General features: G+C 40.0%; 3 protein-coding genes across 5 annotated transcripts; 2 read left to right on the top strand and 1 right to left on the bottom strand.

Annotated features, from left to right (window-relative positions):
* The first annotated feature begins 934 nt into the window (after nucleotides 1–934).
* On the top strand, nucleotides 935–44,018 carry mitfa (melanocyte inducing transcription factor a). 3 transcript variants are annotated; one of them, XM_036530829.1, is made up of 10 exons: nucleotides 935–1,127; nucleotides 21,238–21,487; nucleotides 38,019–38,246; nucleotides 39,183–39,278; nucleotides 39,751–39,868; nucleotides 40,667–40,759; nucleotides 41,402–41,458; nucleotides 41,799–41,874; nucleotides 42,125–42,272; nucleotides 43,287–44,018. In XM_036530829.1, exons 1-10 carry the CDS (start codon nucleotides 1,024–1,026, stop codon nucleotides 43,689–43,691), a joined length of 1,575 nt encoding a protein of 524 aa, XP_036386722.1. In that variant the 5' UTR covers nucleotides 935–1,023; the 3' UTR covers nucleotides 43,692–44,018. The 3 variants fall into 3 exon arrangements, with proteins under 3 accessions (XP_036386722.1, XP_036386723.1, XP_036386724.1); XM_036530830.1 differs by having other exon boundaries at nucleotides 40,676–40,759; XM_036530831.1 differs by lacking the exon at nucleotides 40,667–40,759.
* Nucleotides 44,019–49,562: 5,544 nt separating this feature from the next.
* eevs (2-epi-5-epi-valiolone synthase) lies at nucleotides 49,563–54,399 on the bottom strand. Its single transcript, XM_036531760.1, has 5 exons — nucleotides 54,233–54,399; nucleotides 52,318–52,951; nucleotides 51,649–51,882; nucleotides 50,134–50,386; nucleotides 49,563–49,687 (listed from the first exon to the last, which is right to left on the bottom strand). Exons 1-5 carry the CDS (start codon nucleotides 54,397–54,399, stop codon nucleotides 49,563–49,565), a joined length of 1,413 nt encoding a protein of 470 aa, XP_036387653.1.
* Nucleotides 54,400–58,790: 4,391 nt separating this feature from the next.
* On the top strand, nucleotides 58,791–71,311 carry zgc:113054 (uncharacterized protein LOC541322 homolog). The gene is made up of 11 exons (XM_036532277.1): nucleotides 58,791–58,834; nucleotides 60,683–60,872; nucleotides 61,145–61,236; nucleotides 61,507–61,739; nucleotides 63,157–63,393; nucleotides 63,613–63,687; nucleotides 63,994–64,210; nucleotides 65,204–65,412; nucleotides 65,874–65,946; nucleotides 68,814–68,931; nucleotides 70,867–71,311. Exons 1-11 carry the CDS (start codon nucleotides 58,819–58,821, stop codon nucleotides 71,060–71,062), a joined length of 1,656 nt encoding a protein of 551 aa, XP_036388170.1. The 5' UTR covers nucleotides 58,791–58,818; the 3' UTR covers nucleotides 71,063–71,311.
* The last annotated feature ends 778 nt before the right edge of the window (nucleotides 71,312–72,089 follow it).

A 72,089-nucleotide genomic window follows, 5' to 3' on the forward strand; every position in this document is an offset into this window, starting at 1 on the left:
CACTCAATTTAAGGCCAGTCTGAACTGGGAATTTTGTGATTTAACATTTACTGTAAATTTTAAATACTGTTAAACCACTCCTTACTTTTTTCTACACAATTACAAAATAGCATTCTCTAATCATATTCACTAAATCACTGTAGTTTTAACGTAACATAACTGATGATTTTTTTCATTCCTCAACAACCCTACAACCAATGTCAGGAAACAATGTTTTCTACGGCCAAAATGGCTTCAGCAATCTTACAGAGCCAATCGACTACCAGCTGAAAACCATGATCTTGTAAATTTAATCTGCCAGTTGTCCTTTCTGGAATGAACATGAAGTACATACATTTAAAATCAGGAACGAAAGATATTAGTGTAGTACTACACTTATTTGTCTCAATTACGGGGTTATAGTACAACGGTGGTTTTGAACAATACGATTGAGTGTGAAAGGGCAGATCCAAATTAATTTAATTTTTTCTTAACGTTGAATTTGAATAGAATTATGAATTGATGCTTACACGTATTTAAATTTTCTTCACCTTCACCTTGGGGGAAAACTTATATTGCAGGCAATTTCGCAAAACGTTAAGCATTGCTGTCTTGAGATATTCCCTTGTTCTTTAAGTGCTTGATCAATTACAAACGCATCTCCAGTGCATCCTCACCAAACTGGTGCTGACAGTGTATGAAAAGGGTAAAATTCCATGAGGCGCAATGACCAGCGGAAAGCTGCTGACATTGACATTGTAGTTACTGTATCAAAACAGCAGACCTGGGAGACTCAAGCGAAAGCGTAGCCGTGTTACAGTGTGGTACTTGTAGTCTTTACGTGTGTAAACTGTGCCGTCCAAGCATTCTGTCGACATTCTAGGGGACTACACGTCCTATAGATTTTAGCGCCATCTACGCCCAGGGAGGACGAGACTTTGCAAACCATATCGGCTGGGTACTGCGTGGTTGAGACTTAGCTAGCTTGCTACATTACATTTTTCATATATATTGGCGAAACTTTTGACATTGACAGCTCGAAGAATGCAATCGGAATCGGGGATAGTACCAGACTTTGAAGTCGGCGAGGAATTCCACGAAGAACCAAAAACGTATTACGAGCTGAAAAGCCAGCCGTTGAAAAACAGGTTAGTGCGTAGCTAATAAAACGTTAGCGAGCTAAATAGCTACCTAGCTAGCTTGCTAAACAATTTTCACTTTGCATGTTTCAGCGGAAAAAACGTAGCCAGCGCTAAATGTAGCTAGCTTGTTAAACATACTGAATCCGGTCTATAGGGTATGCGTTGCCTTTAAAGCTGGCCAGCTAAGTTTTTACCAAGCGATTTTCTTGTTGGATTCATTCCATATGTTAACGCAGCTTTTCCACTGAGATTATTCTAAGCACAATGTCATCACCATCATCACTCCCTGCCTGTACTAGCTTTCTGGGAGGGATTTGTTTGACTCCCGGTTTCTGTGGTTCTCTTTAGCACATATTGCAAAATGGTAGGGTGTTGTCTGGTAAATATTATTGTTATGTACAAATAATATTTCATGTTTTTATAATTCTAATACAATGTAGTTGTATACTGATGTTTTGTTATCTGTTTGTTTGTTTTTACTGATGTGATGCATTGCATATTTTGTAGTATTGATGCGGTCATTGCTAGCGTATTGATAAATTGCATTGCAGCAAATGTTAAACATGTGGGAAAATCAATATAATAGTTTGTCACGTATACCAAACACGCAAAATTTACAAGAAGCTTAGTTTCTATATTGATAATGTCGTCGTTGGGAGGTCATTTTGTAATTTCATACAAGAACAGTGAACTTATTTTTTGTAGACTATGCAATTAAAATCTTCACACCGTGCTTTTAACCACCCCCTTTTTATTTACTTATTTGTTCAATTCCTGCGTTTTTGCGGTGCGATCCCTTAGACCCAGTCAGGAAAGGTTTGACCAGAAGTGACCGTGACCAGATTGGTAAAGCAACACGAAGGGCGACATGGTCTTTTTGATGTAGTGTGCAGCAAACAAGCCTTAAACAAATGACGGTGAAAACCATTTACATAGCATGTAAATGCATTTATTTCCTTTGTCTTTGTGTAACCTAATTTTTGGGATCCAGCACCTGGAGGTATTTTCGGATGTGTGCTGTCATGCTTTTTACTTAAATTAACCGCTAACCACTAAATACCGACGTTTATAATTTTGTCCTTCTGTCCCACAGTGCTCCATTCAGTCTTCAGTTTTCATGTTCATAATCAATCACATTTTAATAATTGGAACAATGATGAAGTATGGTATGTATGGTAATGGTGTCATTACAGTGGTGGGACAGGTGATACAAATATAAATATTAATATTCAAAATTAAATATCAAATAATATAAATAGCCTATTAATATAAATTGAAATGATGTATGTACATGTATTTTACATAACTGACAAGTAAAAAAAAAAGTTTAGGCTCCTGTACAGTGGAAGCTTGATCAATTTAAGTCTTGTTTTGGCTACACACAATGGAGGCTTCACCGATGACCTCAGGGCAACCTGAAGCCAACATAGCGTAATTCGCAGAAATAGCCTACTTCGGTTAAACATTGTAATGTCCTAAATGTAAGTAGAAGTACCTTAATCAACCATACACACAACCGACAGTTAGTCTGTAGAAGCCATGATAGGGGCCGTATGTACCCTCTTTTTGGCTGCAGTTAAGACCAGTTGCTTTCGACTTTTACAAGGAGCGTTAATCCAACCTAGAGGCAATAGAACAGACGATGCGCAACTAGCGGCGTTTCTTTATCTCTAGCATGTCCAGCAGTGGTGTTGTAACACCTCAGTAGTGAGAAGTGGAACAGGTGTACCTGCACTGAGCTCTTGTTGAAACCAAACCACGTTCTCCCACCACCAGAACAATGTACTGCACACAGACGCGGTGCCGTGCTCTGGAGGTAACCTTTCATTGAGTGAAGCATGTGACACACTCACAGAACAGCATTATGCTGGAATGAAAAGGAGTGGATCCTGGACCGTGCCTCAACACTGCTCCCCTGTGTTCATCCAATTTAACACTGTCCCGAAGTATGTGCCGTCAATCCAAGCGATTTTCTCGTTTTTCTGTGAACCGTTGCGGGCAATTTCGGTTGAGGGCAGTGTTGCCAAGCACAGAAATGCGGGATGAGGAGACAACAGTTGTGTCCCGCAGGAAAACTGTAATCTGATCAATATTTCTAAACAGGTTTTTTTTTCCATTCGTAAATGTAATTACGTTGTTGCGTATGCCAAACCTGAATAGTATTTTTGTGCACTAGCTGCGACCGTTTCCCTGGAAACAAAGGAAGATTAATTTACTTGTAATTCCTGTTCAGAACGTTCCAAAAACAGCCGCGCGGGGAAGAGGTCATTACAGTGAGAGACTGGTGAGCCTTCTTACCTCAGCAGTTAGTATCCGTAGGAAAAAAACTGTTAAAGCTGTCAAAAAGCTTTAGCAACCGGTTTCCCACTTAATGGAATTGTAAAAAAAAAAAAAAAAAAAAAAAAAAAAGTTGTTTAGGTTCTTGGTCGGCCTTTGCAATATCTTTTAATGGCCATAATAAGGGCTACAGTTTAAAAGGAGGAACTTGTTTGGATTTAGAACTCAAGTATCCACATAATTTGCAGTTACAGACGCAAAACAACATAGATAGCGAATGGACTGCTTTGTCCATGGTTGGAAACTAGAGCATTGGGGTCTATTCATAAACAAATCGAGAAATGCAAATCTACTGTATAGTGAAAGTCGTTAAGATATAGAGGCGTTGTTCCCTCAAAGCGCTTGTTTTGATAAATGAAAAACAAATATGGAGTAAGTGTCAGTAAATTCGTTCTGTAGCATTCATTTCTTGCATTTTCTTTAGTCTGTAATGGTATGCAGATAAGGGAGGAACCGCTGATAATTTCAGAGGATGAGGATTAGAAGAGAGTAGGTAATGTTACAAGAGCTGCTTGTCATTAGCCCTTCCTAATTGGAGTGGCTAGTTGCGTGCTGTGCTGTTAGTGTCTACACCTGACGTCTCTACTTATTCCGTAGCATTAGATAATTGAATTAAAACCTGCATGTCATCGTCCTATCGGCTCAAATTTGGGAAATACGTTTGGAAGACACTGTTGCTACATTGTTAAAATGATATTTTTTGATGTCATAGTGGTGTAACTTTTCAAGTAGCATACATTAGAGCAAGTACAGTACTTAGTTGTTGAAAGAGTCTGCACATTTTTTTTTTTTGGTTGCGTTTCTGTGTCGCTGACCTTCTATCACAAAAGCGGTTTTAGGTCTTGTAGCATTTTCTGTGCTATAACATTGATTTCCGGTTGCTAACGTCTGTTCTGCATAGGTGTTGATGAAACTTAGCACAACAGTTGTCCTTACTCATACGCGGAAACAGGTCAGAGGGAAAGTTCACAGGCTGCTGATTGTGTTTTCTGGTTCACGGCCTCAAATTAGCCATTCATGTGTGGATTTTGTTGAAATTTGACGCAAATAATGGCCTCACTGTTCCCTTGAAATTTATCAGTTTTTGTGCTATTTGGTCAAAGGTCAAGGTCACAGAGCATCCTGTCATTTTTTTTTTCTTAGCAAAAAAAGAAACATGCAGTTTAATTTTTCTGTGTTTATTATTTGTACATGTACATTCTTATTCATCAAATATCCATCACCTGTTTTAGACCAGTGTGTCAGCAGAGTCATTTTTTTTATACTGTAGTGTTAGTAAAGGGTGTTAAAGGTGTTGTGCTGAGGAGCAGCGCTCTTAACTTAAAAAAAAAAAAAAAAAATCAGGTTTAAGGGGCACTACTGTTGTATGCCTGAGTTAATTCCTTGACCTTAGCTGCATCAGTGAATTCCCAGCTGCGTAAATTGAAAGGGGCCCGACAACCAAATATTTTAATGTAATCTTTAAGTGCTAATTAACAGTTCTTAAAATGAAATGGAAATGACACATTTTTGACACGGTTTGAAGGAGAAGAATTTTTTCCCCCGCTAGTATTTAGGGAGCTTAGCACAGTATCCAATACTGGTTGATACTATGTTAAATATTCTTTTTTGTTGTTAATCCAGATCCTTGTCTGTGGTCTGTCCTGTCCCTGAAGTGTTGTGTAAGGTATTTCATAATGGCAACTTAACAGAGGAAAAAGAACAGAATGGGGAAGAGAGGAGTCTCACTTCCTCCCAGTTGATCCAAGACATAAGAAGTGAAACTAAATCTGTCTTTACACATCTGTAATGGAGTGTGTATATTATTGGGATGATGGTGATGGTGATTATTATTGGCATCTTCATTGATCTTCGCAGATGCTCACCAGGTGCAAATTAGAGCACACAAGATAATTGGTAGACATAGTCTGATCTCAAAGTCTAGAGTGAAAAGAGATTTCAATACATCAATGACATATGTTGTGTTACATGTTAAAATGTTTCAGCAAGTATGCAGAGAATTTAGAACAGCTCAGATGAAATACTGATTAACAATGTCAGCATTGTGAAAAGTCTTAAGTTCTTGGAGAGGAATAGCTTTTAAGACATACAAGAGGATACTAGTGCATTAAATGAGGCAGGTGTAGAAAGTAATTGGAGACTGGGGGAAAGTGAATGGTTCTGCTAGGAGATTAAATATGAGAGGTAATACAAATTTTCATTCTTGTCAAATGCTGTGATCAGACAAAAGAGTTAAGCCTGCTACGCACACATGCAGCTATGTTGTGAATTGTCACTGTGTGCTGCTGCTGCTGCTGCTACGTAGTTCAAGATGGCTATCTGTGTTGAAATGCACCTCCATACAACCCTATAAAACAGGCCTACTTCTCTGCATCCCAAGAAAAATGTTGGTGATCTCTTCTGCAGTAACCAGTGCCCATATCCAGTCAAAACTATTTGGCTGGCTGTAACATTGATTGCTAGCTAGTCAAGTATATAGATCACTAAGTGCAAATGCAAATTTGGTTGCCAAGACTTTATTAGTTGTGACAAGATAATTAGCTTAGTCTCTAGCAAGATAAATAGGTTTTTAAGAAGTAATCCATGCTAACTGAACTTACCATGGCATTGTTTGCAGTTAAAAGAGCTAGATAGCTCAGTAGTTAGCAATTATTCTTCAGGGTCTCTATATCTGCCCCTAATGGATACAAGAGGTCTTGTCTTCATGGAAAGAGTGGGAAAGATTTTCTGGTGCCCTTATTACATTAGACATTCACCTTACCTCTTGGGTGTAGGCAGCTTCACCTCAAACAAACAACCATGGAAACAGCTATGCTTTCATAACTGGTTTCATAAGCTGGGTACTTTACAGACACATTCCCAGACTGCAACACACAAAGAATGCTACTCTGTAGTTCATGGCTCTAGTTTAGTTGTCTTGGTTCTTACTGTATGGTCATTTTTTACATGCTGTCTTTAGTACAGTAACATGCTGTTTTTACACACTTCACAACTTCAGGAATTTTGTTCTCGGCACAGAGTGAGAATGAGATGCTAGTTAACATGAATGTTTTTTTTTTCTAAAATCAAAGTTGAGTCAATCTTCCCAGTAGACTTAGAAACAAAATGGATGTTCCTTATTTAGATGGCTGGCTGTAGAACTGTAAAAATGTACCCCTCACACAGTGTGCTGGATGCAGTGTAAATTAGCCTTATAAATTTAGAGAAGAATGTGTGACTCCAGAGGGAGGGAAGCATTGCAGTTTGTTGGTGGTGCTGCCTTTTGTTCTGGCACAAGATAACAGCAAAAAAGCCTTATTTTAAGGACATCATACCAGATTTTTTTTTATTATTATTAACAATTCCTGTCCTTTTTAATTTTGTTAGTTAGTTTTTATTTTTATTAATAGCAAAAGGGTGAAGAATGGGAGTAACATTGAATTTCTGATAAACAAGAAACTAAATAGCATCTTTATCCATTGTAGTTATTTTAAAGATAATATAGTTGTAGCGAGTAAGGCTTATTATAAATTCAGGCATGGAATTTAAAGCTCAGCATCACTGGGGTTTCTCTTTATGTCTTATGTTAGTAATAAGAATGGCCAAATGATAAATGATGACTTTTCTAGCATTTATTCATTGCTCAGTTGATTCATCATTCTGTAAGTAGTAATTGACAGGTTCCCATGTCAAGGAGGTCAGATGGCTCTCTATCACAGAATGAGACAATAATCATTTCAGAAATGTAAAAAGGAATCTATTCTCAGAACACCTAGTACTCATTGAATGGGTCTCTGCTGCCAATCTCATTGCAGAGAGAACACTGTTGACACATGAGCATGTCAAGTTGTTTATAGTCTTAATAAAAACCAATCTGATGCTCATTTTGAAATTTAAACGGCAGCAAGATTAGTTTATTTTTATGTGCTTGGTTGCACTTGCCTGGAATTGGACTTTTCTGAAAGAGAGACATTCCTTGTAAGATATTAGCCTTCTTATGGAAAGATAATGGCGTTTTCCTTCAAAGGTAATAACAGGACAACATTTCTCTAGGTAAATGTGGCATCAGTCAGTCAATTCCCCCAAAGGATTATTCAATAAAATGCTCCACTTCACTACTTAAATGGCACCCTTAAATGCAGTTTTCTATTGAGCAAAGAAATAATATTGCCAATATACACAGTGACCCAGTTGCTTTTGAAGTATTCTGTATTTCTGTATGCTCTTTAGCCTCCATGACCATCTAGCTGTAGGTTGTGAGATTTATTTTAAGTAGTGAACTCAGTTTATTAACACTATAGATTAGGGGTAGGTGGGTTAACTTAAATAGATGAGTTGCCCAATTTTATTTTGAATTCGTCATCTCATCTGTTGAAGTTCAACCATCTGTCCATCATGTTGAGTGTTAATAAACTTAAATTTAGTTAAGTTAAATTTATTGAAATTTCTAAATATGTGTTCATCCAAAATGAGATTAATGTCTGTTTATTTACACTTGGTCGGTAATAACCAATCCTTTGATTTTTGTGTAATTGCTGTTAAAATGTGACCTTGGTTAGTTCTGCTTGAAGAGGGAGTGTTACACAGGCAGTAGATCAGTTTTGCTGGGAGAGGGAGAGTTATACAGGGACCTGCTCTGCATAGGGAAGGAGGGATTTGCTGGAATCCAGCAAGAGTGGGCTGTTTCGAGTGCAACTAAAGGAGGACAAGGTTTGACAGACAGGGACAGGTACTTGTGCAAGACATCTGTAATGATTGTGCAAACACAGTACTGCAAGCTTAGTCACATCATAGATATAAGCTCACAACCTGGCCACTTAGCCTGTTTCTGAGATAGTGGAGACTGTTGAACCAGTTTTTGCCAAAGTGAACCAGGGCATATTTTTGGCCAAGAGAGACCTTAGTGTTGATCAGACTACTTCTATTTCCCCTTTTACACCCAGAACGCTCGCACTGAAATGCATGCATTGCAGAGCAATCTGTACTTGCAATGGATTAGCAGAATATGCTGATTAATAGCTCAGTAAGGTTTAGTTAAAATGTCTATGCACAGCTTGTTATGTGGTGTATTGTTTTACATAGGCAACATATCACCTTTTGATAGTTGTTTAACATGTTTCAAGTGGTGCTTTTTTATATTGTTAAATGGCAATGTGTGTAACAAGGAGGTAAACAGGGTTTTGTGATAAAATAGTTGTGGTCACTTCTGTTCATTGTAATTAGTGTTCAGGGCCTTGCGTAACATTTGTCATTTGTCTGTTGCCTGTTGTCTGTTTGAGCCAAAAAACTGGGTTGTCTGCCACGCAGTTGATGGGCGTGTGCTATATAATATAATTGACCAGCCTTAGCCCCAAATTCATGAAGCACCCAGTGACCACTTACCTTATAATATTGTGTAAGAAACAGGAAAAAAAGTACAACAGCTTAAATTTGCTACTAATATTTAAGTGAGTGCTAAGGACAGGGTACATGGAAAAGGCTGTCTTCTAAGTAACCTGATATTGGAAGTAATTATAATAATGAGAACATGCTGACAGAGCTGAACTCTCACCTTGGCTCTGAGAGTGTTGAAGACTCTACGGGGTGAAGAGTGTGGAGACACAGATTCATTTGGATATTTCACAGAGGAAGGTGAAGAAACACACAGGAGGCTGGAACAAAAGGCTGCATTTTTAGACTCAATTAGTCGACGGAAACACTTGAGTCACATCTCTCGCTTCCTGTTTTCAGCTACCACAGGCCGTATTGACGATATCCAATAAATTTTTCCAGTAATCATGTTACTGAAATATAGTGTCTGTAATGGCCCGTGTTGAGTCAAAATCATGAGGATTTTTAAAAATAAGTATTTAGTCTATTGTCTCTGGCTTACTCACAGCCTACTAATGCGCTGATTTATCAGTGTTATGGTGCAAGCTATATCATGTATTATGTAGTGGCATGAATGTGAGAGGTCTTTAAATTTCCGTCTGAAAAGATGCTGCGTTGCTGAATATGAGCAGCCAAAGGTAACAACACTTATATCTTCAGATGTGCAACCCATGGTGTTTTATATGTGTGTATGTATGTGTGTATATATACAGTAAAAGAGAGGGAGGGGGGAAGACGGAGAACAAGAAGGAGAGAGATTATTATGTCATCCTGAGGAAACTGCCACACCATGTGCTTAAATAGATCCTCCACAATCATAGCATTTTCCACTGAAAGACTGAAGCAAAGTTCTGCAAACAACAACACGACAAATAATGAAAATAATAAGGTAAGGTGAATACATTTTTCCAGTGTTCATATACAATATGCATTTCATGCTATCACTACATGTATGCCATTACTGCCACTTTATTAACTTTAAAAACAGCAATTGGTATACTTTAATGCATACTCCCCAGTGTGCAGCTAAGATCACTAAGTATCACTCTAGTGTAATTTTACATGGTGGCTTAGTTGTGTGAATAGTTGTTTCCTGATTTATGTGTTAAGTACCCCAATCCTCATCTTCAGTCTGTTCTTCTTGCTCACAGCCAGCAGTTTTAGTTACCAATGGCAAACACAAATTCATTGTTTTGTGAACAGAATTCAGTCGTGAAATAAGAAAAAAAATGTGTGAAATCTAAAGGCAATACAGGGGGAAGTAAAAGGAAGGCAAATTGTAGGAGTAAGTACAGTGGAGCTACAGGCTCATTAGTGCACCAACAATAACAGAACAGCAGCACGCCAATACAATATACAGATACAGCAGGTACAAAGGATTCACATATAGTGTAGCAAGTGTGTAATATCCGTACAAGACATAACAGTGGTACAGGACAGCTGATTTAGCAGTGATGGGATGGGGTAGTGCTGTACAGTAGCACAACAGCATATAATAACAATGCAGAACAGCAGCCTTAAATTATCATCAAAAATCAAATGATGTGAGTGCAGAAGAGCAAATGTGTTGGAGCAGTGGACATTACAATACACCAATACAAGACAACCATGCAACAGTGGTGAAAATCAGCATCAGCACAACAGAAGTAGCAGTAAATATTTCATGGAGCTGGTTACATAAAGGTAGAAGGATAAATTTGTAAAAAAAAAAAATGAAGAGAATGGTTTCAGGGAATCTACAAACGCATTCCAGAGGTAGTGTTGGAAAAAGCAAAAGGTGTGGTCTCTCATGGTGCACAATTGGGCCCTTGGCACAGATAAGATTGGTGATGCTAGGTGAAAGGGTATACATGGATGTTTGGAGGGTAAGGAGGTATTTTAGCTGTGTGGAGCCATGTAAGTGTTTGTGTACCATGATTAAGATTTTGAATTGAAGGTCATACTTCACTGGCAGCTGTGTGTGCATATGTATGTGTACGTGTGCTTGTGTACATTGTTAAAATTGAGTTAAGTTGAAATTTACAGCATAAATGACAATGTGACTCGTTATGGTAGACATGTTGCAACATTGCTGTGTGATTTATGTGATTTGCAAAGCTTTAGCTGCTTATTCGGGCAGTACCCCTTAATGTAAGTTCATGATGTGTTTTGGGCAAGAGTGTACGTCAAATATTCTGTATTTTATTCCCCCTGAAGGAACACTACGGCCACTCTGGTAAAATCAAGACACTGGCTGTTGTGGTTGTTCAGAGTTTCTGTTTGCACTAGTTCAACCCCTGGTATCTATTAATCTTTCCAGCACCTGTACATACCATAATCTTCCAAAACAACACTTTCTGCCTTGATGCTCTACAGGAATGCCTGTGTCGTTACCCCTTTTTGTAAGAACAGCACTTGTGAACAGAAGGTGATGTGGGGAAAGGGTGCTGCCGCTGTTGCACCAGTGCTGAATCTGTATTGCTTTAGAGAATATCCATTAAGTATACAGTACATGGATAACATGTAAAACGAAAGATGTGCAAGTTGGCCTAGAAAAGGGTGTCTACCATACAAATCAGTAATATGATTACAGCTCCCTAGCAGGGTAGGCTTACAGTGAATTCTGTGTACATTTTAAGAAAGTCAAACATATTTATGGGTTTAATCGTAATCATTGGACAAGTTCAGACAAGTTCAGACAAGTTAGAAAGTCACTCAGCCTATGTCCTTGGGCAGAGTATGGAGGACATGCAATAGACCCATGGTCTAAGGCTGATATCAGCCAGATGTGTGGCCACATTTTGCAATCATGAGCTCCAAAGACAATAAGGGAGGCTGACATTCTCCAAGCTGATATTAAATTGGAATACTGGACAGTTGTATTCAGCACAGTATACGTTTTGGAAAATGTCATATAATTTTGTATTTGATACATTGTTTTCATGATAAACTTCTTCACTGTAAAATCATGTAAAGTACGGTCTTTGCAAGTTCAAAATGAATGGGATTCTGTCACTGTTTTTTGGTAGATTCTGTTTATTGAAAGTGCACTGCTCCCTGTTACAGCCAAACTGCAGCATTAGCTGTACTGTAATGAAGTAATTGCATGAAGCAATTTAGCCAGCATGCACGCTGAGCAGACAGAGAACTGCCCATTTCAGACAAGGGAGAATGGGTCCTAGGGTTGCCAGAGGAGTTCACAGATTTAAAGCAAAAGGGTCATCTCCAGAGTTCAGCCTAAAGAGTCCAAGTGATTTTGTGAAAGGCATGCAGTGATGAGAAAATAATAGTTCCTGTGGAGGACTGCAAGTTTTTTTCCCCCGCAGGAAGTGGGTACAAATTATTCTTCCTAGAATATAGATTCATAGTGTGGGATACTGACTTCTCAGTGTAAGAAGAATCAGCCTGTTTGAGTTTGGGAAACTACGACATAAGGGTTCATCCTCAGGGTGTTACTCACCCGTGATAAGATGACCTTTCTTAGCCGTTGTTCAGTGACAACGGCTATATTTCCTGGAGTTTGTGTCTATTCCCACCCTTTCCAAGAGATTGACGGTACAAAAACCAATCAGAAACTGAGTATTGAATATAAGCGCAGGATGCAGAAGAGTGAACGAATCCCCAGGACAGTTTTCTCGATGTTGTAAGTCTGGCAGGCTAGGTATCAGTAACATTCACAAGTACATATTCGCTGTGAGTAAAATCATGGCTAATCTCTGCTAACCTGTGAGTTAAATAAAAATGGCTGAATATAGCAGAATGTGAGCTATTTTTTTTTACATTTCTCCTGGGTAAAATTAAATACAATTCAACCTGTTCAGCAGAAAAAAAAGAACGAAAGCTGACTAACCTGAGGTTGGGCAAACATTTAACGTTTCCTATCTCCTGAAGACCCAATATTTTAAACCATGGTGATGCATTTATCCTGCTCTTAGTTTTTTCTACTTGGTCTCGTTCAGTGCCTTGTGTTTCTAATACATTTTTAAATGCCTTGTCTGAACAAACTTGCAATATACACAAAAATGATCAGGTCGTTGCACCTGATAACTGAGATCTCTATAGTGAATATACATCATACAACGCAACAGGCAAGGTAACAGCAAAGCCAAAGTGTGCCCTCTGGTGGACATAGAATTGCAGAGGAACCAACCCTTGAGATAGACTATAGTTCTGAGCACATGATGCCCTACCTCTGGGGAGACCCTGTTTGGGAATACCTCTTGCACCACTGCTGTTTGATCATTAAAAATGAATAATGGGGGGAGATACATCTTTAGTAACAAAGTTTTATATAAACTAATTTGTTTGAAATGTGCTGAACTCTTGGCTTGTTCTTGTTTGTCTACTGACTTGCTGCTGCTCTATATTCAGTGGTTGTAAGATGTGTTCTTTTCAAATAACACATTCTGCTGCACTACATGCATGCACAGGGTAATTTATCATCTTGATACAGTGCCTGCAATTCTGTCCTTAGTGAGTGTCCTTGTTGTACTGTACCTTATCTTTTAGAGCTAGTGTAACATTCCACTTCTTGGCATGTCTGTTTTCTTCCTCAACCCATATGCTGCTGCAGTTTTCATTCACGTTTGCTGTAAATTTAGTTAAAAACTTGTTCCTGCCTACGCATCTCTCACTCACTCCTCTTTATCTTCAATCTGTCATTTCACCCAGCTGTTCCGTTCATCCTACCTCTACTTTTTGTTCTTCTGTTTGTAAAGGGAAATCTCACTCATTTCACTCCCAGTTGTGGAATGAACTAACCGAAACTAGCAGAGCTGTGCACTCATGTTACCCTTTGTCATCATCTACTAAAGGCACACCTATTTAACAATGCCTAATCTCCCCAGCTCTCTGGGGTTTTTGCTGGTCACAGCTGAAGCTGCCTGTTCGCTCCGGTTTTATGTCTTTAAGGTAACAGTTATGTTTTCTTGTCTTGTGACAACCTGCCATTTTTCTTTTATGTGACTGAATCACACACTGTCTCTTTCAAAGAGTCATTGTTTTTTTTTATTTTCTTTGATTGATGACTGCCGACAGGTGTGAGTTTCTGGTGTGGGTTTACACCGAGAGAGTTTGCTGTCAGTTCCGATCTGTAAAAACCGCTGTTTTAGAAACATATGGCTCGCTGTGAGGTGCCAGTTTTTTCCTGATTTGGTAGAAATGCAGCAGCGCTAACTACACAGAGGATCTTGTGCTATACTCCAGAAGAAGGTTTCAGTCCACCAGTTGTTAATGTTTACAGTATGTTGCAAAAGTGTGTTTTCTTCTAGAACTGGAGAGGACAGGCTGAGCAGGCCTTGATAAACCAAGGGCGGCGTACAACAAGGCTCCTTTCTCAGTGATGTTGATCTGCTGTTCTGGCTGGAATCATTCACTGTATGACCAGCTAGGCAGGTCATATTCAAATCTAGCGAGCCAATTTAGTAAGACACAGACGCAAAACACTGGATATGTTTTTTTTTTTTTTTTTTTATCCAGCAGTCTGCATTAGGACTTGTACGCACTGTGATTTTTAGCCAAAATTCGTCTCAGCTATGAAGCCATGGAAATCAGGCCCAGCCTGAAAAATGTAACGTATTGGTCATCTCCGTTTCTTTTCCTCTCAATGATGTGCTGTCCATTATGCATATTACTGTTTGTGGAATGTTTCACACATGGATTATGAGTGAGCATTTCACGGCCATTAATGTTCACTGGTTGACAACCCTAACGTACAACATTTATCACAACAGATCTGTAAACGACACACATTAATGCTGTTTATACTATACATTCAATGCATTCTTTTGATGACTTTCTCTCCTTGTGTGAATGATTGGTTTGACATTCACAGACACTGACTAGAGTGAAATCTCAGAATCCTGCACGGTCATATTATACTGTAATTTGCATCTCGTATACTCGCGTGGATTGTGCTTTGTTTAATGAACATTGTGGAGAGGAACAGTGATTCTCCAGTGTTAGGCATTCAGCCCTAGCTTTCACACTGCAGGAAACACTATTCACTTCAGACTGGATCTAATTTAATAGAAACTGGAGTGCAGTTTGAGTGGCCTGCTAATGGTGCATTGTAATCATATTGCTGATGAATGTCTGTTAGTTTTCACTCATACCAACATACTCTTATTTACTATGTCTCTAAAAGTATTTGCATAACAGGGAAAAGTTTGCTGTGTGTGTATGAGTGTGCAATTCAGTTGTGTCTACTAGTGTCTTTCTTTCAGTTTTTATGCTTTTGTTGTGTGAGTGTGCTTTACTACATGTGATTGTGTCACTCAGTGTATAGTGAGGTGTGTAGAGATTGTAGTGTACTCTCTTGACAGTACGGCTATGTAGACTGTGTTGTGCATGTGTAGACTGTGTAGTGTGTGCACTGTGGACAGTTTAACTTACTCTTTAAATAGTGTATGCCCAGGGGTAAACAAGTGAGCCAATAAGGCCAGATTACTTTCCCTCTGTGCTCCACATGAGTCCTGCAGGGCAGCAGGGGAATGTTGCCTTGCAGGGGTCAAAAGCAGAGCAGGTCCTCTGTGAGCATCATGGTTAGAGTCACCATGTTTGTTACAGCGAGATCAGTGTAAGAGTAGCCGATGGCAGACAAGGCAGACCTCTGATTAGAGGTCTCTGTGGACTATGGTGGAGTATCCACTGAGCAACTGGGGTTGAACTTGATGAGACATTGTAGCAGCAGCACATTAAGGAGAAGGACTTACAACAGTATCAGCGCTAGTTTTTAATAAGTTCAATATTAAGGTCAATGCAAAGCATCTTAAGAAGGAGAAACTGCATATTGTCCATGTGTTGAACACTAAGATTGGTTAGAGGAACGTCCTGACTCTTGAGTCTTGTCTGTCTTTGAAGCAACAGGTCTTAGCAGAGATTGGCTGGACCCAGCAGACAAAGGAAACACCAAGCGCATCTGCCATTTTTATGACCTTGACAAGCCTTAGTAGGGATTTGCCATGGGTTCTCTCTCACTGGCAGCCATTTTTATGACCTTAACAAGCCTAAGTAGGGATCTGCCATAGGTTTTCTCTTGATGGCAGCCATTTTTATGACCTTGACCAGCCTTAATAGGGATCTGCCATAGGCTCTCTCCCACTGGCAACCATTTTCATGACCTCAATGAGCCTATCATAGGTTCTCGCTTACTGGCAGCCATTTTAAGAGTACAACAGACCATATTTGTACTGATCTGCTGTTTTCCCTGGAAGGATCCATTAATCGCAGACTTATGGACTTCCCTCCTCCTGGGCAAGCTGCTTCCAGTCAATTAGCAGATTTTTGATGCACACCATAAACTGACACATAACTGCATCAATCTGACAAGACAAGGGTGTTCTTTGAAGTCGTTTTCTCAGAAAATTCCTCTGTTGCTTTAACCAGAGCCCATATTGTGATGAGAAGTAATGCATATTGGAGGCGTAAGAAGGAGGACATTGTTTGTGATTTGAAACTATAAATGCAGTTTATTTTACTCAGAATCTAAAGGTTTGAAATATTCTGGTCTGACACTGATTTGGGATGTATTGGTGATGTAGAAAATTCAATTTATTTATCATTTTATGTTATACCATGGCCACACATTAGTATGAAAGATTCATATACTTTATATGTAGGTAATGTTCACATGATGTTTAAACTTGAATTTAAAGAAGTGAAATACAGCTAACATTATTCACATCTTTATTCGATTCATATATGAGGAAAAAAAAAAACAGGACAAAACAATAATCCACCTTGTTCTCTGTAAAGGGAATAGTCAGGAGTGCGCAGCCCCCTGGCTAGACCATAGCCGCACTTGCCTGGTTGCTGATTGGTGGAGCTGTCGGAGGTCATGGGAGGGGCCTCGGAGGACTGTGCAGGCATTGTGTTTACTAACATAGAGAGAGCGTGAAGAGGTGTGCCACGGTCACACTCTCAGAAGTGGAAAATTACTCCTAGACCATATGAAAGGTCTTCTCTATTTATAGGGCTGTTGTGCGCAGTGTTGAAATGACTCCTTGAAATAGTTGTCAGTTACTCAGTCATAATTTCAGTTCTGTTAAACTCGTTGACATTGAAAGATGCTGAAAACAGTTCTCCTGATGTGCAAGTGTGTGTTTGCAGACTTGCATGCTTGGCTGGGTGGATGCCGTAGGTATTCAGGTCACAAAAATATAGCCTCTGCAGAAATGAGAACTTCTCTGCCATTAATATTTTTATGGAGAACAAGTACATTTCCTATGTGTATTAATAATGTGTCAGACTCAGTTTGTTTTCAGTTTCCAAAAAAAAAAAGGTAAAAAATGAAGCCTATGGAATTAAGGTCAGTCGTATTCTGTAAATGTTTTCTGGAAACGTTGACTCATTTGATAGTTTGCAGTTGATGCTACACATTAAGCAAGACCACTTTCAGGCATACTGCATTTTCAAGAGTTATCGCTCCTTCTTCTCCATCCATAAGTCCATGTGAATTCAATATTTATGTTATGTGACACACTGTGTTCTTGGTGACCCCTGAAAGTTGCTGCCTTCATGCAGATGAGCCTTTGTAGATTTAGTATAGGGGGTCTCCTGACTTAAGCAGGCATTGGCAAGGAAACTGGTGCACTAACAGGAGGTAGTGTCCAGGCAAAGCACACCAAAGCATGCCTAACTGCTTTCTGCTTAGTCTCAGTGACTTGCCTGTGTGCTGCAATTCTAAAGGAATACTTCTGCATGTGGTGCCAACCAGGGAGTTCCAAAGTTCCACTGATTGCAATTCAGATCAGATCAAGTTTTTGGTGTTGGAACTTTTGTACGTGTGTGCAAAACAGGGGTTCAGATGCAGGTGACCCTTCCATGCAGCTTCCTTGCCGTTACAGCAGGGACCTGCTACATGTTTGCTGTTGCATTCGTTGCATTCCTTCTACTCAGGATCAGGAATATCCGGCTAAATTTAGGCCTGTGCAAGCCTATGATGCTGAGGTCACAGCAATCATGTCCCTGGACAGAGTGGTATGGAAACATGCTTTCATGGAAATGTTACAGGACTGTTCTCACATGAGGCAGCCAGTTCAATGATTTCTTACTACCTTATGGATTGTGGGCATATTTTACATCACCATATGTGTCCAAGTGTCCAGAATACCACAGGGTGCACCATCTGTTTGAATATGAGCATCAGCACCCCCTGCTGGATGGTTATTTTAGCTTCATTTCCCTCTTGCTTTTGTGTCACATCAAGTGATGATTAATTACTGATGTCCAAAAAAGGCAGCATTTTTATGTCTTATTTTTGCACAGTGTTGTGTTTCTTTTGTAAGTAAATGGTTTGGCAGAAGAGTGCTATTAGGATAATAGACAACATTTCATGGTTTGGCTAAAACTAAAGAAGTGAAACTATGCTTTAGAAAATAATACACACGCTACAGGTCATGTTTGGAAATAATCATACATCCTGTGGTTTCTGTTTGAGTTACAGAAATTTTATATATGTACCACATTTTATAATTTAAGAGTGCTGCATCACTGTGGTGACTACACTGTGTGGTACCTTAGCCTATTGCTTATTACTTCATCTCAGAATCCAGGTATGTGTCTATGTATAACCTCGGTATTATGTATATCTTTCGGAAGATATACATAATACCGACCATGTAAATATAGCTTGTTACTTAATTGTTGTATACTTTAATGTGAGTTCAGCTAACGCCACCTTCTACAGTACTTATGTTATTGCAATTACATATTCCAGTTATTAAAATATTTTGTTTGCCAAAAGGAATGTTCTTGTCTTCTGTGGTTCTACACAGTAGCTAAGGACCTTTTAACCACATTCAAAATAAGGTCAATTGAGGACTGAGTGTTAATATATTCTGCTACTCAAATGTAGGATTATGTATTAAAACCATTTATCGTAATCTGGATGAGTTGTGTAGACTTTAACATTGAGAATATTTGTCTGGAAAGACCTATACAAGAACACTGCATTCACTGGAATGATTTTGTGTGCTTGTGTACTGTACAATTGCGTTAGAGCTCAGGAATTATAATGACTATATTGGCTAATTCAACATAGGCCAATTGATCAGCACCTGGTAAGAGCCACATTTCATTACAGCACATGTGACACAGGCATTCCATTATGAAAAGCAATGAATTATTGTATTGATGTTATAATTATATCTTGTTTCCCTAAGGATATAAGCATTAATATTGCCAGTGCAGTGAACTGTCAGTCAAGAGATCCTCACAAACATGCTTCAGCGAGTCCTACAGAGTGCCTAAATTTAAAAAAAAAAAAAAAAAAAAAACACGCACACAATTTAGTACCGCCTTTTGATTTGATTTGTGCGTGTGAAGTTTGTCACGGCTCCGCTTGCAGTCTTGTGGCATTATATAACTCTGTCATCAGGTCTCATTGCAGGTCTTACTGAATCAGAGGATGTATTGTTTTCTGGTTCCTCCTTGTTGGTTTGACAGGCAGATGCTGTGAGGGTTTCTCAGACAGTAAATCAAGTCAGAGTGGTGCTTCTTGGCCAACCTGTTCTGAGAGAAATAGCCTCACATATCTGTCACAGCTCTACTAAGGTAGTCTGTCTTTGAATGGCTTGCTTTAGGGTGATTGAATTAATGCATAATAGTGTTCGCAAGGCACGTCATTAAAAAACGCATTAAATCACCTAAATCTCTTTAACACCTAACATTGACTCATCATTATGAGTCTTGCATGCACAGGTCCCTGTTTAGAGGCTCCTCTGTATCTATTTTCCCCTCCACCTCATAATGCAGTCTGAGACACATAAACTTGGGGAAATTTGAATCTCTCCTCATTCCAGTAGCTGTACTCCATGGCTCAATGGGCTATTCTTTACATGACAGATGTTAATGAATATCCATTTGCAATTCATCAAAATAGTGTGGCAGTATGTTCCAGATGTACTTTTATTTTTCAGCTAAATCATTAAGTGATTAACAAAAAGAATAGAAAGGTCTAGTTCATCACTTGAAAAATTTTTGCTTTTTTCTTGCCAAACTAAAAGTCTGAATGAAGCGATGTGTTGCGCTATTCTCCTCAGTCCCAGGCAGTCCATGAACCCTATTCCATTAGAGTAAAGGAGGTCATATGTGCAGGCCATGCAATTATATTAAATAAGGCTTACAATATTGTAAATCTATGGAAATACCAGGGACTGCCGTAGAGTGAGGCTGCGTTTGACTTGGCTGGCTAATTAGTACGATTATTGCACAGCTGCATTGGCTGGAAGGCTTTATCAAAAGGCTCACTCTAAGGGAATGCCTTGTCTCGACAGCTTCTACACAGCAACATCCTCTTTATTTTGGGAAAGGAGGATTCTGTCTGGAAAATCATGCTCTAAATTTTCCCGGGGGGCCTGGGGGAAATGAGGGATGGAGGGGGGGTCGTGTGTATTGAAAGAAAAATCTTATTCGAAATGCAGGCTATTCCACATCCGTATGTCTCCAGCGCTGTATACCCTCAATAAATCTGATTCAGGTTTGTGAGAAAGTGAGAAAGTTAAAAATGCTGTTAAAGGCTTGCACTGCTACAGAGTAGTAGACAAGTTATGCTCAGGCTTGAATGAGGTTGACTTATGGTTTTAATGTAAGGATGGCCATTGGCCCAGAAGTGTTTCACTTGAGAAGTGGGACCTTGGTCTGGGGTTAAGCAGGTCACGGTGGAGCCTGCCCTACTCAACAAGCCTTGGAGGTCAAAGTGCCAGGCAGAGCTCCAACCATGTGAAAATCTTCAGGATTGAATCTTCCACAATTCCCAGCAAAACAATCTTCTTAGGGAATAGGAATGGGAATGTTGAGCAATCAAGCTTGCAGGAAATGAGGAAAACAACTCTGGAAGTCCTTCCCTCAACATGAAATGATATTTTCAATAGGGGAAATTGGCTCTGTGATAATGGTGTCAACAGATCAATATCTCGGCAGCTACGTAAATATGTCATGTTGTGGGTGGAAGTCTGTTTACTTTTCAGTAGATTCTTTTGTATCTTGCTATTTGGTGTTGAGGTTTGTGTCAGTCAGATTTTGTAGGCTAGTTAAGTTGGGACATCATAGTCATACCTGTAATCTTTGTTTTCATGTGTGGAGATCCTTTTCATTGTCTTTATGTGGCGCATTGTCAAATGCTTTAGGGTTCAGAAAAAACCTAGTAATTTAAGTTTCATGGACAAGTGGAGTGTATATGCACAAAAGTGTGCTAATAGTTGTGGTCCATTCTCTATGCCTTATTTGTGTCTCTTTCAGATTTGCTTGTTTTCTGCCTGCTCTCAGGTTTGCTCTCCTCTCTGATCTGTCTCTCTAGGTGACATTCTGTGAGGCGTCACCCCTCTTATTAAACCTGTGCTTCTCAAAATAATTGAATTACCCAGTGCCAGTGTTTGTGTCCTGATCTCGGTGCCTCTCCTGTCCTCCCCCTCCCTGCTCCCGCGCGCCGTTCGGCAAACTGTGGCTGCAGTAATCCACCGGACCAGCATGGCTCCCCCAAGACGGCGTCGAGCGCGTCGGCGATGACATCACGCATCTTGCTCCGGCAGCAGCTGATGAGGGAGCAGCTGGAGGAGCAGGAGCGGCGTGAGCAGCAGAGACAGCAAGCCTCGCAGTTCCTGCAGCAGCAGCGCACCCCCGGCGCCCAGACCCCCGCCATCAACGTCAGCGCGCCTCCCAGCCTGACTCCCACCACACAAGTACCCATGGAAGTGCTCAAGGTAAAGCCACTCTTCTGCCATCCGCAGCACCACACCGGTCTGTGCCCTGCCCAAATGCCCAAACATCCAGGTTTGGATTGTTTTGACATTCTTTTGAAAAATATTCAGGACCTTTTTGGTTGTGTTGTTTTGTGCTTGCTTTGGGGTTTGGAGGTTGGTGGCCGGTGAAAGATTAAAGTGATTTCTTGGTTTTTTAGAGTCTGTTCACTTTGTTGAGCATAAACTTCATGATTCATTTCAGCGAGTGTGCTACAATGTAGCACAAAAATTCTAGTCTAGCAAATGAACTGTGCTCAAATGCATATGGGGATTAGCTTTCCAGAGAGAATTCCTCTTTAATGCAGGCTGTTTCCAGCATTTTGGCATTAGACAAGTTTAATCCTATTTGCTCAGCTACAGTGACGTCTTTTCGCTGCTTTGATTCTTTGTGCGTCGGGTGGACTACAAACTGTTCATATGTTCATATTTGAGTGGGGAGACAAAATGTTATAATTACTCTAAAAATGAATTTGCACCCAAGAATACACCCAGCTAATTCAATCTGGTAAGGATTACTCTAGTGTGCAGAATGTCTATGGATTGCTTTGTTTCATTAAATTGCATTTTCACAGATGACAATTAAGAGAGCAAGGGATATTTATGGAAATTGACATTCAAAGTGGAATGTTGAAATGTAATGTTTGACACTCAACATTTTTTTTCTTTTTTTCTTGATCAGTTCAGAAATTGCCATAGTAAAAAACAATTGCAATGTTCTAGAACATGTTGTTCTTTTTTATGTAACCTAAAAGGTATCATCATTCAATTTGTTAAACATTAGATAAGCCATCGGATATCGGCAATAAGTGTATGACTTTTGTCTTGTCTTTCGATTTTTAAAAATATACATTCTGTTCACAGCTAAAGTATCTAATACGTCAGAGAGAATGATTATGTATGACACGTGCAGTCATAAAAGTAACGTTAAAAGTAATGTTTTGTGTGCAAGATTTGACACCTGTTCTATTTTAGGCACCAGGTGTGTCAAGAGTGTTGGTAATTCAGTTTTGAAAGTATTTCTTTCATAAGTCACAGCTTGGACATGGATTGAGAATTGGAATTCCTGTTATTTGATGATTGATTTCTGTGGTGATGCATTATCATAAGAATTGCTTTGTTGTCTGAGGATCCACAGGGACCAAACATTTTTTGAGTTCAGGGTCAGACGTTCATTCCTTATACTTGTTTTTAAAATCAAAACCGAGCTGTTTATTGTTAAGGAATACGTCATTAGTGGACAACATCTATTCACAGTATGATTAGCTCTAAAAATCCATGGACAAAGGATCTTTGTGTCCAATTATTATTAGTATTTGTATTGACAAAATATACAGAAACTGAAATGTTGCAATATGGAGGTTATTATGATTCTGAAAATATTAAATGTTTATTTTCAGTACGATAAGCCCAACTTCTTACTATATTTCTCCATGTTTATCTGTGGTTTGCATCAGTGATTATTGTAGTGTTTTTTTTTCCTGAGGTTTCTCACATTTTCCTTTTCAGTTAAGTTGATTTGAATAATGCAGAATGTGTCATAAGTCATGTACTAGCACGACTGTTTCTGTGTTGACCTCAACGCAGTGACTGGATATTCTTCTAAATGCATAGTAGCTTTATGGATCTGTTGACAGTTTTCATGACAAATAGTACTGTTCAGGTTCCAAGCCAATCTGTGTAAAGACTCAGTTCTCTTACTCACTGATTCTGAAGACATTTTCTTGCTGGTTTTAAACTTCAAAGTGAAAAACACTCGGCCCTTATAGAATTATAGCAATAGCAAGGCATAATGTAAAGTGACCTCAATTATATCAACCAAATGCCATTGCCAAATCAAAATAATTGAATTTCCAGTCCACTGAAGTGAGCTTGTGCACTCAGGTCTTTTTCTTACTTAGGCCAGATATGTAGTTGACCACCCACTGTCTATGTCAGGTCTTGTCTCAGTGAGTGAAGTGCAGGATTAATATGACTTGAGTAACATCAAAGGAAGTATGCTATCTCCTCGTAGAGATAAAATATGTAGTCTGACATGCAGTGAACCATAGAAATGAATGATTTATCATATATAACTGCATGCATTCAGATTTCGTGGAGAATTCTGCCTCCACACACATACGTATTCTTCTGTTGAAGTGTATAGAATGCAGGTCTGCAACAGTCAATTATCAGCTACAAGATTCTCTCAACCTTCTGCTGTGACTTCAAAGGAGAGATGGCAGCTAGCAAAACTGGAATTTTCAAGTGAAGAAGTGAAACTAATGCAACGCGAAGATCCCCATAGTCAATCAGTTGTTGTCACACTTCATGAACAGCGTGTCTTTTCCACAGATATGCTCCGTCAGTGTCTGCAGAAATGGTAATCTCTGATTTACAGTCACCTCACTCATGAATATTTAATGCATAATTACCATTGCTATCTCATTGTAACCCCCTTTTCACTCTCTTTTTGATGAGTTTTCTTTTATCACTCCATGACATTTACTGAAAGTATTTATCTAATTAAGCCAATCTAAGATGCAATCAAATACAATGAAAATCTAGTTAATTGCACTAAACCTCAAAATGATTGATTTGACATTTCATTTTAAATGTGTGATAAAAGTAATCAATGCATTTTCTGTACTTCCTTTTTTCCTTTTTATTCAAAGTTGTTCATTGAAATTTGAGTGAAGTTTAGCAGCTGAAATGCAGGTGTATTCTGTAAATTAAATTTTCCTGGACCTGTAATTGATAGTTAAATTATTGGGGTCCACATGGTTGAATAAGGAGATAATTGATTAGCTGAATGTACAATAGTACTTATTCGCTGTGAAATACTGCCTTCACCTTGTCACATAGATAAATTAAGAAGTTCATGCTGAGGTAATTATCTAATAGCTCTTGCAAGTTCACAGTACACTTGTTTTAAAATTGCCTGGTTCCTGGAAAACTTCAGGTTATTTGTTCATTTTTACACATTATTATGCTCAGTTGTTTCCTTAACCCAGGAGACAGCAAGCTTGAGTCTCAGGCTGGGCACTGTCCTTTTATCCTTGAGAAAACTACTTCCAAGGTACTTCCCCTGAATTGCCTCAGTATCCAGAAGAATAAATACGTAATATGTCAAAAGTACACAGTGTAAGTAGGCTTCAGCCATGGAGTCTGCTAAGTAAATAAAAAATGTAAACAAGTATGAATGCTTTGAATGTTTCAGTGCAATAATAGCCAGTGTAAATACAAGTTCCTTGGCAGAGCTCAGTAGATTTTTTTTTGTTACACTGGCCCCTATGTCATTGCATATTGCAGTGAGGTAAGTGGGCTTTTTAATCACAGGGTGGCACGTTCAGACCCTGAGTGGAGGACCGCTGCTGTATTCCTCAGCAAGGTATTTTACGTTAATTACTTCCGTAAATATCTAACTGCAAAAACGAATAATATGCCAGCCATGTAAGTCTCACTGAATAAGTTATGGTGTTTTCTAACTCAGGTCCTGGGACCACACTGCATGCTGGTGTTTTTTTTTTTAACTCCTTTTAATTAATTAGGTTTGATTGAGCTGTTAACAGAACACTGACCTATAATCAAATTTTAACACTTAATCTGCTGTAAATCCTTGGTGAAAGAAATGTGTTGTTTGGTGTAACTTTGTGCTGGTAAAAGATGCAAGCAATACTGTTTATTCAACCTCTTTGTGAATATGTGACACTTGAAAAAAATTTGTGGCATTTGCTTCATTTAAGACAAATGAGCCATTAAGCATATTGTTCTAAGTGCTAAATTAATTTACAAAACAACAACATATTTATAAATACTTTATGTGAATTTAGTTTACTTGAAGGGTACAGATGAAAGGTGTAAGAAGTACCTTTAAGAAATAACCCTTATCTGTTAGCACAAAAATCCATTTTATTCAAAAATTCCAAATAGCATATACATGTTAAATTATGTCAAACTCATGCCAGTGTTTAATTAATTGCTTATTCAAACCTTACTCATTGAAAGCGCTGTGTGAAAGAAAACCGGCATATACAATGTGCAGCATATGTGGGGTGCTATGTAAGTGAATGTGTGATATTGCGAATTGGAATGACACACATATGTTACAGTGAGCATCTTGGAAAACACGCAGATATACTGTATGTGTAATATTTTCAAAACCAAACCCTCTGTGAGATGACGGTCGTATTTGATCATGTAAAACAGGATCATGCTTGCTATGCATACAGTAGTAAGATTACAGAGGAGCTGAAATCCATGCCGGACATGTTGTATTGCTTACTGTGTGCGGCTCACACATCTCCTCCTTCAGCTCATTATAAGAACATGCATGCAATATGCCTGCACAAGGTCTGGACTGTGGTTTCTTAATGTACCCCTCTTGGTTTGGGAACCGTTTAGTGGACTGCCAGCAAATGAAGCACGTCTGTCTAAGCTGCAACAGCCTTAGATCTTGATCCGCTTTTTTCAGAGGCCATCATGCTGACCGAATCAAAGGTGACAAACTGAAGAAATTCTTGTCATTCAGGAGGTACTTAAATGCATTTTTCATTGTCTGAATTACCAACAAAAAGGACTGGTCTGGCCAGGACCGCTGGGCCGTTTCAACCTGCCTGTCTGTGATTAGATTAGCGGGGTCCTCACAAAGCTATAGAGGCAGGCGAAATTAGCTTAGAGGTACCAGGCAGGGCTGCTCGACCATAAAAGTGAAAACATTAAGCTCAGATGAGTTTGTCTAAAGACTGATTGGTCCCTTAATTAGCCAAATAACCTCTAACCTTTGAGAAATAAGTAAGGGATAAGTTTAGGGATCAAGACAAAGGCAAGCACAGTTTTACCACACACTGAACACTAATTCAGCAAAGAATGCTTGTAATTAGGCCCGCTGCTTTCATTCCTTGGCATATTTAAGGAAAAAAAAAAACACAGTGCTTTGAAATAATGACTGCAGGATCATATCCAGGGAGTTTAACATCATTGTTCTCTTTGCTTAAAAAGATAAAGTCCTAAATTGCTCAGTTTTCTGTGTAGGTACATGTTACATATATACTTGTATAAATACATAACAGACACAGAATGGAGGACAAAATATACATCATCATCAAGGCAGCAATGCACATATTTACGCAGAGCTGAAGACATAAAATTATATTACAAACCTATGTCTTCAATGGTTCACTTACGCTATTTTTTATATTAAAAATAATGTTTCACTTTCTGTACATTTGGCAAAAAAAATGTGACTTAAAATGAAGCATGTTAACAAGTGTCTAGATGTTGGCAGTTTACAAGTTAACCTTTGGTAGAAAATGCAAGAAATTTGAAGTCTTACAGTTAAACATGCCAGTGCTCACTCTTAAATGAATGCTTAAGTCATGCTTAAATCAACACATAACCTCTGATGAACTTAAAGACTAAATGTCTTTGAATCTTTGAGTCATTATCCTCTAAGGTCTCTCAAAGGTAAAGTAAGGACAAAGTGCATTGCAGTTAGACTGAATAGAGCTCTTCATTTCACTCAGACACCAAGCAGTGACAACACGAGCCCTTGACAGTAACAGAGTGGAGAACTGTTGGATTGAATGTGTGCAGCTAGTAGCAGGGCAACTTTGATTTGCAGAACAGAAGAGCGCAGAGCGAGCAGGATTAGGCTAAAGGGCTCTTACAATGATTAACACAGCCGGGGATGCAGTAAGGACTTTAGTGCCTGTGGTGACCCCAAATAGGGATTTGCTTGGTTTTTAAGCTTTACCTGACTGTATGTGGTAAAAATTGATGTAGTGTCAGTTCTGCCTTTAGTTTATTTGCAACGGTTGCAGAGTTCAGGTTCCGCTTTTGTCAAGGGCAGGGTGATGAATGAAATCATCATTTGAAAAAGATATTTTGAAACTCACATTCTACCCTGCTTGATTAGCAGATGCTTATCCAGAGCAGGTTATATATTTGGCATATCATCCTTATATACAGCAGAGTATTTACTAAATCATTCCAGGTTAAGTGCAGCAGATAGTGTTTTCAAGGTTACAAGAGCAGTGCTCTACCTGGGAATTAAATTGGTTTATAAGCCAATTGAAGCCTTGCTTCTTACCACTGTGCTACATAATGTTGCTGCCGAATAGTATCAATAGTAGTTGGTGAAATATCTCCCTGCTTGCCCTTTGTTTATTTTCTGGTCAGTTTCTATCTCCCCAACACTTCTCAGTGCTCAACCTGACTTGTATCAATTCAGCTACAGTTCACCTGGAGCAATGCCCACATCTCACAGACTCACAGGAAATGAAAGCAGCGCTGAATATAATCCAGAATCTCTAACAGTTTAGCTTTGAAATTCATGATAGTTCTGTATTTCTGTATTTTTTACATTGCATCTTTATTTTTGTCAAATCCTTAGCAGTGTTGATGATTACAACATCACCAAGACGTAGCACGCATGTCAGCTCGTTTGACAGAGCTCAGGCGTTCTCTGTAATAGTGCTGTTGGCACTTTTAGCACTCATTTAGCACACACTCCTATCCAGACCACCTTACAAAGGTGCATACAAAAAGGTTAGGCTGAGAGCAGAGACAGCACTAAATAATAAGTGTCACAATCCGATAGTGCTATTATATTCTGTTCGTCTCAATGAATTCTGCAACATTCATACCTCACTTGATAACATATGAAATTAATTATATGGACTCATGGCAGAGTAAAGTAATCAATCAGTAAAATCTGTTGACAGAATGCATTCCCCCTCAGACTTTTACCAAAAATTGTGCTCTTATGTAATATATACTCTGCCAACATCCTTTTCTGTATTTATTTTGTCTCAACAGAAAAGAAACTGAAGTTTGAAAACGCTGATGGTTTTTAGTCACATTCAGTTTATTCTCGTTTATGAAACGTGTGAATGGTCGTGCATGTCATTGCAGATATTTACTTTGGATAAAGTTGTTTCAGCATGACGGGAGTGTCCTCCTGCCCTCTGTTTTGCCCTATTCAGAACTACGCTGGATATAATAACTAATTATACTGGCTTGTGTTGCTGTGAAACGTTCGCTTCAACACGGCTCCAGAACAAATGCTTTCTCTGCAGTTGACTTTTAAATACCATCAGATAGGACAGACGGCATGATAGAGTGCTATGTGAGGACAAGCTGCCATTTTTCGCTTGTGCGGTTGGTGTCTGCGATGACCTTCCGAATGTACAACTGCAAACGGGACTAACATCGGCAGCACAGAGCTCAGCCATTGTGTACATTATGTGCTTCCTTTGGGCAGAACAGGCTCCTGGGGTTTAATGCTTTGTCATAACCAGCCTTAATAAAAGAGGCCTTTGTTCAGCAGCTCAGAAACACTACAGTACTTTGGAAGGGCTTTCTGTGAACTTACTCCTGGCTATAGTTTGCGGCCAGGTTGTAAATGCATAAATGACGCATGTAGCATATATTATGTTGCAGTTAACTGTTAAATGCTTATGATGATGATGATGATGGTGATGGTGATGATGATGATGGCATTAAAAATAGTTGTCATCATAAGCGTAGTCCTAGTCGTCTTATTTAGACCCGAGGTGGTATGGTACATTGTACAATGTCAGGCTGTGTGGTGTACTCTGGTGATGTGGTGATTGAGCTGTGTGCCGCCAGCACTATGTTGGGAGTAACTGAATGATTGGATTCCTGTTTCTTCATGTCCCATTACAGGCAGAGAACATTTCACTCTTTTGTTCTCCAAGATCTGTTCACCTAAAGTAGGTGCATTGAATCTCATACAGTTTGTGAGCTTTTGAAAAGTATTATACAAAAATAATTACAAGGTGAACAGATCATGGTGGTAGGAAATGTTTTGGTTGTTCCATTGTAGCGGTAGTTACCATGCTACAGCTGTATCCATACTCCTAGTAGCTCTGTAGCTGGGTTGGAACTGGACTACGCTATAGCAGCAATCCACCCGCTACTGCTCAATGCATCCTTTGTAGAAAGTAAATATTTCCTCTTTGCTAAATAGCATTTATTACATTTTGTTGCACATAGGACAGATTCTACCATTTGTCACCCTCTATTAAGACATATTTCATATCAGTCTTCTTTTGGGGTGCATTGTTTGTAGGCCATCTATCAATAAAACCCTTCATAGAAATCATTTTAGGCTCATATCAGACATCTTAAAAGGGCTCTGTGGATTTGTGCAGCTGCAAACATAAGCATAATTGTTTCTCAGTTTGCAAGTGCATTTTGTTAATCGCTCATAAGTTGGACAATCTTTCCTATTCTGTTTTTCAAGAGCGGGGATGGAACGTTCTTAATCGCTCTTGGTGGAGGCCCGAGGCCTAGTTCACCAGTGAAAAAGATGTGTCTTTGTTCCATGCTCTTCTTCTGAACTGAGCGGCCTGTGTCATTCGGGTTTGCTCCCTCTGCAATGCCATCTACTTTTAACCAGGAGAAAAACTCCAGCCCCTGCAGCTACAGCAAAACACACGCAGGGTCATCTAAACAGAGGCTCCTCTTGGTTTTAAGAGGAAAAAGCTCTGATTTCTTGTTTCATAGACTTCCATTCTGTGTCTCCCAGTCATGTTATTTTAGGTTCACTTATTGCAGTATCCTTTGACCTTGACCCCGAACTGACCCTCAAGGGTTTAGCTTATTGGAAGCGGAATACAATACAGTGTTCAGACCGTACTTGTTGAAATGAAACAACACTTAGACCTGACGGGTGACACTTACATTTTGTTAGCGGGAATTATTGTGTGCTCAGCAGTTTAGTCCGTGTGTTTCCTTTTCGCCTGCTATGCTTTCTGTGTGCACTCCTTTTAACCTTTCCCCCATGTGATCAACCCTGTAACCTTTACTCTCAGTTTTGGTACAGCAAAGGCCGTCATGTTACCTCATCTGACTTTTGTCTCAGGGGAATATTGAGAGGGATAGTGGGATAGCTACAGAGCTGAACAGGGCATCTTTTTTTAAATGGAAATATTTAACCAAAAGCACAGTAAAAAATTAATCCAAGAAACTTTGCGTATATAAAATATATCATATGTAAGTAAATGTCAGTTCTTCAATGTATGTCGAAGTCCATCTGATACAAATATTTGCATATATCTGACACATTGTAACTGGTCTTCAAACTGAAATGCATATATGGGGGTTTGGGTGTGTGTGTGTGTGTGTGTGTTCTGATGGGGTGGTGGCTTGCCAAGAAATTGCCACAGTTCAAACCCAAAATGACAATAACGTTTTTCTCAGGCTAAATCAGAACCATGCACAGTGATGTTCACACATTTCTGAGAAAAACAACTGCCGGATTAATAAGATAAGAAACGATCAGATTGATTTTATTTTCCCTGAAGGGAAATCCGTTGTGGCCTTAAAATGAAACGAAATGAACAACACAGATATGTGTTATTTTAGATTATATTCATTATACAATAATGAATTATTTAACACAATGGTGGAGCGTGACCTTTGCATGAAAAACACTCATGCCAGTTCAAATCTGGATCTGAATGAAATTTAGGCCTTTCCATACTCATGCAGCAGAAAATGAAGCGAGCATGGGGTTTGAATTTCCACTGTGAGTCCTTGCTTAGGTTGCAGAGCAGTGTGAGTTATTGCTAGTGCGAGCGGTATGATGTAATACTGAGATGACTGTACATTGGAAATTTTGAGAAATCCAAGATAGTCTCAGCTGGAATTATTCGATTAAATGATGTTAAATCAGGTAGCATGTAAATATGTGTTATTCACTTGGGTGTTTTACAAAGCTGGAATCATCCCCAAGGTGTGTGTGTGTGTGCATGTTCGTGTGTGTCTGTGTATGTCAGCATGTGTCTGTGTGCGTCTTTGTATGTCTGTGTGTGTGTGTGTGTGTGTGTGTGTGTGTGTATGGTTTCCTGGAACCCTCTTCTTAGAAACATACCCTCAATCTCTGCATCCTGAATACTGTAATCCTCTATGAAGTTACGGCCATTGTACAGGAGTACACAGTACATGAGGATGGGGGTGGGAACAGGGGACCCGCTTGAGCTTCACGTGTAGCGTAGTGTAACGAAACGGCTGCTGTGGCTACAGCCCTGCCTGCAGAGTGGGGAACAGAGTGCCTGTGTAGGGCTGCACATCTCAAGGAGCATCATCTGCCTGCAGCCACAGCGCAGAGGGGTCAGACAGGGTTCGGCCAAGGCCAAGGGCCCAGCACACGTTCCCCTTCACGTGCTTTCATCTTACGTGCCCAACCCTGCACAATCCTCCTCTTTTACTGTCGGCCAGCGTCGGAAAAGCGATGAGCGTGAGCTTGAAATGGATGGAAGTGTAACTGTAAGGAGCTCGAACTGTAAAAGAACTATTCGTAGGGTTTCTTTCTCTTCATTACAACTAATGAACTGTGTTACAGTAACCAAAAACTGAGTAACCAAAACCGTTTTTGTTAACGGTTCCAGCATGTGTTCATTTGTAAAAAAAAAAAAAAAAAACTTTGTTTTCTCGTTTTTTCACACAACATGGACAAATGAAATCTCTACAGTGTCTACGCAATTTCATACGTGGCAAAACAGGATGTAATCAATTGATTAAGTATGCCAAGTGGTGCTGTAATCATTTCTGCACATGGGGCTATGCCTAACATTTGTGGTTTGGCTGAAATTATACGGCACAGCAGGAGATAGAAACCTAAGTTCTTCTGAGGGATACACTCATGAATTCATTCAGGTATTCTTTTAATGTACGTAGGTACAAGGAGCTGGGCATCCGACAGTTGTGAACTGTAATGATTATTCAGTGTAGAACAGAGGAGAAACATCCAGTATACCCATGTATATGTTGTCTTGCACAGTTTTTGGTCCCTGTGCTCTATTAGGACTTTAAGAAATGTGACAGCTGTGATAGCACGATGTTGGCATCATCGGGATGATTAGAGGAAAGCGGTTTCTATCCTCAGTTTGCCGTTCTGAGGTGCTGTTCCCATACGGTGCTTCTAAATTTAAATATGCTAATGTGTGCCACCAATTCAAATCACACATTCAAAAACCTAAGTCCAAAATAAAACCTTCATGCAGCAATGATGGGAGCTGAAGAAGGGGTAAATTACTTCTGCTGATGCAGTTGACAACAAGATATTTTATTGTTTACACAGCTTCCACTAAAGGACAGCCATATAGCTGTCCTCATAGCATATTTTATTAATTACGCTTTACCTCTGAATTTCATTTTAAAATGGAAGGAACATGACTCTCATACAAGGTAAAAGGGTTTGCATGAAAACTACTTCTGACATTGATGGCTTTATTCTTGGCTGTGAGCTCATGGCCATCATAGACTTTTTGACGCCACCACAGTCCTAAGGGTTAGGATCCTACCTCTGGCTCTGAAATAAAACACTCCAAAGGGTCACTTGGGTCCTAATCTTTGACCCACCTCATTTCCACACTCATGAAATTGAATGCATGTTTTCAAGAGGTTTCATACAAACGTAGTTGTGTCTTACCATATTAATAGTACAACATGAGCGAATCCATACTGCAGGCCCAAACCAGAAATGTGGAAATTATAGACGCTGGTAAAAATTTAGGTCTAGAAGTTTTTTGGAAAGTTTAACTTGTTCCTGGTCACCTTTTTTAATGCAAAGATTGTTGATAAAAGGATGGATGACAATGTTCCATAGTGACTCTACAGCCATGGCCAGGAGGTTGGAGGTTCAAGTCTCAGCTGAGGCACTGATATTTTTAGAAAGTCAACCATTAGAGAAGTCTGACCTTTCTAGTTTGGTTTTGTTTGTTTAGAAGAACAAGATAAGTTAACACTAAAAACGACAGTACAGCCTCTGAGGTGGAAATAGTGATTTCCATTTTTAAATGCTGGCCTTAGAGATCATTGTCTGGCACTATGAGTCCAGTTGTATGATGCAAGATGCACCAAGCCTAACAGTTTTCTTGTAGACCATTGTCAGGCTGCACATAAGTATGATCCAGCTAGGTAATCGCAAGGATAACAAATTGTTAACAAAATGTGTATACTAGTACTGCTGTGATGCTCAGCTTTCATCTTGATGATCATTTACACATTTACAGGCTGTTCTGTGCCCATGTTCTTGTTATTCTTGAACATATTTTATCTTATGTAATGTTTCTTGTGTTTATATATCTTGCAATAATAGCCTTGTAAGTCACTTTGGATTAAAGCATTTGCCAAAATATACTACTACTGCTGCTACTGATAATTATATTAAATGTAGTATAAATGGTGGAGTGATAAATGCTGGACATGTAAGTGATAGAGTGCATTAAGGTGGTCAGGGCATACAGTGTACAAGAACCTCATGTTGAGCAGTGCAGTCCAGGTGTGGGGTAGGACCACAGATCCAGAGGGGGCGGGGGGAGGAAAGAAGTAACTGAAAGGAGGAGCAGACATTTAGCTTCTTCTTCACTGTCCCCCACCCCACGGGCTTGCCGAGGGAAAATGTCAAGGAAGTGAAGAAAGGCGCAGACGCATGCTTGCTGTACAAGCGTAAAGTATTCCGTTGGGTAAGACTCCCGACTGGTCAAAGGCGGCTCTGTGTTTCCTCGGCTTTTGTGAAGCCTATTCACCGCAGCCTCTCTCCCGTCACAGTTTCCTTTAATTCCAGGAAATGCCTCAGATGCTGCAGGGGGGAAGAAACACTCTCATCTTCGCCCTGTTAAGAAAGATCACGGGGAATTTCTGTGCTCTAGTGTGAGATCGTCTCAATAGATCCGTCATCACTTGATGTAATAATACATAACCAGACGTTGTATACTAGGTGGTGTTCTTATATGAAGCTCTCAGTCACTGTGTGTAATATATGTGTAGTATGTTTAGTATGTATTTGTAAAGTTTGGTTGTTCTTCCTCTTGCCCCTCAACACCGTTGGGTGTTTTATTTTCAATCGTTCACTGCAATAATTAGACATTTACAGTAGTTGTTCCAGTAATTGTTACATAAAAGGAGGTTGTACATTTATCTTGATTTTTTACAGAGATTATGAGAGGCATGTTCGTCTTTTGGCTGATCAGGATTTAGATTTTCCCCGAGCTACTGGTTTTGTTGATCAGAAATATTTAATGCATTTGGATGACTAATTGACAGATATCAATACTGATATGGATTTTTGTGTGAACAGTTTGGTAAAACTCTTGCATCTGGGCTGAATCACATTAATAACTTTTTCATATCATAAACAGTCAGTCACTCTTTGTGCCATAAATAAGTGAAACATGTATATGGCATTGATTGAATGCAAACATGAATTATTACACTTGATTTGTCTCTAATTCTCTATTTGATGTTGAAATTTAAGACACATTTTAGTTATCCTGTGAAGGAGGATGTTCAAGGATTATGCAGAATTATGTTTTGCCTTGTGTAAGCTTTGTCATGTGTGTCCAACAGCTGCTGTTCAGGCCTATTCATTTCAGAGGTAGTGTGTTGCACCTTAAAGGGACAGGCTACTTTATATTTCCCTTAAAGGGGCAGGCTAATATTGTATACTATATTGTATACAATTAATTATTATAAGTAAATCTGTAAATTTATTAAGACATAAAATTCCCCTATGTGGGACCAGCATTATCCAAAGAAATGTGTGGTGTAGGTTGTTCAGTTTTTATATGTGTATATATGTCTAATGTGATTCTGTTCTTCATCATTTCTATTCAATGTATTACTGTTCCACAGTATAATAGCAATGGCAATGATAGCAATGTAGTACACCTAATGCAGTAATGTCAAGTTTGCTAGCCTTGCCTTGTAGCATCCTTTCAGTAATCCTCATTACTTTGTCAAAACAAAAAAACGGATTTGAATGCTTTTATTATTTTTCTGAAATACCATATTTTTGGAAACTGTGACTGTTGCATGCACAGTCTTTTTTTTCTAATAATTATTGCCACTTAAATGCAACTGCAGATGAATGACCCACACCCTTAACCAGTGTGATTGATACTTGGAAAAGGAAATATGCTTCTGACATAGCAAATTTGATTGAAAGTTCTTTAGAAGGCTGATAGTGACATAGGGTCACTTCAGAAAGGAAATTATAGCAGGACCTCTGTATGACTTACTGCAATACTATTCCTAGAGGGTGGAGACAACTCTTAACTATAAATTTTACCTCTTAAAAGTACATTTGAAGAAAGGGCCAGATTTGTATATGCACAATATTTTTATAAATAATTATTAGTTGTTTTGTAGATTTTTAAAAACTATGATTGTACTATTGCGGTCTGTTCAAAGTTTTTATTTATTTATTTATTTTTTTAACGAGGAACAGTCTCATGTTTGAAGAAAAGGTCACAAGTGACTAAAGGCTTCCTGTCTCCAGCAGGGCGTCTGCTCCAAGCTGACATGTGGGTGCCCTGCAGTGTTAGGGACTGTTGCGCACTGTTATAATCGCCATTATTGAGAAGAAAAAGCTGTACGTTTCTGATGGATGAGTGGAAGATGTGTAGTTGCTTACGTGACGCTCTTGTGCTTCAGGTCATACCTATCAGGCATCATCGATTCATTCATTGATGGATGGAGTGGTTTGCGTTTTTAGTCTTTCGTCCTCCTGTTGTGCATGGCCCCATAGGTGAACATTCAAGGCAAAAAAAAAAAACATCCAAAAAACTGTAATGATGAACAAAATGGCTAAAGATCCAACCATTTCACGTGATGTGACCCTTTGCTGTTATCAAATGAAATGAAACGTGTGCCCAAATAAGCCTGAACAATACTTTTAGCGTACTCACCTGTGGATTAGCAGAGATATGCTGACACATGTATCCAATCAGTCATTCATTTATAATTGAAGTAGTCTAGGTTGGAGGTGCCCCAACTGGAGAAAGTGATAGCAATGATCACATAAACCTCTCCAACTTGTTTCTCTGTGAGAAAGATACGCAAGGTTTGAGAACTGGCTGATGAATTCAAATGAATATACTGATCACATGATGAACCAGAAAGGAAAGATGGGAAAAATATTTGTACAGTTGGCTGAATGTCTCCTCTAAATCCATTCCTCCTTGTCTTATTAAATATTACAAGTGAATTATTGTTTGCCTGCAGAGAAACTCCTGCTCACGCAGGGTTTAATACGTTTCTCTGGTTATTCACTCCACAGACACATGCACACACATACACGTGCGCACATGCACTGATAAACACAAAAACACATTCAAAAACACATTTACATTTAAAGTTTTGCATTTTTCATAAAACCTTCCCCTCACATATTGTTTGTTGTAATACACGCATCCAATTACAGCGTATGCATGTATTTTTGTGCCGTCAGACCAAGTTGATCAAAATCGCAGTTGTTCAATAGTGCCTGTGTTTGCATCTAGTGAGTAACAGATCTAGAATGTTTTATTGAGTGTAAGTTGGTAAAAAGAGCGCTCATCTTAATATAGATGTTAGCATTAAGTTTGTTGAAGAAAGCCTTTTCTGCCTAGCTGCACAGATAGCTGAATGCCTTCCTCTGAATTGCTTTCTGGATTTCTGTAACAATGTCTGTGTTTATAGTTTCATCCGCTGTCTTGTTTTAAATCAGCAGTAGTAGCCATTGAGTGCAGGGTGCTCCAAACAAACAGTGTTCTATGCTGGATGAGCGGAACTAAAGATGAAACGCTAGTTAGCCGTAAGCAAGTGCCAGATTGGAGACTACCAGCTCACTAGTAGAAAGAGCCCTTTGTGAAAGCGGGATGGTGACGTCAAATGACCTCTATAAAGACATAAATTCATATTTTAGATAAAACAACACAACGTGAAAAAAAGGTTCCCTGTGTATTCCTCTGATTCCTTTACATGCATAACTAATTAGCTTGTTGCCTTTAAGAAGGTCAGCGGGCAACATTTCTCTCGTTATTTCCAAACCCATTTCTCTGGCTGACTGGCTTTGCTTATCGTATAAGGGAATATCTTCATAAACTTGTACAAACGGAATACACATATTGCAATATGCTGGAAATGCTTGAATACAATCATTATCAGGTGAGTATTATCAGTGTTATTTTCCTTTTGAGTTACATAATTTTGAGATTATACTGTTATTAAAATCATGGCATGAATTATAATTATGTATATGTAATATTGTTGTCAGTGGAATCTTTGCTTTTGAACCGTACTTCATTTAAAATGAGGATGCTGCTTTAATGGTGGTCAACCTAAATGGTATGTGTTTTATTTTTGAAAAAGTTGTGCTTTGAGATTGATTCATTAGAATTATGTCGACATGTTTCCTAATTCAACGCAGTGGGATGATGGGAAATGAAAAAGTGGTTATTTACCCAAATCTGAACATGCGCAAGCAGTGTAGCTTGGGCCATAGCATTTAGGATATTACATTACACTAGTCTCCTATGGCAACTGCACTTGTGAAATGACTGTTTAATAAGTATCTTGCATATCCATGAACAAGTGACTTTAATTGTCTGCACTTTACAGAAATCCCAGATCATTTTTATCCATTCAAGGACAACAATTGTTATGGCGGCATAACTACACATCACCAATGCAGCCCTGCTGTTTGTCTATGTCTCCCACATAGGTGCAGACCCACCTTGAAAACCCCACCAAGTACCACATCCAGCAGGCCCAGCGGCAGCAGGTGAAGCAGTACCTGTCTACCACGCTGGGCAGCAAGCTCACCACCCAGGCGGTCAGCTTGCCCTGCCCCAACCAGGCCTCCGAGCACGTGATGCCCCCGGGGCCTGGTAGCAGCGCTCCCAATAGCCCCATGGCCTTACTGACTCTCAACTCCAACTGTGAGAAAGAGGTAGGAGGGTGGGCAGGTGTGGGTCGTATGTCATAGGTAACTGCTGTCACTTTGCTTCGTATGCTTCTGAAACCCCTCCTCCACAGCAGAGTGGGAAACAGGCTGGCAAGAGCTGAAAGGTAACTGACCTGGTTTAACGCGGTTGCTTTTCCACCATATTGCGCAGTGACAGAGCCAGATTGTGACATCACACTGAATGCTGGCCTCATCTCTGATCAAAAGGACTGCCTGGGCCGTCGTGCAAGGTTAAGGTTTTCCATCAAATATCAGTACTGTAGACTCGAGACTCCAGTACACTTTAGTCTACATCTGGGTTGATGAATGTGATCAGGCATGGTGGCATGATCTTTCTTGGGATGTGTCCCCTCACATTTTGTCATCAGTGCCAATGGAAACATCTTGTAGTTTGATGACTCTGTCTGCAGCTCGCTTGTGAATTGGCTATCACAAGTTATGCCTTGGTGGGCTAAACTGAAATAAGTCTGGAAAAAAAAGTCTGAAAAAGGAAAAAAAAAATAATAGTGGAAAACCACTCAGAACCTGGATTAAGCAAGCCAGCCTGCTTCCACTTTCACAGTGGAGAAGGGTGTAAAAAAGCACCTGGAACTGTGTGTGTATATGTGTATGAATGCAAATGCACCACTGTGTTGTATACTACATGACACACAATAACACATAAGAAGTACTATGAGAAGTTCTCTAGATGTATTGGAAATTTTTTCATGTGGCATCTTTGCAATATTCTCTGTATCAAAGTTCAGTTGTTCATACTAAAATGTCTGTTTAATGATTTGATACACAGCAGTAGAGATAGAATACGTATTGAGATAGTAGCCTGATTTAATATTAGTCAAGAAAAGTTAGCAAGCATAGTCTAGAGAAGCATGTCACATCTGAGTGGCTTTCTTTCCAGGTAGATGTGTTTTGTTGTTGCAGATGGATGATGTCATCGATGATATTATTAGTTTGGAATCAAGTTACAATGATGATATCCTGGGACTTATGGATCCAGGGCTTCAAATGACAAATACGGTAACTTGACTGTTTCTAAATTAACATTCTTCTTTGATTTCACTAAGAGTTTTTATTCTGCTTTTATATCATTCTGAATTTTGTTCCTGGAATATGTTTAATATGTTTTATTGAAAGCTTTTCTGATCCGTCGCAAAAAGTATGTGTTCTGTAGAGTATGTATTGTAGTTTACATGGTTTAGGTGTCTTGTAAACTACATGATACTTCGTGATGCCTTCCAAAAAGTGCACCTTCAGGTTTACTGCTATTGGGAAATTGGGAATTATTTTCCTGCTTTTCCCTGTCTGTCCTGTACTGTCCCTGAGTTCCTTTGGCCTTTTCATGAAAAGGTACTCTGCCCAGTCCAGAGCTTTAAGACAAAACAGATGTAAAATACATTTTATACAACAGTTTGAACAATTGTCAAAATGTGTCACAGTTTAGAACACAACTGAGTTATTAAATTAACAAGAATCATCCCTCCTCCCACAGCTTCCTGTATCTGCCAACCTTCTTGACATGTACAGTAACCAGGGACTTCCCCCACCTGGTCTAACTATCAGTAACTCCTGCCCTGCCAACCTGACCAACATCAAAAGGGAATTCTCAGGTAAATCCACTTCCTCTCACCTTTGTTGTTAATACGTCTCCCTGCAGTCATTCTGTAAGTGGTATAGCAGAGTAGCTGAGTGGCACATCCCCTGATTGGCTGAACTTTCTTAGTGTTTCGTGGTAGTCACTCCCTGTGAAATGAATTCATTTTGTTCACTGACCAATCAGCAGTCCAGAACAAAATCATAGTATTAAAAGGAAATTGTTAGCTCATGGCTTTTTTCTAGCCTGCTTTGCGTTCACTAGCCTTAGAGGCTAATGTTAGCTAGCAGACTAATAACCTCACTGTTGCAGTGATGAGAACTGTACTATACATCTCGATTCAGATGTTACTCTGTTGATTAGCCCGTTAGTCAAGAAACTGCTGGAAAAATGAAATGAAATGAAAGTATCAAGTATTAAATTGTTTCATTTTTTATTCAGTGTTGCTGAGTGCAAAAAAAAAAAAACATAACTACAGAAGTTGCATTCAAAATATCATTTGAAAACCTCCTCAGTGGATAACTATATCCTAAACTGCGTAACTACACGCTACACACTATAATATGCTTATAACATATATAACCTCACTCTTTAGGCTCGTGCTAAAATGCTTGAGGTATGTTAATGTGTGACTGCCATCAAAATGTCAAAGAGAGAGTGCATCTCTCTTCTTAGTTTTGTTGATGCAAGCTCTGTCAGGTTTGAGCAGAGATGGAGGGAGCATGTGCCTGCACTGTACCGCTGTCCATATTGTGTGCAATTCAAAACAGGCAACTATATATACATATATATATACAAATGATGTGACAATTAGTTACCCCAGCTCCTGCCATGATGCACGTACTGGACAAGCCCGGATCCTGTGGCAAGTTTGAAAACTATCAAAGGCCTGAAGGGTTTCCAGTAGGTATGTTATCATGTATCATTACATGTGTTTTAAACATGATATTTGCATAGGTACTAAATTAAATGTTTACCAGTGGACTGTTGTTGAATATATTTTAAAATATGACAAGTCAGCGTTAATGGGACTGCAAATGCATTAGCATATTATATACCCAACATGAATGGAATCTTGGAGATGAACTGTGCAGATCCAATAAACAACTCTTTGAAATATCATGAAAACTTGTATGCAATATTGCACACAATATGGAAATATATTTTGCATATTTAATCACCTGCATCTTCTTTACCTGATCTGAGGTCAGATTGTTCAGACATACTTTGCTCATGATCAGTCTGATTTGTCTTGATGCACTTAACTAACCAGGCGTGTTATCCCCAAATTGTTAGTGTGAACATGTTATGGTAACAGCAGAAAACAACCCTTTTGAATGTGAAAAACCAACAAAATACAGGTCTTCTTGTTTTGGATTCAAGAATGTGGCCTGCACCAAGCTCTCTTATAAAAGTCTGCAGTGAGTGCATTTGTGCTCACACTGACCAAAAGAAAAAAGATGTGTAATTAGTTGTCTTTTGTGGACTAATTGACAATTGTTCTTATAAGGCAGCCACTGAGACTATTAAAGTTATTCTCTGTTTCTAGAGGCTGAAGTCAGAGCTCTTGCCAAGGAGAGACAGAAGAAGGACAACCACAATTTAAGTATGTTGATGTTATTGTTGCCTTTGTTCTTTAGAAATTAATTATTGATGTAATTACATTTTTGGTGTAATTTGTGTGATGCTTGATTACTTATATTCACCCCCTGGGGTGTGCATGGGCAAGGAATGTGTGACATTTACAAGTGGTGCACAGGGGTATGAAAATATGAAGTAAAAATTGAGTTGAAGTTGATCCATAACTCCATTTAAGACAATCTGTGCTAAACCATTCTATATTGTTAATGTAGTTAAATGACAGCAGATGTGATTAGTTAAATGAGTGCAGGTATTTATGATGTGAAATGGTCTTAGCATCACACCTTCCTTCACCATCCCTTTAGTTGAGAGGCGACGGAGGTTCAACATCAACGATCGAATCAAAGAACTGGGAACCTTGATTCCAAAATCGAACGATCCGTAAGTTATACAGTTCTCTTTTTTAGTATCACTGCCCCACAGAATACTTTTATTGATAGCTTTAAAGTGAACAAACATTTTTGTAAAAAAAAAAAAAACCTTTATTTTCTGAATGCACGGGACTCTTGTGGAAAGCCGAAAATGACTTTTTTTTTCCAGATTGGGTGTTCACTGTTGTTTTTAACCTTTTTTTTTCCTGTTTGCTCTTGTTTTGCTGGCGTTGCTTGGTGATGTCCTTCTGGATCCTCAGGGACATGAGATGGAACAAGGGAACCATTCTGAAGGCCTCAGTGGACTACATCAGGAAGCTGCAGAGGGAGCAGCAGCGGGCCAAGGAGCTGGAGAACAGGCAGAAGAGGCTGGAGCATGCTAACAGACACCTAATGCTGCGGATACAGGTATCACACACCAGGGGGGGCTAAAGAGTATGGTGCTGTGCAGATGGGGGAGTATTTGCAGCCCATTAAAGCAGTTCATTGGAAATTTTTGTTGTACAGCTTGCATTGATAAAGTTGCTCTTTATTACGGCTGTTAAACCATTTGTAAAATGTGTAGCATTTCAGGGTGTGTGTAATAGAAGTAGACTGATATTGATTTTTCAGAGGTAATACTGATACCAATATTTCAGACAGCAGGAAGGCTAGTAGGTCATATCAACCAATATACTTTTTGTTTAATTTTTTTTTATACTTAAGTCTTGATGAAGGCTCAGAGATGGATCAGAGTTTATTTAATAAATGACATTAAATTAATTTTGAATGTATCTAATCCAAGTTTTTATAATACAGAATATTTTAAGTAATTGAGTTTTCCACAGCTAGTTTAAGATGGTGCAAGTTAAAATCTGATATTAAAATTAACAACATTAAGGCTAAAATAGAGCAAACTACACACACATGATGTAATCATTGGTCCTGGAGTAATATATAGGCATATACTATGTTTCAGTCCAACACACCACCAGTCTTACCTTTGTCTATTAATTAAATTGCACTCTGCAAGAGACATGGTGTTGCAGAGAATTTCCTCCTTTTACTAAAACAAGCCAGAGCAAGAAAGGCTGTTATCATAGCACTGACAAGCTTGAAGCTAGCCACTAGCCAGTGTTTACAACAATCATGCAGTCCATCATGCAGCATGGTAATGTAAAACTTATATGAATACCACTGCTATCGGAATGTTTCAGTCATGCCTAACAGTAGCTGGATATAATAATAAAACAAACCAAACGATGCAACACACAATGTTGCAAACAATGTGCATTACAAATTTCAGAGAGCCTAAGGTTAGCAGGCTAGCAAAGTAACTAGTTGACTAGTTGACATTGGCCCTGCTGATCTTTCAGTTGACCTATAGTATGCAGTGCTGTCCTCGATGTAAGGTGTGTATGTTGTGCATGTGCTGGTGTTCAGGAGCTGGAGATGCAGGCTCGTGCTCACGGACTGGCAGTGGTGGCCTCCTCAGCACTCTGCTCCTCAGAACTGACAGCTCGGGCCATCAAGCAGGAGCCGGTCCTGGGAGACTGCAACCAGGACATGTATCCGCACCACTCAGCCGCGGATATGAGCCGACCCACCACATTAGACCTGTCCGACGGAACCATCAGCTTCAGCGACGGGAACTCCAACGTGAACGAGTCAGGGGCCTACTCCACACCCTCCAAGGTGGCCTCCAAGCTGGAGGACATACTGATGGACAACACCCTGTCGCCAGTGCGCGCAAGCGACCCCCTGCTGACCTCCGTCTCGCCCGGCACCTCTGACAACAGCAGCCGGCGGAGCAGCATAAGCATGGAGGAGAACGAGCGTGGCTGTTAGCCCTGCCCATGAGCTGAAACTCTACTTATATTTTACACCATAACACCTCTGCTGCAGCGCCCCCTGCTGGTGGCAGGTAAAGCCACTCCCATGAAAATATTGTCAGCAATTATCGCAACAGTCTTCCACACTCCAAGTTAAAGGATACAGGCAAAAATATGTTCGTTGTACACATTTATTTTGTATTTTATTGTTTTATTTTTTTATCTTACCCCACAAATTTGTTTTTATTTTTGGGAGGGGGTTGGCTTTGGTTTCCTGATAAAACTCAGTCATGGGCAGTGTCTTTAAAGGAATCATTTGAAGAAAATCTGACATTGTTGTATTTCGTCCCTAATTTAAGTGCTTACGCTGGAAAATATTGAAGTGTAAGTATTCAAAATAATGATTGTTTTAGAAAGAAAAATCATAAATATGTCATCATTAAAAGTGTTATTTCTCTAAAATTGTAATGTATGTAAATGTATTTGCAATCATGAAAACTAATTTAAAATTGCCTTTCCAAAGATTATGCATTTTTGAGATTGTAGTCATCCGTGCAATCTCACCCATCAAATATACACTTCCAGCGACTCTAAAAGGTATGCATGAATTAAACAAAAAACATCAGTTGTTTGCTTATATTTTCATGGATTTGTGCATGCCTTACCTGTTCATCTGTTGTTATTTGCATTATTTTCTTAAAAGACTGTGATCATGCAAGGAATCTGCATATCTAGATATCACCTTTCTTGAATGTAAAGCTCTTTCAGAAGACAAATTCCTTGCCTGCTGTTGAAAACATAATTGCTTCACTTGATCAAAAATGAATTTGTATTCTACCTGATATTCCAAAACGGAGGTTCAGGCAGCTCTCATTACGTCTCATGCCTCACATTTGATAGATTCTCTAGACTATGAGAAGTGCACGCAACTGAAATGAACTTTTCAGTTGATACTTTTGTGGTGAAACAAAAATTTTTGGTTACATGTGCTCTGATTACGAAAGGCGAGAAAAACATGAAGTGAAGTGACCTCTTTTTACCCACCTTTGACATTATGAAACCTTTTGCATAATTAGAAAAAAAAAAGTTGCTTATACAAACCAAGATTCAACGTTATGCATGCACCAGCTTGTTAAGTCAGCACCACATTTAGAGGTGTTAAGATTATGTCATTTAGTTAGGAGTGGCGTTTAGCCCACAGATACAGTCACTAGATTTGTCAGAAGCCCTATTCTATCTAAAATGGCCTCCTGAAGGGGGTTACACACAGAAAATGTCTACCTGAAGTTTGAACTGAGGTAGGTCATCCTAAAGAATTACATTTGAATAAAATAACATTCTGATTTGGCCCATCCAGTATAGCCAACCAGTTCTGGCATAAATTTTACCATTGCTAAGTGATTGTGCCTAAATGGGATCCGATCCTAGGAGTTTTCAGTAGGCTTCCATTTCAACTAGCCTGGTGCAGGAATTTTGTTTCCATGGAAGAGTGGGCATCGCAGAGATTGCGTCCTGTCTTGGCGCAAACATTTCTATTTACTGGAATCAAAGTTGTAGTTTCATTTCTATGGTCGCTGGCAAGTTTTCTGACACCACCTCAGTTATTAATGAGTGAACACTGTTGGAGAGGTTTCAGTGAACCTCAGGGCGCTTCAACTAAATAGTTAAAATGGTAACCAGTTTGCTGATGGGTACCTCCAGCCCTCCCTGCAAAACTGACTCCAACACATTGGAGCTAGCACACCTTGGCACATGCACAAACATGCAAAAACATGCAAAAGCTACAACTACTTTCAGGGGTCAATGGGGAGTCTACTCTGTGTATGCGTCCAATGCATCTGTGTATGCGTCCTTGGACGTGTTCCGTTAAATCCTTCTCAAATATGAAATATCCCTTTCTCAATTTAGATTTTCCTTTTTGCAAAGTAACATCCTAGTTACATGTAGTACAGTATGCAGTTTAACAGTGCAATAAACTAGGTATTGTTGAGAGCTGCCTCTGAGCATGGAAAGACAGGAGCCCTGTTTTAGTCTCCTGGTCCTGTGATTGTATACAGACCAGTGAGATGGAGCTACGGGGGTTTAACATTTAACGTCATCTCTGAGTGCGGCTCTTGCTTCTAACAGGCTCCTTGTCTGTGCGTGTCACATGATGCTGCTTTGCTTTCGGGTGGCATGTTTCTGTGTGTTTTTTATTAGGTGCATCCGACTCTGGCCCTGTTTTCTGCCAAGGGGCAGAGCCGCATGTCAGGCTGTTACTGCACTCCGCACTCATCCACATGCTACAGGTCCCTTTCTCTTCCCAGGAAGCAATACAAGCATTTCTGCTGTGACATCTCCAAGTCTGCCACTGCATTACTGGCTAGGTTAATAGAGTCTGTTGAATTAGATTGCTCAATTACATACACTCCATTTGCCTTTATAAATGTAATAATCAGGGTAATACCTGCAGCAATACTGATTGACTCCATCTATCCATTCTCCCAAAGGAAGAAGTGTGAATGATCTTACGTTTTGTTGATCTGTTCCTAACATTTAAATTATTTCAGTTTTTGTTGCACACTGATTTGATTTACATGCCCTGCCATTGTGGTTAAGTAGTATTTAAGATTTTTTTTTTAACTGTACAAGTGTTTGTATTGATATGGAATATAGGGAGACTTGTGGATTTCTTTTAAATGTAAGATATTTGCATTGTTAGTGTTAACACTGGAAGGAAATGTTTATTCAAGGACTGAAACAAACGATTGGTAACCAATGTTTTGAATATTCTAACAATCATATTTAGAGTGTATATGTATACATGGTATTGTATGACTGATTGTAGTTAAGTAACTAAGAGGCTTGATTGCTATATTTCTACTGTTTAATATTGTACAAGTGTAGCAAAGTACTTAGAACTATGCCTTTATGACAGTAACTGTTAAAGATGTTGGATATTGATTCACTCTATATTGCAGCTTGAGGTGAAAAAAGGTTTCTCCAGATAACTGTTACCTAATAGGTGTCATTTTTACCAAACAACCTTGTTGTGAACGTAGTTTCAATGCATTATCTACAACACTGTAGAACTATGCAATTAAGATACTGTATTTGTATTTAAATATTTATCGTGCCTGTGTTTTACAAAGACATTGAGATGCCATGCTGGAGAGTCTCAATTTAGTGTATCGATAATGTGTTGAAAATGACTGAGAGAGTTCAGAATGAAGTGCCTTACATTTCAATGATAGGTCTTTTTTTTACTAGCACTGACTGAAGAATTATAGGGGCTTTTTGGTGAGGAGTTCTGCTTGGTGTACTTGTTGTGGATGCTGAACAGAGAGTTGCGGTGTCTCGACCGCTCACTTCATTGTCTGGATTGTAGTCGTCTGAAACGGCTATGTCAGACAACCAAGTGAGAATGGGGCTGCTGAGCCTCCAGTGGTGAAAGCACATATTTGTTCCCTTTCCAGACAAAATACAGACTGAATCTGTAGCAATACCCACAGTGTCGTCTCCCACAATCACTCAGATCCATTTTGGTTTGATAACACAGAATGATACCTCACGCAGGACTCAGCCAGGCTACGATAGCACACTGGTCTAAACATAGCCTTCAGCATAGCCTTAAAAAAAGAAAATAAAAAATAAAATGGTGTAATCTAAGTATTCACTCTTTCTCTGAGGGTGTGTTTTATTTTGTCTGAATGTGATCTCATGTGGTCTGCCAAAACATGTTGCCAAAATAAATGTGACCGAGGTAAAAGTGTGTAATGCAATAGATAGCTTCATTGAAAAATGTATCCTATTTTTGTTTTTAGCTGATGAAGTTGTTGCTGTTTCTTCAGGCAATATTGTCCAAAGTACAAAGCAATAGTTTCAAAGTCATAGCAATCAGAGACCATGGGCAAAGCACAAAGGACATTAACTTACAGGGACTGTTCTCAGAATGAGCAATGCACTGGAGAGATGCCCTCTAGGCCCCAGCGTACGTCGGCCTGACGTTCCGCCACCAGGGGGCACTTACATATGGTCTCCATGGAGACGCTTGGTACTGTAAGGTGACTGATACCTGACCCTGATGTTGACTCATGTCAGGTATGGTGTTTCATTGAAACTGAATGTGGAAACATTGTCATGACAGAAATATTAAAGCACATGGTTTTCACATCATTGTGTGTGAGTGATTTCATTAGTTTCGAGTTTTGGTTCGTTGAGTTTGTAAAGTGTTGCATTTCGGTGAAATTGATGCACTTGCAAGCTAACTAATAAACTGTTACACAAAGAACTTCAGTCTGGATCGTTGTTGCAGAAGAGGCAAAAGATGTTTATTGATGATCTTCAGTACAGTAAGGCTTTGCAGCTTTCAGATGTTACACACACTTAGAGTCTTACGCCTTACACACTCATCAATCTCTCACGGTCCAGTCCGTCTCTGCTGCTGGTGCGGGTGCTGCTGGTGCTGGAACTGGCAACTCTGCTTCACAAAGAACATCTTATAGCATCCTAAAGAGTGGGAAACTGATGACCTAAGCTGTACAGATATTTGATTATCACTGACCTTGCATCGTCTAGAGTCTGGCACCTAATTGGAAAAACATTGCTTCAAGGGTATCTTTGATTGATAGGGGAGCACACACTGACCCGACTCCTCTTTGTCACAAACACTGACATGGGAGGCAGAGTGGGAGAAAGTCCAACCAGGTAGAGAATCCCTATATCACCCAAGAACAAAACTTTTAATGTAAGAAGCAAAGATCTAAGATATCTTGGTTGTGATATATGCTGTGATATGTGCATTGCCAAATGGTTAAATCTGGAATGACTGACCTAATACTGAACTACAGCTATATGAGTGCTCGAGATCATAGACCCCTCCGTTGGGACGGCCTTGTGCCATGTACACATTTTCAGCGTACCTGCTGCATGATTAGTTCAACATAGCAGCATCTGTTGGGATGTAGGCCACAGGTCGTAACTCTGTGATCAACCTAAAAACTACACAGAATACAATCATCATTGTCCCAGTGTATACTAATTCTACTAAATTAATCAGTCTATTGATATAATGATCACTAAATAATCACCGCTATTCTTCAAAAGCAAGTTGAACGTATTTGAGCACACAAAGAAACAGCAATACACCAGACTGGTTATTTTCCATAATTTAAACAAAAAAGATATTACTTGGGAATTTTTTTTTATTTGCATAGCAAATCCCTTCATCAAGGGCCGCTTACCTACAAGAACCTTTTTTCAGCCTTATCCATTTATACAGCTAGATACTAACAAAAGCAGTTCAAGTTAAGTGTTCTACTGAGGTGTACAAAAGCAGAGGCTTGTTCCAAGTTCCCCAGCCACAATACCACACAATTTCCCATCATAATCAAAATATCCCAAAGCACAGAAAAAGGAATTAAAAAAACTTCTTTAAAAACATTTAAGATTTTTTGCCCATGTCTTTTCCATCATGCATAATACAGACAGCCCTTGAAATTCCAGCTGGAAAATAATACTTCAGGAAAATACTCCAGAAGTATTTCTTTCGATAAATTTTACTTGCATGCGAGACAAGATATACGGTAATACAGTATAATAAGGCGCAGTAATTTACTAATTATGGACTATTCTTTGCAGGTGCAGGGTAAAACTTAAGGGTCTGTAATGAACTAACAGTGTTAAAGACATTGTGTAAACATTTGATACAAATGTCATAAAAAAAACATTATTTCTAGAGCACTGCCCCATTAACAGTTCAGGACAAAATTAGCACCATGTCTTGAAGACACAAAGAAAAATGTTTGTACCATGTATACATTACAAATATTAATGTGCCATTAATATTATATTAATATTATTTTATAATATTAATATTATACTCTTTATAATGTATTTGCTGGACCGCCTACACATGCTGAGAGAGGTTCAGTGTCATGGTCTCATGTATGGCGTGGTCCCTTGAGTTAAGTTCCTTGTACCACTTTTCGAAAGCTCTGGTAAGGGTTTCATCACTGGTATCATTGAAGATGTCTGCAGAAAAAAGAAGGATAGGGCAGGTTTTAAAATGTATATATGACTTATTTTTTAATTGACCCAGGGCGATTTAAATAGCCAAATACTGCACTGTGGTTTGTGACAGAGCAGTTGGAGTTGAAGTCTTGAGGTAGGAGTTTTGCAGTATGAAAAATGATGAAAGGCTCTTACTTCACTCCCAGCTTTCCTGAAGAATTTTGAGAATTCCATCATTTCTCATAACCAAAACAATGAAAGTGACACTAAACCCCCCTTTGATAAGGCCAACCAGCATTATGAACAAGGTCAAAATAATACAGCATCCTAACAATAAGTCATTTCAACAAATTACTTAACATAAGGCTAGCACCTTCATATTTTAACTTCTGTACTTAGTTTGAATTTGTGCAGTCATGATTTAGTGTAACATCTGAATGGGAGACCTTCAGGGTGGAGTGTGTTACCTGCATGGCCCAGCCCTGTAGGCAGAGGCATCCGGACAAGGCCGCCAGAATGTTGCAGGCGCTCGCACAAGGACTTGCGAATCAGACTTAGGGTGCAGGTCTCGTGCCACACGGGAAGCTCTAGCTGCAGCATGCAGCGGATAATGCGGGCGGTCTCCTCCTCCGTCAGGAAACCTCGTTCACGGGACACGTAGACCATGAAGGACATGTCAATGTTCACAGCCTCACCATGGAGAAGTGCTGGCAGCACCTTCTAAACAAAAAAAAAGGCACGCACAAAGAAAAACACAGCAAATCAAACCAGCAAACAAAAAAACTGCAGGTATCTGCTGCCAAGCAGTTAATAAATGGTTAAAGCTAATTTGAAAGGATAGAAGAAGCTGATCTCTGACAGGTGGCTATCAGCCACATGCCCAGTAGCAAGTTCTAGGAATGTTCCATGACGTGCCAGGTTTTCCCAGTTATGCAGACAGTTTGGCCCCAAGCAATCACTACACCCAGATGCAGTATGTCTGCAAAAGTGTGAGCTGGATAAGATAGAGATAGCATTCACACCTTCTCACTGTTTGAACCCATTGCTCTGTATGACCCCATAGATCTGCTCTTCATAAGGCACATTTACATAGAGGGAGTAAAGCATTGCAGGGCTGGCATGTTAAATAATTTCTGGTGTAATTCAGCCCCTGCCATCACAGCACAGGTGCAAGATTTCACCCCTAGATCTACCCAAACAAACCCAAAAAAGGCTAAAAAGGACATTGAACCAACATTAATACAGCACTACATCAGTATAAATTAAGCATTGTTCAAAAGATGATTTATATTGGGTTTATTGCCATGCTATACTTTCCATTAGCAAATCAGCCCTGGGGGGCATTAGTCTAAGGTTGGTGTTTTTGCCAAATCACATGATCAGTCTTTCATGAATGATCAAATTATATAAGAAGCTCAGTAATCAGAGCAGAAAATATTCTTCTGCATACATTTTCTCTACATTCTGAACCCAGGGGTTAAAATACATGCTCTATCTTTCCCTTGTGTGCTATTTGCAACTGATAACAAAAATGTATTGCAATCAGTGCAGCTGAAGTGTTGAGATGCAATGTAAGTGGGCTATTGCCATGGCCAACACTGTAATCAAACATAAGCAATTCTGCACACACAGAAGTGACAGTTCTAACCCTAAATTTCTGATAGTATCTATATAGAGATTAGACAGAGACACAAACCTACCCAGACATATTGTGTTCTAATATTGTTTTCCCATATAAGTGGATAACAGTAAAGGAATAAAACAGAACAATCTGAACTTCTCGGGAGCTTCCAGGAAAAGATAACCAATATGAGTTGACCCTGAGTCTTGCAGACAAAAACATCCCATGATTAGCACAGAGAAAACACTCAGACCATCAATAAATTTCCTGTTCGAGCTAAGACATGAACTGCATATGAAATCTTCAGTAATATGGTTTGTTGTATCATATAATATATATGTTGTACCATGTAATGGTTTACCATTTCCAGCTCTGGACTGATGAGATGACCGAAGTCCACCAGTCTGTCCAGGTCGTCCTCCCACAGGTTTGGAGCCAATTCCTCCAGCATGGTCTCTATTGCAACCCTGGTGGATACTGAGGCAGCATCTTTGTGGTCCCCAAGCCCATTACTGGACTGGAATTTGGAGTCCAGTAAGAACCTGCCCTGAGTCTCCAGCAGCTCAAACAGGCCTTTGTGTTTCATTAGAGCCATCTGTAAAAATATATGCATGAAAAGAAACATTTCTCATACATCACTATACAACAAGAGTGGAAAGAGAATGAAGGCTTTGCAGACAACCCTCACCTACTCCCCTCTAAAAATGAATGATTCTTATAGCAAACCTGTGGCAACATGCTGTCTGTCTAATTTATTTCTCTAACGCTAGGCGACTCAGCCCCAGTACTGGACAGCCATCGTGTTCACAGGCTTTTGTTCCAGCCCCACACCCAGACCTCCTCTTTTAATTAAACCTTGTCTCTAGTTGTGGGTTAGTTGTTGAAAGTGAGTTCACCTGGTCTAATGTATGCACAGAAATGGTATGTCTATGCAAGTATTTTGAATGGAGGATGTTATGGGAACACTATGAGACACATTATTTATAGATTTAATGCCTTCAGCAGCTGACTTCTGTCATATGATACACACCTTTAACATTTCCGCTAGGCCATTTGAGATGTGCCGCCGAGGGATCGTTTGTATGAAAGACCTGTCTAAGAAAGCAGCTGCAGGTGGGATATAACCGCCCAGTTTGTTCTTGCAGTTGGCGAAGTTGACACCCGTCTTTGCCCCAACACTGGCATCAATGTAGGACAGCAGGGTGGTTGGGACGCGAATGTAAGGGGTGCGTCGTCTGTACAGCGAAGCGGCCAGGCCCACAATGTCCAGGCAAACTCCTCCACCGATGGCAATGATGGGCTCTGTACGCCTGTCTATGCCGAACCTGTGAACCTCCTCCAGGATCTTCATCACCAGCTCCATGGACTTGTTTTCCTCTGTGGTGGGCAGTGGGAGGATCCTGTATATGACATTACGGGCCTCAAAGTATTTGATGACCTGGCTGCCATAGATGTTGTTCACGGTCTCGTCGATTACCACAAAGCGCTTGACTGGCTTGGTGTTGCTTTTGAAGGCCTCCAGCTGATGCGGGTCCCTGATGTGACCACTGAAGAGGGTGTCGTTGCTGGGGTCCAGCAGGTTCTGGGACTGGACGACCTTGTAAGTGAAGATGATGGGGCTGACCACAGTCCAGGAGTGTCCATGTTCAGTGACACTTTCAAAACTAAAAACAACCAGAACTGAGCATTTAAAGAATGCCAGAAGGGGCAGTGGTTTGAGAGCAATAATAGCCTCTATAAGAATGACACCTGTACAGAATGTTTACCCTTTCAGACATGTTTTTACCTCATTTTGAAATTACTTTTATATTGTACATTTGCAGAGGCTGATCAATGGTACGCAAATGTAGGAAAATGAATCTTGATACAATATACTATATTGTATAAGTCAGAACCTGTATTGCAGTGCACATGACCTCAGGGAGAAATGAAAACTACTTTATTTTGCTGTGCCATTCACATGGTTCTGCTGTGATAAGAAAGGGCTTAAAAGTTGCTCACTACCTGTACTCCAGAAATATTGCTTGTGAATATTTGTATGTCTAGCTGGATGTATGTATCAAAGGGGCACAAAAGCAAGGTTTAACCACAAGTGGACAAAGGCACAGCAACTGGCCAACCAGGATTGCCCTTGTTTCTTGGGTCATGTGTAGAGTGGTAGCTGCTATTAGCGTGTCCAACAAAGCTAAGAGGGTCTGCATCTATGACTGCATGTGCTAATGGTTTACTGCATGATTGGTCTGATGAGATGAAACATATACAGTAAGTACCGGAGTATAGCAGGAAGTATTGGAAATAGCATATTGCATCCACTTTAGCTTTCTACTGTAATCTATTGTAGCTTCCAGCACTTGTTTCAACATCCTTCACAGATTTTGTAATTTTTAAATTAATTATAAATAGAAAAAGTGCAAGTGAAGCAAATGTCATGCAATATGCATATGCAAATATCACAGTATTTACCACACAATTGTTTCACTGAATATTCCTTGAGAGTGGGCAACATGCCAATGTAAGATATGGGTAAGAGTCTCATGCTGATATGTTTCCATTGTAGTACCACAAGATGGTGTGAGGTACAACCTTTTGAAATCTCAGAATGCACCTATTTACAATTTATTTTACAATCCGCTGAAACGCTGCAAATATCAGACCGTTCCTTAAAAATAAATCATAATTATACGGTAATCAGCTCCGCCTCTTACTATCGTATTGCTGTTAGAAAGGATACACTGAGGGAAACCTTTGCAGAGGTTACTTGAACTGACTCACTGAAAGAATATTTTACAAAACCCAACTGAATCTTGTTTTTGATACTTTCGTTTATCAGTGGCGACAGCACAATGTGGTTTTTAAATTACGTCTATGCACTTCAGCTCAGAGAATATAGGCATATGTCCAGGTGAGAAGTAAAACTGACAACTTTTCTCATATAGAGTACTTACATTTTGGCAGCTGATACACGACCCTTGTCATTCTGACTCAAACACTTCTCAGTTCTGCGCTTCCACGTATTCTTGAGTTGAACTAGGCTGAACTCTGTCTTCCTTAACCTATTGCTGTGACGCGAATCATCTGCTTTAGTTACCTCAATCTTTGTTGTGAATGACATTTCTCTGATTTTTGTATTATGAATATCTATGATATAACGGCCAGGAGAGCAAGTAATACACTTACCATGGTGACCATATTAAGCGCATTTTATAGGTACCCTAGGTAGATTACATTTTGGGATGAGGGAGGTGCTTCGTTACGCAAACGCCTGTCAGATTGAAAAAAAGGGTGTCACTCGTAATGCTACCGCACTTGCCATCTTATACAAGCTCGGAGTGTGATGTAAGGTAGTGGTGAATATAAGCGTAACGTGCAGGGCATACATGCACAAACACTGTTGCGCGTTCGCACAGAGAAACAGATGTTACAAAAGTCAGCGATTCCATGTCAAAACATGGACAATAAGGAACTTGAAATGAAGTAAAAAGTGAGGTAAAAACTGATTCACCAACTATAAGGAACATCCAGCAATAGTACACTGCGACAGTACACTGATTTGGTTAAAATTGGTATAATTCATCCCATTTCTAGAAAATACTTAATGTAGCCACGTAAAGCCCCGCTTAGAAATAGCAGCGAGCAGGGTATGGAACCTTGATCCTTTGTGAATTGAACAAGCTATACGTTTGACCTTCTATGAAGGAGTTCTGTGAAGCGTGCCCCCCAAGCGCAGCTATAAAAAGAAAATAGGAAATTCCATAACTCCAAAAAGGGAAAGAGCCACCTGCTGTCTTCAAAAAGCGCTGGTAAATCATTCATACAGACCGTACATGTATTGCATCTTACTTGTGCTATCAAACTGACAATCAGTCAATTCAATGATATCAGTGTGTGCAAGAATGCCATGCTGAGCACAGGGGATGTCTTCCACATAATAAATGCTAATAAAATAAGTCCTGAAAGGGATGATTTTATCATTTTTAAATAATGGTCATTCAGTAAGTCTTCACATTGAGGCAAAAGAAAAGCACTGGGATGAGGTTTGGAAGTCGAAGAGACCACAGGTGGGGTGATGGTGATAGGCCAGGTTATTGCCCGTCCTGTTTTGAAAAACAATTTAGTTGTATTTCATACAAACTGTATTGTCTGCAGATACACTACATTTTGTGTTTGTGATATCCAAACTATCAGAAGATCACTATTTTAGACAGTTCCTTCATGACTAAATGCATCTAGTTGAATATGAGAACAGTTACAGCTATCAAACCAACAAGCCTGGATAGATAACAAGGGGCCATATTTGGTCATATTACTGGGGGAATCAATGGAGAGATGCCTTGTCTGGCTTAATATCTCCATAAGTACAAACAGAGAATCATGAACAGATTTGACCATTGGGCATCCAGACCTAACGTAAATCAATTGTTTCTGAACCCAAGAACAAGCCAGACATCAGGAGCTGCATATATCCCCAAGCTGCATGACTTCACTTGGACTAATCTCTGTTGGCTGATTTTCCAGTCCATGCAAACAGACCCCAATTTATTCAGAATACTGTTCGGCTGACCTCTAGTCAAACACTTAAATCACTACTTATGACTAATAGCACCATTCTTTGTAAAGGCAAAATTTTGTAGAACATCCTGAAAATGATTGATCATGTGTGAAAGCTTAACAACTGATATGGAGCTTCAGTGAATGAGAATGGCCAGGAACTCAGCAACACAGGTGTTTCAGAATCAATTGATGCCGTTAATTTTAACATACAGCATGTGTATGGAGACAACTAGCAGCAACACACTCAAAGCAAGTGTAAGGAAAAGTATTAGATGAGCCCCAATGTTCTAGGATAATGATTTGAACACAGGCACACAGGCACTGTAAGTGGATTATGCATACAAGGGGGCAACAACAATGGGCCTTCAAGACAGCACTACTAAGGTGAGACGGAAGTAATTGAGTGAGCATGTGGAGGGGAAACTGATCAGCTTCCTTCAGCTTCCACACCTAGGACATCCTGTCAGTCCCATCTCAAGCCCAGCCCAACTCCAGGAAATTACCCCATTTGAATGAAAATTCACATACACACCTTCACACAAAGGTTCTTTGATAGGGTATAAACAGAGGTCATGATTTCTATGCTCTTGGCATTCGATCCGCCTTACGATATCCAGTGTATGCCTACACGGTGAGCTATATTACTTTTGTTGTGCAAAAGGTGGAGGTAATAGTCAGATACATTCAGAGTAATACACTTGCTGATTCAGCAGCAGGATTCAGTACTACTGTTGAGGCTGTGGTTTCCAGTTGGGGCAGGGTCTTTCCAAAAAATGTGTGTGTCTGTTGCATCAGGCCCACTTGCAGAGATCTTAAAGATTCATCAATTCATTAGAAGAAATAAGCATTTTAGTATCATTTAACATGGCCACCTGACCTCTCCCCACACAGTCCTGAAAAGTCCTCCCACTGAGTCTGCAGGAGAAAAACATGCCTAACACTCCAGAACAGTGAGGTTGATCTCAAAAATTCATGGTTATTTCCTTTTGTTGTTAAATAGCAGACAAATGTAATTACCTCTAATTCTAAGACTTGCCAAGAATTGAACTCTGCATTTCTGTTCATATAAGCTGTTTTGACTTGTGTGAGACTGTAACACTTAAGCTGAAATCACAATAGTTACAAATTACATGCATGACAGTTTGCTCACTGTCTCATGTTTGCTCACTGTATCTGTTTGCACTAGCTCCCTTGCTAAGGATAGAAATAAACTGATCTGGAACGTCATAGCAGGCTGCATGTGGTGCCAGAGAGAAAGGTCAAAGTATCACTCTCAGCTTCATATAATGGTTTAGCCACCTGGCCCTTCCTTTAAGAGGTGTGAAGAGTATATTGTTGAAAGGAGATTTATAGATGGAGAGAGTATGAAATGTAAACCCTTTCATGTATGTTTGAATATATGTCTGATATTTCTCCCTCACAGTGGTGGGGTGAGGTGTGTGACAGTGCTGGTTGATGCACCACACGTAAAATCTGCAAGAAAAACAAAACAAAACAAGCCAAACAAAACGAGTCATGACACCGCCACTCCAAGCTGCTCAGTCCAGGCTTGATCTAGCCGTACATGCCTGCTTGTTAGTCATTGGTTGGTCGTGCACACAATAACAATTAAAACGATGCTGATGGACTGCAGATCATTGAACAAATTGTGAACTGGTGATTATGACAGGGATCCTATTAACGCATTCATATGAACACACATGTCCACATTTTTTGCAGGGGAGGGGTGAGTGATTGAAGGCTGATAGGGTGGATGGAATTTTCATAATGGGCATACTTCAGGCAGCACACAAATCATTTTTGACAGCACGGAGCTCTCACAGTGTGATTGGACAGCACAATGTAGGAGGGCCATCGGCATCCGACCTAGGAGAGAGATTCATGGAGATTGTTGTTTGGAAAAGGCACTGGGGGTCCAAGGAGGTACTTATTAAACTTTAAGGGAGCTACAATGAGCTAGAAAAGGCAGAAACCAACACTAATCAACACAGTCTGGACTCACAGGGAGCAATAAGATGCTCTGGACAGCAACAAAAGAATACAGAGTGGGGTTAATGCTGTACTCTCTCCATCTAGATAGTTGGAAATCAGTTGGTTTTAGAATGTGCATGAAATAACACTATGCCTTAAATAACAATAACTCAAGCATACGCCTGTCTTTCTTACTCTCTTTGTAGGGTGTGTTGTATTGCTGTATTGCACTCATGGACTACATTTGTGAATTCACACAAATCATTGGTCCTTTTATTTTGCTACTACTAGTTATCACAGCACTGTATAAGGGACTGACACACGTTCAGATGTATTTTATTTTGGCCTATTGCAATTTGTCATGCAGTTGATTTAATTGGTCTGACAGGGGAAAGTCATGCCCAACCTTATTCCTTGTGAGTACTGTAGTGATCATCTTGTACAATGGCCTGTTGCACACCAACCCACAAGACTTCAACCTGGAGATACAACATCCCTCACAGTCATATTTTGAATGTTTTCCTATTGTTCCATTACTCTTTATACATGCATATCATCTGCCTGGAATATTATTCTCTCATGGAGCTAATTTGATTTGTAGGCATGTTTCTGTACACTCATTTGTTGTGGTAAATGCTTCAGTGATGCATGCACGCACTGGCATCAGAAGACTCTGCCCACTGGCCACAGACCTGCAGCAAGGCGTATGAATGTTAATTTCTTTGCGGGATTTCTCATGTAGAAATTTTGTGATTTTTATGAAACAGACCAGGTAATTAAGTCCAATTGATATTACAAACACAGGTTTAAGAATGCCAGTCATTTCTAGAATTCCATCAAAGGTTGTATGAACTGTTTAAATTGCTGTTTAAATTGTGTTCTGTAATTGAATTATCTGTCAATCAGCCCCATTTACTCAACGCGTCAGTTTGAGTTTTAAATGCTGTGACGTATTCTGTAAGGGAACCATTCTGCCGCATGCGCTGTCTTGCCGTACAAGGTGCTCACCATGCAGTCTGGAAAAGGTACGCACAAACTATGTTTTGTTTTAACATTTCGTGTGACACAGTCGTCAAATCAGGGTGGCAATATACCTAAGTTATATCCTCTGTGGCGTTAACAATAATTCAACAGCAAGAGACTGAATGTTAACATGTTAAAAGTACTCGTGCTCGTTTTGTAAGCTCCGCAGAGTTGTGCTGGTTAAATCGCACCATTCTGCAAAGCTAATGTTATCGCTATTAATTCTGGTAAGTTCAGGTTTAATGAATTCCTCGGTAATTTGCTTAATTTTACATTATATTTATTGTGATGATTTACAATACATTGACTTACTGTGGTGACAAGTGCCAAACAGGGGTACCACTATTTTATACATTGAACTTTCGATTTTGACACGCGATATTTTCCTAACAACAGTTTTAAGCTAAGTTTGATTTGATTGTGGTCATATTTCTGTCGCTAAAACCAGAAAATAAATTGCAATTAATTTGTTTAGCCAAGATAAGGATTTAGACGTGAATGTATGCAGTCAACTGTTTTGTTCATGAAAAAATTTGTTGTTAAAGTTGTAAAGTTGTTTGTTAAACATGCACTGAAAAAGTATCAACACTGAATAATAACTCAATACTGTTTTCTGTTGAATAGTTCATATTGGAGATGGTCTTCACGATATAGACTATATTGATAGGATGGCTACATAACATTATCGTACCCCTGACTTGGGTCAGGAGAACTGTATAAATAAGATCCAGTCAGCAGAAATCTGAAAAGCACGCGCCTTGCCAATTGCGCCATTACTCAAAACAAACAAACCCCTTACAATCGTAAAACACACCTCTGGGTTCAAGCAGATAATTGTACATTTTCCTCCTTGTTCTCAAACTATATGGGGACGTAACGGAAGTGGTTTTGTACACTGGTAAAATATGATCCAATAACTTCCTAGAGAGGACACTGCAGATGTTGCAGTATTTTGAAAAGCGAACATGAAAAGTTACATGTGCGAGGTTTTTTTTTTTTTTTTGAGAGACCATAACACTAACGGTAACCTGCAGCACTGTCATTAGTTTCTCTAAATCTCAGACTGCTCGACCAGTTGGTGCTCTAATAGCCTCACTCAACCGCCGAACAAACTTGTTGGTTAGGGATGACATGGCTATTTTCCTTGGCAATTTCGAATGAAGAGGTTTAATGACGTACATTGTCTCGGGGGTAGTATGAAACCCACAGACCCACAGATTGCAGGGTACAAACTAGTTTCCAGAATTATTGATGTCCCACTACACAAACCCCAAATCGGGAGAAGGCACAGATAAAGTGCCACATATACGGCAGATAAATTAACAATTTACGGGTACTGTACAGATATGGATATTAACTTCCTACTCCTTGGTGTTCTTGGCAGAATGCATTATTTTTTGTATTGACTTGCTCTCATACATGGAACTCCTGAGATTGAGTCTAAGCAAGGTGTCCTTGATATACAATCAAATGACTCACTTTGAGTGACGTATTAAAGCAGATGTTACGTATTTATGTGCCTTACCCAGTATTTTGTCAATTTCATTGACTTTCATGTAAGAAATGAAACACTTGTTTAAATTCAATAGTGAACCGGATAAAGCAGGTTGCTGTTGCATTTGCAATTTCGGCATCTTACTTTCATGGAACATTAATGCCACCTAGTGGTATTTCACCATGTCATCCTGGACAAACTAGAGATCTTAAAGACATACAGTATCTGCTGAACTAATGCGAAATAAAAGTTGTATTTTATTGATTTATTTCTTTGTAGATTTGGATAAACATTCCTAGAGGTAACGTTGGATACGTTCAACTGTAAATGTATATTTTTAATTCTCCCCCTTAAGTTTCAGATACACCATTGGAATTCATAGTTGAATACTTATTGAAAGCCAAGGAGATTGCAGATGGTAATCCCAACATTCCACAAGAGCTGACGAGTAATTTAAAGAAGGCCCTGGATTTAGCCTCAGGTCTAGATGGATATTTAGAGGCAATGAGCAGCCAGGAGAGTCAAACTCTTGCTGAGCTGTATAGGTATGTTGTCTTTTCTTTTACTTTGCTTCAAGACCGTTAACTCTGTGTGCACTGCATCGCTGTAGTTAAAGATAGTTAAATCTGTATGTATGTACTACATTTCTGTCATTAGTCACTTAACTCTATGTGTGTAGTGCATTTCTTTAATTAGGCACTTAACTCTGTGTCTGTACTGCGTTTTATTTAGTTTAAGCATGGACATGCTGTACGTATGCAATGTGCATGAACTGTCCTAGCAGAGGATGTCTCACTCTGTCCGCTCTATTTCATAGAAAAACAATGGATCATGACTGGCAAAAAGTACATGAAGAAGGCACAACTTTGTTTAGACTTCCTAAAGAGTGTATTACAGGCCATTTGGAAGGTAAGGGTTAATATTATCATATCCTTGCTATAGATATGCTTAAAAAACTATTGATCTGTGAACTATCTGATTTAACTTGTATATACATGCTACTGAGGGTGTTGAATGATGGTTGTTGGCTTGAATGTTACAGTCATGAAGAGTCTAAATGCATGCTCTGTTGAACGATGATATGAGATCTCAGAGGTTCATGGGCGATATGGTGGTACTCTTCTCAGTTTGTGTAGGGTTAGAGGAATATTTCTGTTTCTTCCTGTTGCTGTTTGGCAGGTCAGGTCCTGAAGACTCTGGTACAAATCTGTAAAGCCAGGAGGATTCTGGAGATTGGCATGTTCACAGGGTATGGGGCCCTCTCAATGGCTGAGGGGCTACCAGAGGATGGCAGACTGATTGCCTGTGAATTAGAACCCTATCTGAAAGAATTTGCCAAGCCTACATTTGACAAATCTCCACATGGCAAAAAGATCACTGTGAAAACGGGGCCCGCCATGGACTCCTTGAAGGTAAGAGGAACCGGTTTGCAGGTAATCCAGTCCACTTGTGTCTCGAGCTGTATAAATTGGCGGAATCAAGGAGCACGTTTCTTTAAAATTGTGAAATGATTGCCGCGACACGCATCTTTCTGCTGGAAATGTGCTAAGCTGGGAGAGCTAATCCACCACAATGCGTCTGCTCCCTGTTGATGGGGAAGGTGTCAGCAGGTGGCGTTTTCAGATGCATGCATAAACATCGTCGCAGGCTCATGCTGACAGGCAGAAAGGTTAAGCTGTGGTTGGAACGTGTGACTGTCTCAACATCAGCCTCGCTTGTAGAGCCCACCTTGGAAAAAGTCAAGGACTTCTGTGTTCTGGGTACCACTGCTGGGGAATGAAGCATGAATGAAATTTACTGGTACCTTTGGTGTGGAAGGAAACTCCTTTTGTTAAGAAACGTTAACTTGAAAGGAGTCAGAAATTGCTGGCATGAGTAGTGGGTCATTTTTTTCCTGCTGTGAGCAGGTATTATCAGAGATTGAATTCTCTTTCTAGCATACGTGATGGGCACCAATGTCAGACAGCAGTAGGGAGCAGTGCTTGTAGCAGGTTTTATACCCAAGTGGGGTCCTGCTGTTGTAACCTTGTTGAAGGTTCTTACGTAAATTGCCTCAGTAAATGTTCAGCTCTCTAGATTAATGAATATAAGCTGTTTAGGTAGCTGCGGACAAGGGCATCAGCTAAGAAAATGTAATGTGAAAATGTTACAGGAGACACTGGTATAGCACACCCAGAGATGGCCTGCTGTGCCATGCTGGTGCTAACAGAGTACATGAAGAGGGCACAACTTTGTTTAGGCTTCCTAAAGAGTGTATTACAGGCCATTTGGAAGGTAATGGTTAATATTATCAGTATTACTCCAATGTTAATGCTGTGTTAGTAATACAGTGAAACAAATTATCTTGGTCATTAGCTGTGTGTAGATGTTGCACTTTGTCCTAATAACAGCATTAGCCTTTACCATTGAAGAGGATTTGTTTTGATTCAGTTGTTAATAGGACTGATATTTTTTGTTCCTTTCTTACACTGCTCTATCGTTTGCTTCAGTTTGATCACAGCCTTTTTTAAAAAAAAATTAAACCAGACCAACTGTATAAGAAATGTGAAAATTTGAAGACCATATTAAATGTGAGATACATAATATGGAATTTAAACGTGGAACTGTGTGTATATGCAATACCCAGAATGTATCACAAGTTATTTGGCCTTGTTCCTAAAATGATTCCTCTCAGCTCAGAGCATAATGTACATTAAATATGTGCTCATTTGTCTGAAAATTGCTATTTCTTGGACTGGTCCATGTATTGTTTCTTGTCAGGATATTTAATCCACGATCCAGAATCCTCCGTGAGTGTTTACCTCACTGCCACTGGTTTTAATTTGTCAGGAACTAGCTGCTGCTGGAGAGCAGTTTGACTTGGTGTTCATTGATGCGGATAAAAGGAACTACATCAGCTACTACAAGTTTCTGCTGGACAATAACCTTCTACGCATGGATGGTCTGATCTGTGTGGACAACACTTTATTCAAGGGAAAGGTTTACCTGCAGGGCGAGACAGATGAGAATGGCCTTGCCCTTAGAGACTTCAACCGTTTCGTCCGGGATGACCCCCGGGTGGAGCAGGTGGGTAAAATGCAAGCAGCACAGGACTGCCCCCCCCCCCCCACTGTTTTTGTTGAGTTACGGAATCTTGGACATATTGTGACTTTGATAGGTTACAAGTATTCTTCAAATCATTGTGGTGCTCTCTGGTGCAATTTTCTACATGCCCAGAAATTGCACCTAGTAGAAGACACTGGAATGTGTTTCTTTTATTTTGACTGGAAATCTTTTCTGTCATAGGTGATTGTTCCTGTGCGAGATGGCATCAGCCTCATTCAGAGAGTGCCGTGGACATCAGCAGGGAAAGAAAGCAAGGTAAGAGATGCCGCCCTCACCCTTAGGCAAGTCTAGGAGACATGTTTTTTGTCATAATCAGACATGATAATCACATGTAGGTGTCCTAAAATTGTGTGACACATTTTTTTTGTGAAGTGCATCATCTTTGTACACGTACTGTATTTGAGCTCATCTCTGTCTGAAGTTGGTGATTGTCTACTATGGGCCTTTGGATTTTGTTGAAAATGTGTTGATATGCTTCTCTACATAACTGCATGCCTTCAACAAATAAGTCTCAACTATAACTGAGATTGAAATGCTGCTGCACCGGATGTGCTTTTTCAGAACACAGGTACTCCTGATGAGGTTTTCCGGGGGGTGCAGGGGAAGTCCATCCTGGATCGGTTTCGTCTTGAGGATAGGGTGGCCTATGTGACGGGGGCAGGGCAGGGGATCGGCAGGGGCTTTGCCCACGCCCTGGGCGAGGCCGGGGCCAAGGTGGCCGTGGTGGACCTGGACAGAGAGAAGGCAGAGAGGGTGGTGGAGGAGCTGACCCTGAAAGGTCAGTATGTAAAGGTCAAGTTTACAGTGTACAGTTTCAAGGCTTCTCCTTATTCTGGAGCTGATTTGCTGTTGCATTTTTCAGTTTTTCTTTTATTGATGAAGAAAATACAGTATCTCCCTGTAGCTGCCCCAAGGTGCAGACATGCAGGTCAACTTCAGCCCATATCATGGCTGCAGTAAGATTCATATAGGAAGTCTGAGGTTAGTGGTACCATACTTGTAGTGTATATGTTTTGATCATTCATCTTAATTTATGAAATTATTCATGTTTATTATTAGCTTTTAGTTAAGCAGAAGTTGTAGTTCTATCTAATCTAATTCTATCTAATGTGTCAAGTTTATTATAATAATATACAAATGTCATCAATAATAAATGAAAATTACATTTCATGTGAAGAAATCCAGTAAGATATACCTGAGCATTGTGCACCAGGATGTTGTAATTAAGATATTTGCCAGCAGATGGCACTCTACTGCCAGAATGAAGATATGTGTTAATATTAGCCAGAGATGCTGGAAAGGTATAGCACTGTCTGCAACAGTAATGTCTCTATTGCACCATTCTTCAAGAAAATAGCATCAATCTGATGCCTCAGAATTTTTAAAATTTTATTCCAATTGAATAAAGGTAAATGTGCCTCGAGAATACTATTATTATGACATCATGACAGTGACTAGAATTGTTTGTAACAAGAACAGAATAACATTAGAAATTCATGAGGCCTGATGTTACTTATTTACAATAGCTATAGCTACATTTGGAACAATGATATGCTCATATATTATACGTAGTTACTGGTTTGGGCGTGTCTTTGCCATCAGTATGTATGAAGAGTTGGGATGATGTATACATGCTAGACGTAGTAAAATGCAGTCGTTAATTTGCTTCTAGTTTTATTAAGTGTAATTGATAGTGGTATTTATTTTCATTGTTACACGGTTGTGCGTACACTTACACTCCCTAACAGCCACGGACCGCTCCTTAACACAGGGATCCAGAGCATGGCGGTGACTGCTGACATCAGCAAGCCTGACGATGTCCAGAGGATGATCGATGCCATCCTTTCCAAATGGGGGACCATTCACATAGCGTGCAACAACGCCGGGGTCAACATGAACTCAGCCAGCGAAGACACCAGCCTGGAAGAGTGGGACCAGACCTTCGAGGTCAACCTGAGGGGAACTTTCATGTGTTGCCAGGTACGTCTGGCAGTCTCAGTCCTGGCTTTGTGCGTGCGTAAGGCCACCTTATGGTCCTTTCTTGTATGTGTACCGAAGAGAAACTTGTACTTGTCACACACACTGCAGAAATCAGTCAAGATTTTGCAAAGGCACAGGAACATGAATAAAAAAAGTTTCTAGCAATGCTGAAACGGTGACATTCAAGCTAAGAGGCATGGTGTATTGTCCAAAAAAGTGTAGTACAAAGATTGTCTTGCTGATGAGCTTTCATCTTAGGGATCTTCATGCACACCACCTGGTGGAAATGGTGCAGTGTACATAGTTTTCTTTCATCATTCTGGCACTCCTGATGCTAATAAAAGTTCTCTTTCCCTCACACTTTCTCACTACAATGTGCTGATTTGTGGTTAGTTACTGTGTCAATATTGGGGTGCCTCTAAAAAGCACATTTGTCATTTTTTCCTTAATTCCCGCTGCAGGCAGCGGGTCGTGTTATGCTGAAGCAGGGATATGGGAAGATAATAAATACTGCGTCCATGGCCAGCTTAATAGGTGAGTAATGAGTTTCCTGTGGTTTTATTTTTACTCTGTGTCTCCTCTTCTGATATCATAAACCTTGATAAAAGAAAGGAGAAGCTCCATGCTGGCGTCACACAGGGATGAAAAGTGAATGGCAGAACAGAGGTAGGACTGGAAAGAAGAGAAGGAAGCTCATCCACAGAACATAAGCAGGCTGTCAGGGTACTGTCTACTTTTATATAACCCTGCGCAGAGCTGCGCAGACTGTCAGGGAGCTCTGTGTATGCGTACATGTAGCCCTATGCAGAACTGTGCAGACTGTCAGGGTACTGTCTAAGTTTATGTAACCTTCCACAGAGCTGTGCAGACTGTCCCTGTGCAGAACACACTTCTTTAATCTAGCACTACATGTGGTGAAAGTTTCATTTTGTTGTTTTTTGGACACACATTTTGTCTCATAGTGAGAAACTCACTGACTTGAATTTCAGCCCTTTATGATACATGTTTAAATAAGGCAGAAATTCTTGTGCGTGTGTGTGTCTATGCATAAGGCTTAACCTAGAGAATGTATTGTACATACAGCTGTACTGTACATGACCTCAGAGGGGAGAGTCTATTGCGTGCCCACTAGATGACCCCGATCCTGCGCTCACATCCCCACGTCCCTCTGACGGCCTCTCTACCCCAGATGTGAGGCAGGTTTTAGGTGGCATCCCGTGCCTGGTGGCAGGATCTATTATTTATTTTAAAAATCTGCAGTCATTCACATATCAACACCATTCTACAGCAGACATCATTTTATGGATCGCTTTTTAAAAGGCGTCCTCAGACCCTAATGAATGTTGAAACTCTTGACGGCCATTTTATGGAGGCGAGTAAAATGCAACCCGAAGCTGAACCGAGAATACAGGTCCCTCCAAAAACAGTTCCCTGCCAAGAGCAGTATTTAAGCCGCAGAGATTTTGTGTGATATTGCTGAGTGCATTGTAAAACCCAAATTATTCATGGTGCTGTGTAATTTTTCTCCAACAGGTTACCCTAGTAGAGCTATAGTACTTCATCAGCTGTGTAGTCAAATAGCCAATAAACTGCAGTACCATATGGGCCCGAGTCCCAACTGCAGTGGTAATCTGTAACGCAGGAGCACGCTGGTAAATAGAGGCCAGTGTAAAAAAAAGTGATCAATTACTCACATTAAGCCCATTCCTTCAGGAATTTGCTTTATCGGTCTGGACATCTGTTATAATATTGTCATAATGTATAATCAGATGGGGATTGTTCTGGCCAAGCTGGGTAAGAACATGCAGTAATGAAAGCCCTATTAAAATGCACAATGACAGCGTTTTATCCATCTGCTGACTAAAATAAAGTATTTTTTACATTTTTATATTTAAAAATTTTTTTTTGCTCTTCCTCAAGAGAACGAAGGTGCGCAACCCACTTTTGCCCTGAGATGGAGCAACATTAAATACCTCTTTAGATTATTAAAAATTCAAACTAAAGTGGTCACATTGTTAATGCCTCTGGTTAGGGTGGAAGATGATGTGTTTGACCCCAGCGAGAACAAAAGACGTCACAGTGATCCTTTTCCGCTCAAGTCAAAGGGAGACCTGCGAAGCCAGGCTGCATGTCAATGCCCACTGGAGTAGAATCTACATCATATGTGTTTCTTTGAAAATCAAAAGTCTAAACTTCATATCCTTTGGAGTATTAAAAAGAGATACTGAGGGCTTGTTTTTTTTCTTCCACTTCAGATGAAAATAAGTTGCTGGGTGGATATGAAAGAAGGTTTAAAATGTGCTCTCTCTCTCTTTCTCGCTCGATCTCTCGCCGAGGCTCATCGCTCTTTAAGAGAGGGAACATCACTGCGGTTTATTTGAGGGATAAATACATTTTGAACTGCGTAACGCGGGCCGTATCATCCTTTCTTCTCTGAGGATTAGGGCTGTTAGGCGTTTTAGCTGCGTTTCCTGGCCCCGATAAGTCGGATTTCTCCCTCAATCTGTTTGTAAGCTCCCGGCTCTGCTCCTCCTCGCGGCTCCCCCACCGTAGGCATCCGCGGGAGCCGGCCCTGCGCCTCCTCTTCACTTTATCACCCAATCTCCTGCCCGGAGCTCTCGCCTCCGCCGAGTGAGCAAGGGGAAAGCTGAAAGCGGGCCTCCTCAGGATTGGCCCTGGTGTTTTACAGCTGTGTCATATTCATCATCTCCCCCCGTCCCCCCCAATTCCGGCCCCAGCAATTTGGCAGTGAGATCACCGGGTGAGGAGGTTAACTACTAAAGTTGTATGTAACTTGGAGCCTCCGTGCGATAATTAATCAACTTAAAGAAAATGAGCCCCGTCCCACAATCCCATGCAGTGTGCAGCATCTGTGATGGTCAAGGCAACAAATGGTGCTTCGCCTTTGTTACCGAAGATGGTGTATAACTGAATGTCCAGAGTAATTAATTTTATGCCCCTGCCTCATCTGGGCCCCAAGTGCTTATTAGAATATTTTCTTGTAGCATTCAGTATAAATTACTGTATTGAATTATGATGGAAACACAATAGTGTATTGTATCAAATTGGCACTGATATGTAAGTCAATATCAGTTTTTTACCAGTTAGTGTTTCATCTCTTTATGCATCAAAAGAATGATTTAGATATCAAAATGAGCCAGACAAGTGACATTTATTTGAGTTTATGTGAGGGTGAAGTCCACTTCCAGCGCCATGTATGTTCGAAATGAAGACTTTAGAAATAAAGGATAGGGAAAAAAATAACGTTTACGATTAAATCAACTCCTAAAAAAATCTTGAAATGGATGGAAAAGCTGAAACGGAGAAAGAGATGGATTGTTTCTGGGACTTGTGGTTGTGGGACATGTTTATGCTTGTATCCTCTTGTCGTTTCCGTGCAGTGCCCCACCCACAGAAGCAGCTGTCATACAACACATCCAAGGCAGGAGTAGTGAAGCTGACACAGACGCTGGGCACCGAGTGGATTGACAGAGGGGTGCAAGTCAACTGCATCTCCCCGTAAGTGTCTCTGATAACATTCGGCATATGTCTCCCTCCTGCACCTCCCAGAGAAGATGCTTCAGATGTTCAGATGGTAAACAGCATGAAAAGATTCTGACTATTCATTGTTCTCTCACCTGTGTGGAAAAAAAAATCTTGAAAATGTTCAGTATGGCTCTCTCAATGGTGTAAAGGAAGGGGTGGGAAAAATAAGTAAATGGACCCTGAAAATATTGTTTTATTTTCCATTGCATCAACAAAGAGCATTCACTACTGCGCTCTTTTACACATTGCAATAATGAAGGGCTAGAGATGTGCTAGACCATTCTTTTAAAGCACATCAGCATGGACAGAGGAAAAATATTGTGAAGTCTTGTTCTCGTCAGACTTCCCATATTGGTGAACTGCTTGTGAGACTCATCCACATGGTTTTCATACTTTAATACATAATAACCCTGATGCTTTAAGTTGTTTTTTTGTTTCCTTACTTCTTATGGAATAGCCCTTTATGGTCAACACAATGAGGTCTTGAGTTTTTTTCTCTTTTTGCAACTGGAGGGAAGGCACACATTTGTTAATGAAGCACTAATTTAAGGTCCTAAACAATGCATTTTAGCTTAATTAAATTACGTCTGGAGGGATGAATTAACCAACAGTTGTTTTAATTGTTTTATTCAATTAGGGAATCAAATTAGCATCTTAACTGGAAGTGTCACCACAACAATGGGGCGTTGTTTGTATCTATTTGTCTATGAAGCTCTTCTGAGAGGAGAACAGAAGACGACTAGGCCTGTGTAGCGAAGCGTCCCGGATCCTCTCCGATCCCAGAGCAAATCTGTTCAGCTCGCAAGCCGCCCCGGCGCAGCGCCGGAACAAAGCCCCCCGCTTGCGCACGCCGCTCATTTTTATTTATCGCCAGCTTGTTTGCTAATTTTAATTTGCAAGAAGCAATTCTTCCCGCTAACTGGGTGTCTCAATGGGCTGCTGATTTCTTTGAAGTGACAGTCAGTAAATATGCATAAAAAAGGGACACAATTAGCGAGTGCGAGGTTGACTGCAGCCTGATTTCATTGGCAACTTTAGCTGCAGCGGTGATAAGCTGCATTATCTAGAAAATTGGCTGAGGGAAAACAGCACCTCTGATTGCCAGGAAAGGTTCCAGATAACAGGGTGTTGAAGAGAAATATAATTGAGGTGGAATATGTTAACCAAGGTGTCACATGCCCCTCGGAAGCACTAATTTATCAGAATGTTGGGACTTTGTATCAAGGCGAGGAATTCATTTACAGCAGGCTGATACAGAGGCGCCGGTGGCTTGGCTTTTGCTCACTGTCGTGTCTGCGTGAAGTTGAGTCATTTCTCATTAGATGCAGTTGTGTAAATATGTTTGTTCAGTAGTTGAACAAATGATACATTTCATTAAGGGCAGGCGACATTGTTGTTCTTGGCATATCGAATGGGGACGGGTGGCCTGTGGAGAGCGGCTCGTGTCGTAGCCGCCTTGAACAGGGCTGACAGGAGAACCACCGCTAACCTTCCCGAGCACACACCTGCTCAGTTTAAATACGGTTCGAGCACTCCGCAGCCAGGCCCAGCTGAACGTTAACACTGAACACGAATCTGCCAGGAATCATAGTAAGGGAGAAGGGGAGAGAGAGAGATGGAAAGAGCTTATCTGTGGATTCCTGAAGGCAAATTACAACAAGGGTCCCAGCATACCCGCTGGCGTTTAAGGAGACGGACGAGTCATTAAGCGACATGCGTGCCCTGTAAATATCATCGCAGCCTGTTCAGGAATGCAGTGCTGTGCCCTCTCTCTCAAGGATAATTGGGTTTATTTTTGTCACTGGGAGAAGCGGCTCTGAAATGACGCTGTCACTCCTGCCCTGATGCCTGATGTCTCTGGTTCCTCTTGTGTTTTTTTTCCCTCTTTTTTTTCCTCCTTCTTTCCAGGGGGATTGTTGACACCCCTCTCATCCACTCGGAGAGTCTGAGGCCTCTGGTTCAGCGCTGGCTGTCAGATATCCCTGCTGGACGACTGGCTCAAGTGACAGACCTGCAAGCCGCAGTGGTCTACTTGGCATCTGACGCCTCCGACTACATGACAGGGCATAACTTAGTCATAGAGGGTGGGCAAAGTCTGTGGTAGAAAAAGTTTCCTTTGTTCTTGGAGGATCAGCGCAGGGAATAATCACAAGGCCATATGGGAATGGCTTACATTGAAATGAAAGGGAAAAAATATGGACCATTAGATTACTAATATGGAGTTACTATCATTACCTCATTCTGTGTGTGTTGATAATGATCTATTGCAGATTACATGTTTACACCTTATGCATATTTGTATATCTGCTTGGTACCAGCCTCCTAGAATGTCATCTGTTGCTTTGCCATACTGTTTGAGGTCACCTAAAAATAAATGCAGTTGACATTATGTATCTTGTGCAGTCTTTATATGTTGTGTCGTAATGTTTAATAACAATGATCAATTGTGTTGATTTCCATCTCACTTCATTATTTGACAGTATTTTTTCATTCTTTCTTTCTTAGATAGTCCTGTTTATTTTTCAGTTATTATGCAGTCATAGAGCTAGGTCTTATAGAAAGACATATTCAAACTGTGAACATTCTGCTCTTTTTTGTAAAGTATGACTCAGCTCAACAAGGGGGCAGGATTCAAGAGCTCATTGTATAGTCTTTTGCATTCATTAATACAGGCAGGCCAATTGAGGGAAGAACAGCGTGGATTAAACAAAAGCAAAGGACTTCTCTTTGCCCAGGAGAGGGGTTGTCTTCCTCTGTTCTTCACATACCTGTGGTGATTCTCAGCTGCAGCTGGGTGCAGACTCAGCAATGTCTACAATTATTTCTGAAGAAATTAAATTTAGTAAGATGACAGCAGTTCATTTGAGAAATTCAGTCACATTTATGTCTTACCAAGCTGTTCGCCTAAGGTACTACCTCTCATTAAGGCTTACAAAGACTCAGTTCTGAATTGTCTTGTAAGTGCTTTCATAATTGACCAAAAAGGGACTGGAAATTTGATGCATTTTACACTTGAAAAACCTGTGGCTCATTTTTGCATTAGTCAGGCCTCTACATCTAACCATTACCACTGCCTAGTTTCACATAACCATATTGCCCATATATGAGAAAGGCAACTCTTGATAACCATC

This window comes from Megalops cyprinoides, chromosome 6 (assembly GCF_013368585.1).
Source record: "Megalops cyprinoides isolate fMegCyp1 chromosome 6, fMegCyp1.pri, whole genome shotgun sequence".
Taxonomy (NCBI): Eukaryota; Metazoa; Chordata; class Actinopteri; order Elopiformes; family Megalopidae; genus Megalops; species Megalops cyprinoides.

What these genes read in the sequence shown, in the direction of transcription:
- mitfa (XM_036530829.1), top strand. Translation starts at nt 1,024, where the DNA reads ATGCAATCGGAATCGGGGATAGTACCAGACTTTGAAGTCGGCGAGGAA. An exon ending in TACCCATGGAAGTGCTCAAG is followed by an intron (nt 21,488 to 38,018) that starts GTAAAGCCACTC and finishes TCTCCCACATAG; the next exon opens with GTGCAGACCCACCTTGAAAA. An exon ending in ACCTAATGCTGCGGATACAG is followed by an intron (nt 42,273 to 43,286) that starts GTATCACACACC and finishes GCTGGTGTTCAG; the next exon opens with GAGCTGGAGATGCAGGCTCG.
- eevs (XM_036531760.1), bottom strand. Translation starts at nt 54,399, where the DNA reads ATGTCATTCACAACAAAGATTGAGGTAACTAAAGCAGATGATTCGCGT. An exon ending in TCAGTCCAGAGCTGGAAATG is followed by an intron (nt 50,387 to 51,648) that starts GTAAACCATTAC and finishes TTTTTTGTTTAG; the next exon opens with AAGGTGCTGCCAGCACTTCT. An exon ending in TACAGGGCTGGGCCATGCAG is followed by an intron (nt 49,688 to 50,133) that starts GTAACACACTCC and finishes TTTTTTCTGCAG; the next exon opens with ACATCTTCAATGATACCAGT.
- zgc:113054 (XM_036532277.1), top strand. An exon ending in GGAGGAGCTGACCCTGAAAG is followed by an intron (nt 64,211 to 65,203) that starts GTCAGTATGTAA and finishes TCCTTAACACAG; the next exon opens with GGATCCAGAGCATGGCGGTG. An exon ending in GAACTTTCATGTGTTGCCAG is followed by an intron (nt 65,413 to 65,873) that starts GTACGTCTGGCA and finishes TTCCCGCTGCAG; the next exon opens with GCAGCGGGTCGTGTTATGCT.